The following is a 72,089-nucleotide window of genomic DNA, read 5'->3' as shown; positions in this document are numbered from 1 at the left end:
TCCCTAAGGTACATTGAAGACAAGGTCGGCAAAACCCTCCACGACATTGAAGCCAAAGGTATCTTCAAAGCTGACATGCCACTGGCCAAGCAAGTGAAAACAGAGATAAATGAATGGGACTATCTCAAACTAAGAAGCTTCTGCACCTCAAGAGAAACAGTGACCAAAGTACAAACACAATCTACAGAATGGGAAAGGATATTTATGCAGTACCCATCCGATAAAGGGTTGATAACAAGGATATACAATGCACTGGTTGAACTCCACAAGAAGAAAACTGCCAACCCAATCAAAAAATGGGGTGATGAAATGAACAGAAGCTTTCCTAAAGAATAAATCCGAATGGCTCAGAGGCACATGAGAAAATGTTCCACATCACTAATCATCAGGGAAATGCAGATCAAAACAACCATGAGATACCATCTCACACCACAGAGACTGGCCCACATCCCAAAAAACAAAAGCAACCGGTGTTGGCGTGGATGCGGGGAGAAAGGGACTCTTCTTCACTGCTGGTGGGAATGCCGACTGGTTCAGCCCTTTTGGAAAACAATATGGATGATTCTCAAAAAATTAGAATTGAGCTTCCATTTGACCCAGCAATACCACTCCTGGGAATATATCCCGGAGAGGCAAAAAGGTATAGTAGAGATGGCATATGTATTTCTATGTTCATTGCAGCACTGTTTACAATAGCCAGAATCTGGAAAAAACCAGAGTGCCCCAAAACAGATGACTGGTTAAAGAAACTCTGGTACATCTACACAATGGAATACTATGTAGCTGTCAGAAAACATGAAGTCATGAAATTTGCATATAAATGGATCAACATGGAAAGTGTCATGTTGAGTGAAATGAGTCAGAAAGAAAGAGACAGACATAGAAAGATTGCACTCATATGTGGAATATAATGTAACTGAGAAGTACAAGTTGGCAACGATGCAACTTCTGGCAGATATCTCTCTGGACTTAGTTACTAAAATACTAAATTACAGAAACCCAAAACTGAGAGGCCGATAAGTGTGGTCACTCGACCTCATACCTCTTCATCCTCAGCAATGGAAAACAAATTATCTAATTCTTCCTTTTCAGCAGGTCTGACTTTAGGGGAGAGACTCTCCAAACAATAATAGTGAGTTTTGTTGAAATATTGTATGCAATCAAAGTGAAAGTAAAGTGAAATTTATTAGTTACACAGGCGGGGGGGGGGCTTAGGGGGGGGCTAGGGGTGTGGGGGGGTTAGGGGTGGGAGGGGCTGGGGTGGAGCTATACTGGGATTCTTGGTGGTGGAATATGAGCACTGGTGAAGGGATGGGTATTTGAGCATTGTATAACTGAGATTTAAACCTGAAAACTTTGTAACTTTCCACATGGTGACTCAATAAAAAATTTAAAAAAAAATTATATTTCAAAAAAAAGAACTACAAGTGAAACAAACAAGTAAAATGCATTACTTTATTTTTAAAGGAAAATATTTTAGACAATTAACTTTTCAGCTGTATATTTTTAAAATTGTTTTATTGAGCAGGACATTTAGGTGAATATTGATAGAAATAAGGTGGAATTGCTGTCAATTCAATTTGCTATGAGCAATAGTAAGTCCTCACTAGATATAACTAACAGATTCTCAAAAATTATTAGTTTCAGAAATTTAACAACAAGACATATTGTGAAACCAATTTTATCATAGGCTAATTGGTATAAACAAAAAGTCAGTTTCTACAGTTTATTTCTGGTTATAAATACAACCCTGTTTTCAAAAAAAGGTTCAAAATACTTGTGATATTACACAATCAGTTGTATTTATTCATTCATTTTCCAACCTACTTATATCATTCCTGGTCATCAATTACCAAAAACTATACAACAACTCAGGGCACAAGGAAGACACCACATCTGGACAGGACATTCTTGCTCACGCTCAGGGACACCCACATTCATCCTGACTAGGACAATTTTTTTTTTTATTTTTATTAGTGAATCACCATGAAGTACAGTTACAGAGTTACAAAACTTCCGTGTTTGCGTTTCTGACAGGGACAATTTTTTTTCTTTTCTTTTTGGATTACACCCGGCAATGCACAGGGGTTACTCCTGGCTCTGTGCTCAGGAGACCATATGGGATGCTGGAAATCGAACCCGGGTCGGCCTCATGCAAGGCAAACGCCCTACCTGCTGTGCTATCGCTCCAGCCCCATAACTGGGACAATTTAGACCCACCAGGAAATCTCTTGTGCATGCCTCTGGGATGTGAGAGTAAACCACAACACTGAACAAACCGACAGAGTCATGAAAAGTACATGCACCCTCCACCCAGACAGAGGCCCAGCCGGGAATAGGTGCTGTTCTCTGATCAGTTATAACAAAAGAGCTTTGAAGAAAATCACATTGAATACCAAGTATGAGCCCAGTGGCTCTGCTGTTGGGATCCCAGATGCTACAGCAAAATGCGCAATATCAAGCAAATCACAAAAGAGTATGTGTGAACACCCCAACAAAACTTTGAGACTCAAACCAAGAGTGCAACCACTACAACTCTGTTACTCATGCTGTGAACTACAATAAAGGGAAAAGAAGTGGAATATATTTTTTTATAATTCATTTGATTCAACTCAATATATCAAAGTTGTATGTGACTTCATTGGTTTAAGACTTTTGCTTTAACTGCAATGATCATACTATAAGCAATTATTTGAGTTCGTAAAAAATGATTAATCAAACTTTCGATATATAATAGGTTAGTTTTGTTGTTTTTCTTTGGGGTTGTTAATGCCAGACCATGTTTATGCATTTGCCAAAATACTAAATTATTATTTAAGTGGATTAAAAGTTTGGTTTTTATTTCATAATTTTGATTAAGACTAGTGTATCAACTTCTTCCTAAATATTTTCCTATATATATAGTCGCTAATATTATGACATATTTTATCATTTTAATTATGGAAAATGGGTATAAGTGTCTTATGATGTGTCACGCGATCCGGAAAGCAGCCTGGAGCGTGGTGGTGGCTGGGTAGTGGAGGTAGTAGAGGTGGGTAGTGGAGGTAGTGGAGGTCGGTAGTGGAGATAGATGAGGTGTTTATCTGGTAAGGTGGGTCGTCTGGGTGTGATCCCTGGGGCGCCAGAGATTGGGGAAAGCCATCAGAGGATCTCTATTTCTAGGTCCTATTGAGCCTGGAGTCCAAGGTCACAAATTTCTTCTTTACCTGGTTCTATGGGGTTTCACTCATGTGTGAGGCTCAGCCCGAGTGTCCGGAAAACGTCCTGGAGCGTGGCAGTGGCTGATTAGTGGAGGTGGTATGTTTCAAATATGGTAGTAATTACCGTATCAGATTTGATGGGGTTCAAATATGGTGTGAACCAGGGAATACCTGTAAGGGTAATTAGAGAGCCCAGCAAGCTACTGAAAGTATCCGTCCCACATGGCAGAGCCTGGCAAGCTACCCGTGGCATATTTGATATGCCAGAAACAGTAACAACAATGGGCCTCATTCCCCTGACACTGAAAGAGCCCCCAATATGGCAGCATTAAAAAGATGAGCAAGGAGAGGCTGATAAAATCTTAGAGATGAACTAGACGGCCAAAACAAAGAAGGACTAAAATGACTGTCTGTACTTTCAATGCATGTACACTGGCATCGAAAGCATTCATCGAAGACCTGATGGTGCAAGTGCAGAAGATCAAGTACGACATCATTGGTCTGACCGAAACGAGAAGGCATAGATCACATCATGCCATTTTCGACACTGGAGAACTGTTCCTCGGAACATACGACAATAGAGATGTTGGTGGCGTTGGTTTCCTTGTCAACATGAACTTGGACATGAGCATGATTCATTCGAATGTTTAACAACCTGAATTGGACAATTACGCTTGAATAGATGTGGCTCACTGCCAGCAGTTTCTATCTTCGTCATCTACATACCAACATCCAACTACGATGAAGAAGAAATTGGGAAGTTCTACATGGAGCTGGAGAAGTTCTATAAAGAAGACCACACCTTCTACAAGATCATTGTCGGTGACTTTAATGCCAAGATAGGACCAAGAAGATCACCTGAAGAACTCTACATCAGGATCCATGGTCTAGAATGGAACGAACAGGGGAAGAGACTGTCTGAGTTCATCATGTCAACCAAGACCATCCATGGTAACTCACAGTTCCAGAAGGCCAAATCTAAATGCTGGACCTGAGAGTCTCCCAGTGGACAGTTCCACAATGAAATTGACCACATCATATTCAATCAACGGTTTTGCCTGACTGATGTTGCTGTTGTCCCAAAATTCCAAACGTGATTGGACCATCATCTCCTTCGTGCAAAATTCTACTTCACAGACCGAGGAGAAAGGACAGAAAAGTTTAAGTTTAAGAAGAGAACTCCCAGAATAACCACTAACTGGGAGCTTTTTGGCACTATTGCAGCAACATGGGAAGATGCCATCCTTGACAACATCGACGAGGAATACGATAGGCTGGTTCAGCACCTCCATGACTGCTCGAGGAATGCTGAGAGTGGGTAAGTCACAAACAGACACCTGCTCATTTGCCAACGTGGTTTGACAAGAGCCTCAGTCAATCACAAGCTAACATCCAAGCTCGCAAAGCTATGCAGAAAAGCAATAAAGGAAGACCTCAAAGAGAGAAGAGCATCAGTGTTGGCCGATGTAGCAGAAGCTGGGAAAAGTATTCACAACGCTTGCCTGTCATTCACCAACTACTAGTCCCTGACATTCCATTTGCTCTCAATGGAATGAACATCTCCAAATGCAGAAAATATGTGTACCTGGATCGAGAACTCAACATGAGGAACGACTTGGTGCCAGAACTGTGCAGGAGGAAGAGAGAAGTATGGGATGCCTTCAAGAGCGTCGAAGAAGTGGTTAAGAGGTTGAAGAACCTCTGTCTCTAGCACATCTTTTTGACTCCACCATTCTTCCTGCACTAACATATGCCTCAGTGATCTGGACCCTATGCATACAGGATGAGAACGCTACTCAGGTATCCCAAAGAGGAATTAAAAGAGCTTTGCTTGGAATATTACATTTCACTCAAGTGAGAGAAGGAATCTGGAGTTCCAACCTCTGTCGACAATCAAGAATCAGGGATGCTGTCTCGTTTGCTAAGGCGTCAAAAATCAAATGGGCCGGACACATAATGCAATTTAGAGATGACCGCTGGACTAGAGCTGTTACTGACTGGATTCCACGAGACATCAAAAGACCGCATGGCCGCCCACCTATGAGATGGTCAGACTTCTTCGTCAAAACCCTGAATGAATGGTTTGAGGCTCTTTGTGTTCCTGGAGCAAGCAGATGCCACTAGCGCATGACAGGGATGAATGGAGATGTTACTGGTGCCTGCTCGAGCAAATCAAAGATCAATGGGATGACAAGTGATACAAGTGATATCATCTTAAAGTTTGTGTATTTTCTCCATGTTTTCACTTGGAGGTTTTTACTGCATTGTAATCACTAAACTACAATCCATTTCAAGCTTTCACAGAACTCAATCATAATTTTTATCAAAATTTATTAATTCATTATTTATAAGATAATAAAAAAATTTAGTAAGATAAATAGTATTGTCAATAAAATCTTTATCCTTGAGAAGGAATCACTAATTCAATGATGGTTGGAAGGATTGCTGAGGATAGGAGATGTGTGCTGAAAGTAGATAAAGGATCAAACATGATGGCCTCTCAAGATCTGTATTACAAACCATAGTGCCCATAAGTAGAGAGAGAGTAAGAGGGAAATTGTCTGCTATAAAGGAAGGGGGAGGGGTGGAATGGGGGTGAGGCACAGAAGGAACTGGGGACATTGGTGGTGGAAAATGTACACTGGTGGAGGGATGGGCGTTCAATCATTGTATGATTAAAACTCAAACATGAGAGTTTTGTAACTGTAAATCATGTTGATTCAATTTAAAAAATTGGAAATAATCTTTATCCTACCCTCCAAGGAAAATGATCTAATACATGAAAAAAGGGGTTCAAATAATAAAAAACTAATAAAAATTAGGATGCATAGGAAAAAAATGTCTTTGACTCTTCCCTTCTTATATTTTATTTTGAGATAGTTAAAATGAATGTAATGATATTAAGACACTTCTATAGTAATAACTCAAACCTGAAAAGATAAATTGTGTCAGTTCATTGATGTAGTGTTCAACTATTGACATAATGTCCAACATGGGACAGTCTATGTAAAGGAAGAATAACACTATAAAACTGATGGTTAATGTGATTAGATACACAGAAATATAAGCTTAAATAGAGGCTCTACATAAATCATGGAATAGAAGTGTCTAGCTCCAGAAGTCCCTTTGGTCATTGGGACACAATTTTTTTGACATGATGTGGTATTGAAGTGGGCTCTATGTGGTCAAATAGCAATCATAGGCAATTGCTGCATGAAGGAAGCAGTCTGCAGTTTCAGCAATGAAGAGAACATAAAAGTGTGTCATGCATTCATAAAGGACTATCATTGTGTTCTCAGAAGCATCCTAATATCTTAGTACTAATGCCACGGGAACAGCAGGAATCCACAATAGCAAGGTTGCCGAGAAAATCCAATTTTGAACAAAGTGTAAAGACATTGTTTTTATTTTAATTCTTCAGAGTTTATATCATTTGTGAGCATCAAAAATATGAATGTAAAATCCTAGATAGGAGTAAAAACTCCTACTGGACTGCTCATTTAAGGTTTCAGAGAGGAAGTGGCAAGAATTTGTTGCCTCTGCTGTGGTGGGGACACACATCATAAATTAGCACTTTTCCACCTCTTTTTTAAAGTAAACAGGCAAACTCTAGAACTTTTTTTTGACATTATATCCAAAATTCCCTAATATCATGTTAGTTTCTAGAACAGACTTTATTTTGGCTTTAAACTTCAGGAGCAGAAAATAAAATTTTAGCATTTGGGTTTTTTTTTTTTTTTTTTTTGCAAATCCAGGGGAAACTTCTTTTAAAGTCTTCTTTCCTCAAAATGTTACCCTGTTTAGGACTCACCAACCATTTGTAGCTTAATAAATTCCTAAGGATGGATTTGTTAGAGAAATCTTATCAGTTGTGGGTTTTGTGTGTGTGTGTGTGTGTGTGTATGTGTGTTATTTTGGGCCACAGCCAGAAGTGCTAAGGGTTTTCTCTTGATCACTTGCAGGGATCACTTCTGGCAGGGCTCAGAGGACCCTGTGGGATGCCAGGGATCAAACTTAAGTCAACTGAGTGGAAAGTACACTACCACTGTGTTCTGGCTGCTGCTACAGAAACTTTCTATATTGATTGTACTAAATCTTTGTTTTCCTATGTTTTGTACTCCCAACATGTTGTTCTTAAAGCAAGTCCTTCTCTTCATGGTTCTCTGAATCAGTTTCTTTTATTTTCCAATTTGTGCTTTTTGCTTTTTTTGTATTGTCCTCACCATTTCTCTCCTACGACCCAAAACATATCCTTTCTTTTTTTTTGTTTGTATTTCTAACTTCATTTAAACACTGTTGTTTATAAAATTATTCATAATAAAATCATTTCAGGTATTCAATATTTCAACACCAATCCCATCACCAGTGTGACCTTCCCTCCACCAGTTTCCCTGCTTATCCACCCACCTCCAGGTCTGCCCCCTAAGCAGGCACAAAATAATTTACTTTATATTGCTTGCTGCAACATATATCTCATAATGGTTTTACTAAAGTGATTTTCCAAGATCTTCTGAGCCAATAGGTGCTAGTTGAACATTCTTTACTATTATTTTTCCTCACTGAGCTTAGGAGGTTTCCATGCAACTTTCAGGTCTAATTTTCTGTGTTCCTACAGGCTATTAGACTATGAAATTTGGAGATGTCATGTAGCCCTAGTGCATTTCAGCAGCTGTGTCACTAGGATGATTCAGCATCATGGCACCTTGGACCTATCAGATTCAGTTTGACTGTGGTTTTTCTGAGATTCAGATTGGTCGTGGAGCCTGGCCCTTTAAATGTGGAGGTGCCGTGAGTGGGTGGAGCGCTGGGTCCTTAAGCAGGGCGGGGCTTTGGCCTGCCCCATACCAACAAAGCTCCAGTGATCTAGGTCTGGTGATCAGGTCTATCAGGTTCACCTCAGTTTCAGTTTTTCTCCCCTAACCCCTCTCAATGTTCAGATGAGTATCTGTCTTCCTGCCATTCTCCTAAGCTCTTCTTACTCATGAAACAACACTGTGTCTCAATATTTGCTTGGTATATCTCTCTGGCATTTCTTAGATGTTAAGCCATATTTTCCTCACTGATGTTAAGGTTTTGCGTATGTTTGAGCTGCACCCCTTACTGCTGATTCTGTCTTGGGTGGTTGTATGGTTCCAGAAATTCATGATTTTTTTCTGAGTCCTCCAGCTTGTCAGTGTGCATAGTAACCTCTCATTATCTTTTGGATTTATGCTTTAACCTTTTCATTTCATTCCTGATCTTATTTATTTGGGTTTTCTCTACTTTTTTCCTTATTAGTCTCACTTATGCTTTCAAATACCAGCACCTGGTTTCATCTGACTTTTGCATTATTCTCTTGATTTCTCTATTCACTTATTTCTACTAAAATGTTTATTCCTTTTACTTTCAGATTCATTTGTTGTACCTTTCTAGTTTTTCAGACTGCGAGCATAGGTTATTTATTTGACTTTTTCTTCTTTCCAAATGCATACCTGGATTACTAGAAACTTCCCCCTTAGATACGCTTTTTGTATGTCACATAAGTTCTGATAGTTTATGTCGTCTTCATGCTGTTCTCTTCAAGTAACATTGTTATTTCTTCGTTTATTTCCTCTTTGGCACATTAGCTATTTGGAAACTAATAAACAATATATTGATTAGTTTCCAAGTGATAGAGCTCTTCCTAGGCTGGAGCCATAGCCACAATGGGTAGGGAGTTTGCCTTGCACAAGGCCGACCCAGGTTCGGTCCCTCCACCCCTCTCTGAGAGCCTGGCAAGCTACTGAGAGTATCTTGCCTGCATGGCAGAGCCTGGCAAGCTACCCCTGGCGTAACAAGTCTCACAATGGAGATGTTACTGGTGCCTGCTCAAGCAAATTGATGAGCAATGGGATGACAGGGACAGAGCTTTTTCCTGGCATTTTTATACTTAGATTTTGACCAGTATGACAAAAGTTGGAATTTATCATTTTGGACAGAAACTGAGTGTTCAAAGTAGATAAAGGGATGATTATCTTTCTATATTGCAAACCATAATGCCCCAAGGGAATGGGGGGTGGGGGTAGAAGTACCTGCCACAGAGGTAGAAAGAGGGTGGGAGCAGGAGGGAAACAGGACGTTGGAAAACGTACACTGGTGAAGGGAGGGGTGTTCAAAACTGAATCATGAACACCTTTCCTTTATTTTTTTTTTTTGGAAGACAAGTATTTTATTCTATTTTTTAATTTTATTTTTTATTTCTTATTTAATAAAGTAATTCACAACATTTGATTACATATAATATTCAAACACCATTCCCACCACCATTACACCTTCCCACCACCATTACACCTTCCCACCACCATATTTCGGGTGTTTCCGTCCTGAACCCCAATACCTGCCCCAAACAGAACTGAAATAATATAATATTTCCCTCTAAGGTTGGTTGCCTCCTACTTTGAATTCCATCAAATGTGGTGCGGTACTCTTGTGGAGTGTGGGTTGAGTGTCTCCTATGAAGTGTCGCGCAGCTGCAAATGCGGCCGTGTGATCCAGGAAAAAGATGAATATCTTTCTAATTGTGTATCTCGCTATTTCTAACTGTGTATTTCTGTGATTCAATTTAAAAATAAATTAATTTTTTTAAAAAAGAAGAGGAAAGAAAATATGTTCTCAGGAAATTGTTGTCCACAAAGATACTTAATACCTACTTTTGTGACATTATAGACACTGAATTGTGTCCCTGCATATAGACTATCCTAAGAATTTTCCTTGTGCACTGGCAAACAATGTGTATTCAGCTTTGGGGAGCAAATGTTGGTATATGTGTCTCTTAATCCCAATATCTGTTCCCAATGATGGAACAGGGTCTTAAAGTCTTCCACTACTATTTTGTTGCTAATGGTTCCTATTAGCAGTGCTTTATAAACTTTCCCCTCCTCATTTGATGACATATGTTGATAAGAATTAAGTCCTCTAAATATCTTGATTCCTTAACCAGAATGTAATGGGATAGACAGAATGCAATAGAATAGTACTATCAATTTGATGAAAATGGATAAAATTGATAAAACTGATGACAGAGATAATAATCTGTATATATGTGGTGAGGTTTCACAGGTAATATCTTTAGAGATGATTGTTCTCCTTAATCCTTAGCACTTTCATTCAATGAAATAAACTACAAAGTTGATACATCTAATGCCAACTCAGTCTGAACTTCTAATATCAAATACATCAAATTCTTCTGCTAAACAATTTAGTAAGCTAAATATGAATTTAGCTTTTTTATATTACAATTTAAATACTTGCTGAGCCTATGAATACTGGTTTATAGTTCTTGTTTGGGTGCTCTACTGAGATTGTAAAAACTGACATTTCAGTTACTCTAGACATGTTTAAAGCTGGCAATACTGTATTTATAATTTTGATTACTGGAGAAATATTACTACAATAATACTCAGTCCTATTATTGTTTGCTTCTACAAGGTTGAATTCTCAACTCACAAGGTACCCAGAGTTTTGTTGAATGAAGAATACTTGTCTTTATATGGATCTACATGCATGTTACTGACCATTCGTATAGAGATCATTCTTCAATAATAGTGTATTAGTCCTCATGTTCTAAGTATAGCCCAGACAGATTGTTCTGAAATGTTTTGATTTTGGTGTGTGTCAGTCAACTTTATTAACACCCAATCTCACCACAGTTTTACTGATTCATATCACTTGTTTCACTTGTCATCCCATTGTTCATCGATTTGTTCGAGCGGGTGCCAGTAATCTACATTCGTCCCTGTCTCGTGCTAGTGTAGCCCAATGGTGTCTGCTCACTCCAGGAACATGAAGAGCCTCAAACTTTTCATTCAGTGTCTTTTTTCTTTTTCTTTTTTTTTTCTTTTTGGGTCACACCCAGCGATGCACAGGGGTTACTCCTGGCTCTACACTCAGGAATTACTCCTGGCGGTGCTTAGGGACCATATGGGATGCTGGGAATCAAACCTGGGGTGGCCGCATGCAAAGAAAATGCCCTACACACTGTGCTATTGCTCAAGCCCCCAATTCATTCAGGGTCTTGACAAAGAAGTCTGACTATCTCGTAGGCGGGCGGCCACTCGGTCTTTTGATGTCCCGTGGAATCCAGTCCATAACAGCTCTAGTCCAGTGGTCATCTCTAAATCACATTATGTGTCTGGCCCATCTTATTTTCAACACCTTGGCAAACGAGAGAGTGTCCCTGATTCTTGATCATCAACGGAGGTCGGAACTCCAGATTCCTTCTCTCACTTGAGTGAAACATGATACTCCAAGTATAGCTCTTTCACAGATTCATAAATAATGCTAATTAAACATTGATGAAACAAAATGTAAGATGTATAACCCATCAACTCTAGAAGTCATACTAAATATTAAAGCATTTATGTTATAGGGTAATATCATAACCACTATAGGATCTATAAATTCTTCACCTAGATACCTATCCCAAGAACAGTAATTCAAAAAAGTATATGCATACTTATTAATTGCAGTATTGTTTATAATAGTCAAAATTTATAAACAACTTAAGTGTCCAAGGATAGATGAAATGAATAAAAGAATTTGTGGCATATTTATATACAGTGGAATATTATACGGCTACAAAAAAACTGAAGCTGGTTCTGGAGAGATAGTACATTGTTGAGGCCTTGTATGCAGTCAAACCCTTGTTGGATCCTCCACAACACATATGGTCCCCTGAGCACCACCAGTAATGATCCCTGAGTTAGAGCCAGAAGCTAAGCACTGCTGAGTGTAGTGACAAAAAATAAATAAACAAAAGGAAAAATGAAATTTTACTTTATATTTTACAGCATGGATAGAACTGGAGGGTGTAAAAAACTAAACGAAATGAATAAGAAAAAGAAAGTCAATACTGGATGATAGTGGCAAGAAAACAAGGGAATAGACACTGCATATGGGAAAAGGGTCACTGACATGAAGGGAAGAGAAAGGTCCTGAGTACTATGATGAAGGGATATTGGCACTTTGGTGGTGAGTATAATAAGGTAACATATATCCCTAAAATTCAAAAAATATATACATATAAACTATTATTATATCTATTATTAACAACTAAAAATCAAATAAAGAAGTGAAAAAATAAAACATTACTCATTTTTAAAGGAAAATATTGTGGACAATTAACTTTTGAGCTGTATGTTCTATTTTTTAGATTGTTTTATTGGGTGGAACATTTATGAAATATGCTGGAATTATAGTCAATCCAATATGCCATAAGTAATAGAAAATCATCAGTTAACATCATTAATAGATTCTCAGAAATTGTGTTTTAGCAACAAGACATATTGTGAAATCAATTTTATCATATGCTGATATAAACAAAATGTCAGGTTCTACAGCATATGTCTCGTTACAATTACATCCCTCAAATTTCTGAATAAAGATTCAAAACACTTGTGAGATTACACAATCATTTGTATTTACTCACTCATTTTCAGCCTATTCACTCCTGGTCATCAACTGCCAAAACCTATACAACTCAGGGTACCACAAAGGCACCAACTCTGGACAGGCCAGCCTTGCAACACACTCAAGGACACCCCATCCACTCCAACTGGGACAATTGGGACCTATCGGAATCTCTTCTGCATACTTCTGGTATGTGGGAGGAGTAAACTACAACACTGAAGAAAACCCACAGACACGAAAAGAACATGCACACTCCACATAGAGAAGCCCAGTTATGAATATGTGCTGTTTTCTGACCAGTTATAACAACATTGAAAATAATGACATTGAGTACCTGCTGAATGTTATTCTTACATTCATCTGAATTTCTCATTTAATTTACATTATCATCATCTCTCTGCATTACTGTATGTTTTTCTGTTGTTGTTGGTAAGTCATTATCAATCAATATCAATTCCAAGCATCAGGGACAACAAAAACTAGTTAGCCCTGTTTAATGTGGCAATAAGTAAAGTAGCTCCTTTCATAAATGATAGAAAGCCAGATACTAATGTGAGAAAAAGCATATTATAAAATTCATGATAATGTTGGAGAGAAGAGTTATTATATACAGATAACACTTACAGATGTGTTTTTTTTATATTCTTGTTAGAAGACAAAATAAATGACATGTAAAGGGAAAGTAAGATTTGAAAAAAATCCCAAAATTTCTATGAAGTGAATTAAACACCAGAACTGTTTGTTTCTCCTTTCCTTTTTTTCTTCCTAGGGGCCATATCTTGCAGTGCTGGAACCCATCAGAACTACAGCTGGTACTACTCAGGGGACCACGTGGTACTGGAGCCCAAATTCAGGACCTTGCAAATGTTAGAATTAGACTCTTAAGCTATCTTGTAGGATCCTACAGGATAATTGTAAAAGGATGATTGCATATGCAGACATTTGTCGGTATGCTAATTCTTCATAAAACCAGAGAAGGAGCATGATGAAAGAATTCTCTTTGGCTATGAGAGTCTCACAGAAAGATGAGAGCATCTAAGGAAAGGATTCTTAGCTGGCTGCTGTGTCACCTACACAGGGTGTAGGTCAGCATGTTTTGAACAAATCTGGAACATGAAAGATTATTTGAATTTATTACAATTGAGGACAATAGATCAAGAAAAGTTTCTGATCCCTGAAAGATACTTATAAACATCTCATGAGTGCTGCCAACTGTACTTCTTATCACAATATTTCTCTGTACAGCATCAACATATTCCAGCATTAGAACTGAGATAAACATGTGAATAGATTTTATCTTTCCTGTCTAATGAACAGCAAGAGCATGAATAATGATTGGGCTATCTTTCATGGACTCCAAGATAAAACTGCCCATATCAAATTATGTTTAATTTTATTTTCAATTTTTATTTAAATGCCATGATTTTCAATACTGTTAATAATCAAGTTCCAGGCATACATTGTTCAATACTACACCGACCAGAGTCAAAGTCCATCACCAGTGTCATTCAACATCCATCAACGTCCAATGTCCAAGTGTCAACACTCCTCTATCAATGTCTCCAGGTCTTCATCCAGTCATCCACCACTCCACCTTAGTAAGGACACTTCTCCAGGCCAATTTTCAGGGTCTGGAGCTACTGGTCATTTGAAATTGGCTTCTGTGTTTATTTATATTCTATACATGAAAGATCATTGTGTAATATCTTCTCTCTCTCTCTCTCTCTCTCTCTCTCTCTCTCTCTCTCTCTCTCTCTCTCTCTCTCTGTGTGTGTGTGTGTGTGTGTGTGTGTCTCCAGCATGAAAGTTTTCAAGGGTGGAAGACCTGAACAAAAATAGTCGAGACACAAGAAAAGATGTTTATCATGTCTAACTTGAGAAATGCACATCAGACCAGAACCAGCAAAGAAACATCACCTGTGATGTTACTTGTGAGAATGAACAAGTAAAATAAACAGTGAAAACAGTATGTCTATAGAAATCTTATAGACTATTGGAATAAATAAAAATTTATCCAGCTATAAAGGGAAAGCAGAGTCTCTTGCCCCTGCTTCTGGCTGTCTTCCCCTGGGCCCCTTGGAGGGGGTGGGCTCCAGTTTCCCTCCCTGACCTGAGCAGAACTCCCGAGGCTGAAGACATCTGGAGCCTAGCCACAGCCATGCTCAAGGCCCCTCTCCACATGTTTGGACGAGCCTCATGCATGAAGGAATCAGCAGAGGAACTCAGGTGTGTGGGACCCGGGGCTGAGACCTCCAAGCCTGGTCGGAGTGGAACTGGGCCTCTTTTTGTCCAGATTCCCCATTTTCCAATAGCTAGACAGTCACACCCAGGGACTGCCTCCCAGCACTGTGTAATCTCACCAATGGTCAACATCCAGAGACTATAAAACCAAGCTTCCGACATCTTATAACCTCATTCTCCCTCTGGGAGAACCTAGCAAGCTACTGAGAGTTTCCTGCCCCCATGAGAGAGCCTTGCAAACTCCCCCATGGCGTATTTATATGCCAAAACCAGTAACAATGCCGGGTCTCATTCCCCTGACCCTGAAAGAGCCTCCAAAGTGGCATCATTGAAAAGGACAAATAAAAAATGGCATCTAAAGTCTCAGGGCTAGGACGAATGTAGATGTTACTGAGACCACTTGAGAAATTCGACGATCAATGATGATGATGATGATGATCAAGGGAAACAGTATAGAGATTCTGTAAAACATTAAAAATGGCATGCCACATGATCTGGTCATCCTTACTTCACAGTCCTTTCAGATATTTACTGAGCATTATTTACAACAACCAAGAGCTGACACCAACCTAAATGTCCAATGATTAATGGACTGATACAGAAGACATGATATATGTCTACAATAAAATATGACTCAGCAATTAAAAAAATGAAATCCTGCCACTGGCAACAATAGTTCTAGTTCTAGTTCTAGTTCTAGATCTAGTTCTTCTTAGTGAAAAAAAGCAGATGAAGGAAAAAAAACACACACTCTCTCTCTCTCTATATATATATGTATATATATACATATATATATACATATATATAATTTTTTTTTAGGGAAAAGGGAAGGGAAAGGGGAGAAGAGATAGATGAGAAGCAACAGGGGTAAGGGTCAAGTGGATTCAAGTACATCGGTGGTGTTAAGGAGTGATAAGAGTGAAATATCCAAACCACAGAGTCAACAAAACTGAAATCACGAGACCCAAATGATAACAAAACTTAAAAGGTGTCTGTCAAGATGGCCAGCTAGGGTTGGGTGAAGGTGGGAGTACAGGGGGCAGGTTGGACAGGGAACTTGGGAACACTGATGGAGGGAAGCGGACACTGGTGGTGGGATCAGTAATGGAACAATGTAGGTCAAAAACACAACTATGAAAACTTTATGATTCATAGTGCTTTAATAAAATGAAATTTGGAAAAGCTTAAATAAAATCAAAATTATTCTCCCTATGGGGCTGGAGTTATAGAACAGCGGGTAGGGCATTTGCCTTGCACATGGCTGACCCGGGTTCGATTCCCAGCATCCCATATGGTCCCCCAAGCACCGCCAGGAGTAATTCCTGAGTGCATGAGCCAGCAGTAACCCCTGTGCATCGCTGGGTGTGACCCAAAAAGAAAAAAAAATTTTCTCCCTATGTATATGGAAAAACAAGCATAAAATAAAATAAACTTTTGAACTATAATACCAATTAAATGATTGTTAGAATAGAGGTGGAGTGATAGTAAGCTACAGGGGCATTTTAATCAGGATAAAGGGGATGTACATGTTGATCTTTAATCATGCACACTTAAAAACTGTGCAATATTATATAGGTTTGCAATGCAATGATACTTCAATTTTTTAAAATGCATTTCAGAAAAATATTCCAAGATCAACAATAATTAAAAAGTTAAATATTTTGTGGTACAAATATTTCAACTAAAAAGAGACACGACCACAAAAGTTTAAATAATCGAGTTAAATTGTGCAATGTAGCTTCAAAGAACAAAACCCACTTCCTCTCCTAGCCAGAAAAGGGAGTAAAACATGTTATCTATAAATCTCAAGTTACCTGATGCATCCATTTCCCTTCAAAGAATTAAACTAGTTCTTGTCTAACAATTTTTTGACAAAATTTCATGTATACATTTTGCAATGCTTTCTAATTTCTAGAATTATCACTCAAAAACGCCTCATTTCTTGAGACACTAATGTGAATGGGATGTAGGAGATGTTGGAGAGACATAGAGTTAACAGGCAATAAATACTAGTAGGGGAATAATATGCCTAATAATCAGGTATATGAGGTAGAAAGTTACAAAAGAAGGGCTGGCCACTCAGCATCTTACATGAGTTTGGAAGACAGATAAATGAGATGAATCTTACCAGATCAAGATGGATTAAAGACTTCAACATCAGACCAGAATCCAGAGGTACATTGAAGACAAGGTTGGCAAAACCCTCCATGACATTGAAGCTAAAGGTATCTTCAAAGATGACACACAATTGGCTAAACAAGTGGAAAAAGAGAGAAACAAATGGGACTGTCTAAACTAAGAAGCTTCTGCACTCAAAAGATACTGTGACCACAATACAAAAACAATCTACAGAATGGGAAAGGATATTCACCCAATACCCACCTGATAAGGGGCTAATATCAAGGACACAGAAGGCATTGGTAGAATGTTAGAAGAAAACATCCAACCCCATCAGAAAATGGGGCAATGAAATGAACAGAAACTTTCTCAAAGAAGAAATCCAAATAGCCAAAAGAAACATGAAAAAATGCTCTTCATCACTAATCATCAGGGTGATGCAGATCAAAACAACAATGAGATATGATCTCACACCACAGAGGCTGGCCCACAATCCAAAAGAGCAAAAGCAACCAGTGTTGGCGCGGATGTGGGGAGAAAAGGACCCTCCTTCACTGGTGGTGGGAATGCTGACTGGTTCAACCTTTCAGAAAACCGTATGGATGCTTCTCAAAAAATTAGAAATTGAGCTCCCATTTGACCCAGCAATACCACTTCTGGGAATATATCCCGGAGATGCAAAAAAGTATAGTCAAAATGACATCTACACTTGTATGTTCATTGCAGCACTGTTTACAATAGTCAGAATCTGGAAAAAAACCCAAGTACCTGAGAACAGATGATTGGTTAAAGAAACTTTGGTATATCTACACAATGGAATACTATGCAACTGTTAGAAAGAATAAAGTCATGAAATTTGCATATAAGTGGATCAATATGGAGAGTATCACATTAAGTGAAATGAGTCAGAAAAAGAGGGACAGACACAGAAAGATTGCATTCATTTGTGAAATATAAAGTAACAGAATGCGAGACTTACCCCCAAGAATAGTAAAGATGTGTACCAGGAGGATTGCTTCATGGCTTGGAAGCTGGCCTTGCATGCTGGGGGAAAAGGCAGCTCACATAGAGATGGGCTCACCAAGTAAATGGTGCTTGAAGTGCCTGCTCAGGATGGGAGATGAGAGCTGAAAGTAGACTATAGACGTAATACCTCTACTGTAAACCATAATAGCCAAAAGGAGAGAGAGAGAGAAATGGAATGCCCTGCCACAGAGGTGGAGTAGGAGGATACTGGGATCATTGGTGGTGGAGAATGGGTACTGGTGGAGGGATGGGTACTCGATCATTGTATGACTGAAACGTAAGCATGAAAGTTTGTAAGTCTGTAACTGTACCTAACGGTGACTCATTTAAAAATAAAAATAAAAATAATTTAAATAAATAACATTGAAAAGTAAAAAAATGAGTTTTAAATGATTTTATAAAGTTTCAAAATTCTAACTGGTTTCAAATTATAGATTCAGCTTTGAAATTATAATTTTAGTGAAACTATAATTTTAGTGAAGTAACATGGAAAGGACTGAACATGTAAAACGTGAACATGTAAAAAACAGTATTATAAAGACAGTGTAACAAGATGTAATGGATCTAAAAAATTGCAAGCTATGTACAATTAGCAGTGAATTTCATGAAAGAGGAGAGAGAGAGAGTCTGGGCCTGTAGGCCAAATACAAAGCTAAGATGGAGCAGGAGTGAGGGATGAGAAAAAAAAAATAAAGAGGGGAACTAAAAATATTGCAAAGACAGGGCTAGCTAATGTTAGCCAATGAGACTAACTCCAGGCCATTTTAGGTTGTTTTTAAAGCAATGGGGAGGAGTTTGACCTTTTTGAATAACAGGTTGGTGTCATCAAATCATGCTTTTGTGAAAGTGGCAGATGCGTACAACAGGTTCCAGGAGAATGAACTGGCAGCAAAGAAACTGACAGCAAAGCTACTGCCAATACACAGAGAACAAGAGGTTTAGGGGAAAAATAAAATATAAGGGTAGAATCAAAAACCCTTGGTAATTAGTTGGTTATACATGTAGAGTAAGGTAACAGAAGATATCGCACATGACGTTGCCTGCTGAAAATTTAGCTGATAGAAACATATAAATAAAACAAGAACTGGAGAAATAAGAAAAAAAATGAATTTAAATCTGGGTATACTGTTTTAGATATGATGACGATACCCAAATAGAACTGCCTTGAAAAGCAATAGGAAATTTAGATCTAGAGCTCAGAAAAGAAAGCATAGTCCTAGAAAAAGGATTTCGTATGAAATATTTGAACTATTTCGAAGTTCTTTAAAGAATGATTTCCTTTCACATCTTTAAATGTTTCTTGAAACCTAGAGCAACCGGAATAGTATCATTCTGTGTGCAGGAAAGATAGTAGAGTGGTTAGGGTGCCTTCTTGCACACAGCTGACTTGGGTTGGATCCTCAGCACCCCATATGGTCCCCTGGTACTACCAGGAGTGATCCTTGTGTGAAAAGCCAGGAGTAAGCCCTGAACACCACTGGGTGTGTCTTCAAAATAAAGCAAAACATTTTGTGACTAATTATAAGTTCTCATCTCAAATAACACCCAGTGGTTGAACCTTCACTGTATATTCCTAAAACCTGCTGCACTTAAATCCTGAAATCTCAGCACTTAAAATGATCCATTGATTCTTTTTCAGCAGGTCCGACTTTAGGGGGGAGAAACTCCAAACAATAATAGTGGGCTTTGTTGAAATATTGAATGTAATCAAAGTAAAGTGAAATTTATCAGTTACACAGGTGGGGGCATGGGGGGCTAGGGATGTGGGGGGCCGGGGTGGAGCTATACTGTGATTCTTGGTGGTGGAATATGTGCACTGGTGAAGGGATGGGTATTCGAGCACTGTATAACTGAGACTTAAACCTGAAAACTTTGTAACTTTCCACATGGTGACTCAATAGAAAAAATTTTTTAAAAAATGATCCATTGAAATCAAGTTATAGGAAGGTGGTAGGCCCTAAGAACAAGCCACAACTTCCTGCTGTTTCCTAAGTGGCCCTGAATCCAATTTAAACAAGGAAGACCTATTTTTGATGCAGCTAATTTTGAATCACCAATGCTTAGAAAAATCACTGAAAGATTCAAAATTTCACTCTAGATAAATCTTGTTTGATAATCACACAAGCTTTACAAAAACCCTTCTACTTCAAATCAAAGGGTAACTTAAGAGTCCATGGAATAAAGTCCTATTTTGAAATGACCCTTACCTAGAAACTAAACCCTATCCTTCCCCGATAAGTTACCAGCACCAACTCCAATTCCAGATGAAGCATACACACACACACACACACACACACACACACACACACACACACACACACACACACACACACACCACAATAGCTTCATCTCCCAAGTCACAGAGTCACAGACCTGGGCTTCTTAAGCTTTTCATTTGTCTGGTTTTTTACAAGAGATTCAACACGGAAGGTACCACTAGAAAACACCTTTTTGGCATTGCATGCGCAGAAACTTTTACTGTTGCTACATTTTTTGCAATATGCCCAAATGGGGTCACGACCACTTTAAGATACTAGTCTGACCACATAGGTCAGGTAAAGGCTGTCTCCCCCCTACCCCCATTTGCTAGTTATCCTCCAAGTAACTTGCATTTATTGAGTTCTTATGTTCCAATATTTCTATCTTCCTATTCAATCCTCTGAATAGTCTATTGAGGCAAGTTCTTGTCCATCCTCAAACTTTCCTGGCTTAGGTAGAGATTAGTCACTCACGTGTATTTCCTTCTTGGTTCTAACTAAAAGTATAGAAATACAGGGAACTGCTAAGCAGAAAGGAGTCAAAGAATTCCCTTCGTTTATGAAGGCCTAATCACTGCTAACTCCAGGGTGCCTTACTGTATTGAAGAAAGCAGTAAGGAACTGAAGCCAAAACCACCTCTCTACTATCACCAGTCGGTTTTGAATCTTAGGCTCAACAGTGGAATGACTGCAGGCTAACTCTTGCAATAAATACATGCAGAGCCTGCAGAGATAAGATGGACAGAGGCTCATATCAGAGACCCATCATCAGCAGAGAAGAACATGCCGGGAATCTCAGGAAATGGTTTCTAGAAAGCAGGCACTGTGCCGAGCCTGTTTACTTGACAGAGTACACTGTTTCTAGCAATCTGCCAAGGAGGAAGTCCTATTTTTTGCTTTTCAAGCTTGCTTATTTTTCCAGCAGAGCTACCCCTCCACTGAAATTTCTTAGGAAGGATGAAACACTCCCAGTGACCTGAACATACTCCACACTGAAAATAACAGAATCTTAAGGGCACAATGTTTTGTGATGTTTTCCAGGCAATTTCAAGGTGCAGTCTAGGCTGAGAATCATTCTATAAGCCCAGGTACTCTAAGATCCTGCAAAAGCCTTTTCTGAGTGGCTATTTTATGCTGAACAATTTATGTAATTCTTAAACTCTATGACACAGGTACAACATCCAGCATTTCACAGATGGGAAAAGCAGGGCTTGGAAAGCTAAGTGATAGTCCTGGAATTACAAATTTAGTATGCTATTTATCTTCCAAGCTGAAATTTGAACCACTGATGTTTTATGGTACTTTTATCCCCAAGTCATTCCAACCTGCTAACGTGATCCTCTTTTCCAAATAGTCCCTTCCAATACTTTTTATTGTTTTCATGATTTTTATGATTTTTTAAGGCCAAATATCTGATGAGCTCAGGGCTTAGTCCTCATTCTTTGCTCCGGGATCACTCCTGGTAGGGCTCGAGGGACCATCTGGAGTGCCAGGGATAGAGTCTGGATTGGTCACATGCAAGGCAAGCACCTTAATCTGCTGTATTCTCCAGCGGAAATACTCCTTTCTTGAAGAGAATGTAAATTCCTTTTTGTGAACTCTTAGAAGGAATAGTGTTTTCGACTTTTGTAGAAATTTGGAAAAGGTGCCAGGAAGCAATGAAAGTCATAGTTAAAAATTGGCAAGCAGCGAAAATCAAATCACCTCTCATTTTTAAACAGAATCATCTTTTACAGTTTCAGAGAGCCAAACAAAGCGTCTTTTGTGATGCTACGAAAACGACATAGCACTATCTATGCAGGTAAAGCTAAGACCTGTGAAGAAAAGTGCCAGGGAGATCATGGGAACAAGAGACAAAAATTGCTGGTGAACATACCAGTAGCAATACAAGCTGGGTAGAGAAAAACAAAGCTGAAAGCCAGGGAGAGGCTGCAAGGCTAGAGGAGAGGTGAGGTAAAGTTCATATCCTGAGTCACTGAGTCAAATGAAAGGTTATGCTTTAGCCAGTAATTTTTTGCTTATGATGGTGGGGGGTCCTGAGCCACACCCAATGGCACTCAGTTCCTGTACTCAGGGATCACTCTTGGTGGTGTTCAGGGGACCGTATGGGGTGCCAGGCTTTTAACAGGGTCAGTTGTGTGCCAGATATGTGCCTTACCCACTGTTACCTCAGGCTTACTCTTAGCTCTGTACTGAGATGTTTTAAAAGATGAAGATAAAACCGAGAAAATTTTCTCTCATTTAACATCTTGTTCAAGGAACACTCCTGGCAGTGCTCAGGGTACCTAGATGGTGCCAGCAGTCCAATCCAGGCAAGCACCTTCTCTGGTATCTCTCTAGTCCTCATTTCAGTTTTAATAACCCTCTGCAAAGGTAAAAGTATAAATTGAATGTTGCTTTTACGCATGTGTTCAAAGTATGGAGAGGTTCATGTCAAATATGATATTATACCAGTATAAATTTTAGTGCTGAGCAAACTTCAGTAACTCATAGCTTCTTCTATAGAGCAAATAAGCAATCTTTCTTTTGTACCTTAATATTTTCACACAGTGGATTTGTAGTATGTTGCCATATATAATTCAACCCAAAGGAAAAACATCTCATTCTAATACTGTTGAAATACCTGAGAAACAGGGAAGTAAAAAAAAAAAAAAAAAAACCTATACAGATGATTTCTTGTTTTCTCTTTCCAAGGTATGATTTCTTAACCCCCTATGAGCACAGGGCTCAAAGGTAGACAATAGGACTCCACCCACCTGTGCCAAGACAGAGCTGCAAGGAGCTTGTGAAATAACAATTGACAGCTCTGAATCTGCACCCATTACCTATGATGCTGGGAAATGTCAGGCACTGTTGCAAGAGACAAAATCCTCACTGCGACACTGAGGTAAGTCTGACGATGACAGATTATCAAAGATGAAAGAGCTTAGAAAGAGGGACAGAGCTAGGGCCACAAACCAACATGCTTTATAGACTGCTTTTCAGTCTTGAGGAGAAGTTGGTATCAGTTTAAACATAGAAGTTTAAATTTTCACATGCCAGTCATACTATGTATTGTCATTTACAATCATTGGATATGTAAATTTTAACAGTACAGTCTGCAGTATAGTGATGTCTTTGGAAGAGAAAAGCAAACTCTCAATTGATTTGTTGTATGCCATGCTACTCTTCACATATGTGTGTCTCAATTCACCTGCAAGCAATTGATCAACTCTCAATCCCCCAACACACAGTAACCTTCAGATAACCTTGGAACACATTACTATTAAATTCAAAATGCTAGCATATCATGGCCAAGTAAGCAGTGTCATTTGAATAAGCTCCTCTAGAATTATTCTGCCATCTTTATTCTATCACTTTACCTGTTTTTGCTATTCCAAAGCAATTTTGAAATAATTTTTTGCTTGAAAAGATGTAGACCTTACATCATTTAATGGACGTTAGGAATCATTAACCATTTTAAAATATACTTCATAAGTTACCATAAAAAAATGGAAATATTTTACTTTGAGGGTTTGTTTTCATGTATGAAGTAGAGAATTAGTATACTGATTTTGCTGTTCCTAAATTTATTTGGCCTACCACCCTTTTCAGAAAATCCCCTCCAACCCCTGCCTCCCCTCACTCCATCCCGAAATCTACCTTCTTTAAGCAAATAAAACAGAAAGCGCTCCGCCCCTCAACGGCACCTCTGGATTTCAGGACCCCAGGAAAGTTGTTGAAGAGTTATCCTCCACTTTGATTAAAAACTGACTTAATTCAAAGTGATTACATGGTTTGAGACAGCTGAAAAAGTTCACATTGAATGAAAAATGATCATGTTTTCAAAACGAAAAGTCTTTCCCAGAAGAGGAAGGTCTGCGATGCAGCATGCTTAAGATAGCAACCACAGCACCTATTCCCACCAGGTTTATGACGCGCCTTCCTAACAAGGATGCTGCTACTAAGACTGGCCTGCAAACATCCAATCATCACAACCACTGGCAGCTGAGGTAACAGAAAACAAAATCACTATTCCTGGAACAAGCCAGTGATATTGGCCAATGATTTCAAAATCCTGTTTGCTGGCCCGAGAGACAGTATAAGGTAAGGCATATGCCTTGCATGGCGCCGACTGATTCACTCCCCAGTCCCACCACACCATCTCCCAAGAATCACTGGGAGCAATTCTGCAGCAGCCTCCCACCCCACACTTCCAGGACACTGGGGCAGTTTGGGAAACCCCTGGCACTGAGACGAGCACTGCATCCTCAGGTCCTCTGCATTGAACCACCAGGTTAGCGGAGAATTACTGGCAAGGGCCCTCAGGACGCTTGAGTTCCATCTAAAAGCCCGTCAAAATAAATAAAAAATTAAATTCCATTCCCATTATCTTGTTTGTTTCAAGAGAAAGTGCTGGTAAGCAATAAAACTTCAGGAATTAAGAACAGGTTGAAAACTAAATGACAGCCACTTCACGGGCAATTATACGCTAAGAGTAACAGAGACTCTGTACTAAGACACTGACATGATTATTTCCTTAATACTGAACACATGTGTCCAACCAATAAAGGACTTTATGAAAAATTAGTCACATTCAGAGTAGTACATAAGAGATTTCTAAAAACTCTGGAAATGTTTAAAAATTCTGAAATTACAAAGGTATTCTGATTTTCAACTGCGGGCAAGATGTTCCAGGGTCCCAACTCCAAACATAAAGACAAGGCTATAAAGCAACAACACATTTTTCAAAGCCAAAATAATCTCCACTCACAATCCTGTACTTCTTTATCCTAATGTACTAACACATAAATGAACTCAATAAACAACACAGATCTCTTTTCATTTTTTATTTTTTAAAAAAGACAGATTTAGGACAGTGTAAGAAATTACTGTTACATTGTTTTAAAATCTGTCAAGTGCTATAGTAATGGAATAAATAAATAAGATTTCTTAAAAGTTCAATGTTTATAGACGTTTATAAAAAAATGACTGAATTAGGAGACATTAAATAATTTTGATACAACCAGGAATGGATTCAGGCAAGGAAAGGCACATCATTTCACCACAAGAAATAAAGACCATAGTTGGAAGTTGCTAACCAGCCAAAGCTTTAGGTCTTGTGGTAGTTTTCCTAGCTCTGGAGGGTCAGTGTCGAGGAACTTTTTATGGTACTTAGCTGGAATAAACTGACAACAGTTGGGGAAGTACTTTGTGATCCAATGTACTCTTAAAAAAAAAAAAGAGGGGGAAGGGTGAGGGGAAGAAGCACAAGGTTTGAAGAAGAAAGGAGCAAAACGCAAAAATTATTTTATGGTACTGAAAATCCAACTAAAATGGAGTTAAACAAAGGTAATCCTCTTGTCTGGTTGAACTGGAATTCTTGCAATTACAAAATTAGAATTTCAAGTAATCACTGTTTTTTCACTTCCTTTCTTATAGACAGACACAGTGGAGATAAACAGTTACCTTATTCCACTTCTGATGAAGCTACGAGTGAATACTTAAGGAAACGATTCTTAGATAACTTCCCTATTTAATACAGCTGAAGTCTTTGAAAACCGAATAGCTGTGGCTGACCGGCTATCTACAATAATGAAGTGAACATAAAGGTTTGAACACTAGAAGAGGTTTCCAAAGAAACAAAATGTTTCCAGTTAAACAGATACAGTTACATTAGTGAAAAACCTCAACAGACATCAGAACAACATCTGGGTCCATTTCCACTATCAATTTTCTTTCACAACAATATGCCAAGTGTCATCCCATTTCTTTCACTTCAGGCTGAACCAAGATTAGTTTGCAAGATGGAATCAATCCAGATGTGTCAATTTTAGTCTGATTAATAATGGAGTTAGTGTATATAAATAAAATGGATTTTCCAGGATAAAAGGGTTCACTCACAAAGTTTTAAAAACAGTTTGGGCAGGAGATGAGTGAAAACATGAATATTCAAAAATAAAATAGACAACTGTGAAGCAAGTAGCTTCCTTCTCACGCCACACGATAGGCCTTCATTAACGTGTACTCTTTCCGGTTGGTATGGGCGGCCCAGATGAAGAGAGCTGACGCCATGAACTGTAGGGGAGCTGACACACACGCCAGGTAGAAGGACCATCCGAACTCCCCAAACACATTTTCGGGCAGCACTAGCTTCTGGTGGAGAAGTTCAATTCCAGCAACGTAACAACTGACTGAGCCCAGCGTACAAAGACCTTAAGGTGAAGTTTGGAAAACAACAAAACAAAGCCAGGTAAGTATATGGTCTGAGCAGTCTGTCTGCTGCCTGTGACAGGCAGTCACCTGCGAATATGCAAGAATCAACTCTTAGTTCTTAAAGAGACCGGAAAAACAAAAAAGTGGCCACCATGACAAGACTCACCTGCAAGGAGATGCAGAACGCCTGTGGCAATTGCAGGATACAAGCTTCGGCAGATGCAAGCACAAAGTCCAATCAGAGCCCCAAAGAACATCAAGCCTAGGCTGACGAAAGGTAAGAGAAACTGGCACCGCCAAAGATCTGGTTTTAAAAAAGGAGAGAGAAAAGGAAACGTTACCATGATTTCCAACGGTTTTCCTACAATAATGGGAAGAAAGTGGATGATTTTATAACGCATCCCACTTCAACGTTAAATTAACTTATTAGCAACGGATTAGTGTTTAGTAAACTAAACATCAAACTCTGGATGGGGCTGCACTTTTCAAGTGTGCTGGGGGGGATATTATTGTTAAGATTATTGGATATTGGGGAGGGCTGTGATGATTAATCAGTTTGGCAATTATACTTTATAATTTTACAAATTTATCATCATCTCCTCACATGCCAATTCATTGCTTCCTAACCCATCTTCCAGAAAGGGAGTGGGGGACGGGGGTTCCCACCATGGCAATTCTCCTGGCCAAAGATTCAGGACAAGGGCCTGAGGATGCAGTGTAATGCTGCCCTGGCCAGGCCTTGAGGAACTGTGAATTACAATGCTGTTAATGACATTTCCTGCAGTTTCCTGCATGCACCCTCCAGACACCATATACTCCAGTCTGCTGCTTCTCTCCACTATTGTCATTGCCACAAGCTCCCTTCCCACAACACCCTCCTTTTCTAAATTGATGTTCTGGTTTTTAGGGCACACCTGGCAGTGCTCTGGACTTACTCTTTGCTCTGTGCTCAGGAATCACTTCTGGGTGGGATCTGGGGACCATACGGAGTGCTAGGGATGGACCTGGGTCAGTCACATGCAAGGCAAATTCCCTGCCCAATGTACTATCTCTCTGGCCCCATATTAAGTTTAGTTCTATAGTCCAGTTCTTCAAGTTATTTGACTTTGACCTTGGTTAGTCCCATGTCATATTTCTTTGGATCCCATATACAATATTGACATAATTCTACCTGTCCTCCTCTTAAAAAAAAATTTACTGAATCACCATGAGTTACAAAGTTGCAAAAATACTTATGATTGAGTTTCAGGCATATAATGTTCCAATCCTTTCCCAAGTGTCCCCTTACCTTCCAGCAATGAATCATTCCCCCACCCGGACCCCTTGTCCTGCCTCTATCCCTGTCTTCATATGGCATAATACTCTCCAGTTTTATCCAAATTAAATGATTTCATCTTTTCTATACCTGAGCAGTATTTGTGTGTGTGCATATAAATATATACACAATTTATTTTTGATTTGGGGGTCACCTGGATGTGCCTGGAGCTTACTCCTGGTGAAGCTCAGGGACCACATGTGGTACCCGGGAATAAAGCCAGGTTGGTTGGGTGCATTGCATACAAGGCAAACACATTACCCATTGTATTCTCTCTCTCTTGCCCCTATAACACAATTTCTTTATCCAACTGCTCTTAAACAATTGGGTTGTTCCCAGATCTTGACTATTGTGAACAGTGCTGCAATGAACCAAGGAGCACAAATGGTCTTTTCAAAAGTTCTGGGGCCCTTGGGGTAGATGACAAGAAACAGAATTGTTGAGCTGTATGGAAGCTCAAGTCTTAGTTTTCTGGGAAGTCTCCACGTTGTTTTCTAGAGACTGAACCAGGTGACCTTCGCACCACCTGTGGATGAGGGTCCTCTTTTCTCCACATCCACACCAGCACTCTTTGTTCTTTTTAATCTGTGCTGATCTCAGTAACATTAGCTGATATTGTTGTTTGAACTGCATTTCCCTGATTATAAGTGATGGAAAGTATATCTATTTTTTTTCCATATGGCACCTCGTGGCCATCTGCATGTCTTCTTGAGGAAGTTTCCGCTCTCTCCATTTTTGATAAGATCCTGTAATTTTTTTTTGTTGCTATATTTTACAAGTGCTTTATATATCTTGGATAGTAAGCCTTTGTCAGATAAGTGGTAGGGAAACATTTCCCTGTATTATGGAGAGTGTCTCTTAATTCTAGTTAGCGATTCTTGTGTAGTATCGAAGCATCTCGATTTGATGCAATCCCATTTGTTATCTCTGCTTCTGTTTACTTCAGTCACTGAAGATGCAAGAGTGCTGCCTACTTTTCCTCTATGTTGAGGCTGATATAGAGGTCTTTCACCCATTTTTGAACTAACTTTCTTGCTTTGTAGCAACAACACAAGGCTGTGCTCAAAGATGATTCCGTTGGTGCTTGTGGGACCATCTGCAGTATTGGGGATCAAATCCTGGTGTGTTGAGTTTACTCCTGGCTCTGTATTCAGGGATCACTTCTGGCAGTATTCAGGACACCAGGGATCACAATGAGCCAACTGTGTGGGAGGCAAGCGCTTTATCAGCCATGCTATCTCTCTGGCCCTGCTATCACTGTATCACTGTCATCCCGATGCTCATCGATTTGTTCGAGCATACACCAGTAACGTCTCCATTGTGAGACTTGTTACTGTTTTTGGCATATCCAATATGCCACAGGTAGCTTGCCAGGCTTTGCCGTGCGGGCTGGATACTCTTGGTAACTTGCTGGGTTCTCCGAGAGGGAAAGAGGAATCAAACCTGGGTCAGCCAAGTACAAGGCTTTTAATGCTGGTGTTACTTTCTGGAAGTACTTAAGTCTTTTCACTTCCTTTCAAACTGTTAATAAATTTCCTCCTATACATTTGCGACTTAAAACTGCATACCTGCCATTTAGTCACTATTTACTCTCACAACATGGTCATTCTTCCAGACAAGCGCCAGCAAATCTCTGTATCATTGAAACTAGATGCAAATATTTCCTGGGAAACCTGGGCCATTAAGAAACACAATTCTACAAATACTTTCATTTGTTTTTGACATTTACACTTCTGTTACTGCCACCTAAGAGGGAACACTTTTTGGCAGGCCTAATGTTCAGTTGACTCAGAGTTAGCAATCAATTTCCTTTCACACTTCCCTGCATCAATTCAGGTTGAAGTGTTTAACTCATATAAAGGAATTTATTACTTATCCCTATTAAATTTACTCTCCATTTAATGGACTCGTTAATAACACCGTTGGGGGTACTTAGATTCTGTCACACAATGCATTAGTTGCCTCACAATTCCATATTTGAAATCTGGTAAGTATGCACCTTCTAAAATGTATTAATAGAAATAGCGGGAGGGAAAACTCAGGATATTAGTGATGGGAAATGTACACTGGTGAAGGAACAGGTGTTGGAACACTGAATGATTAAAGCCAAATCATGAACAACTTTGTAACTGTGCATCTCATGGTGATTCATAGAAAAGTAGCACACTGTAGCACTGTTGTCCTGTTGTTTATCGATTTGCTCAAGCGGGCACCAGTAATGTCTCCATTGTGAGACTTGTTGTTATTGTTTTTGGCATACCCAATATACCACGAGGAGCTTGCCAGGCTCTGCAGTGCGGTCAGGATACTCTCGGAAGCTTGCCAGGCTCTCCAAGAGGGATGGAGGAATCGAACCTGGGTCGGCCGCATGCAAGGCAAACGCCCTACCTGCTGTGCTATCACTCCAGTCCCATAAAAAAGTGAAAAATAAAAATAAAATATATTAGCAGGAAAAAAGTTCACTGGAACACATCCAGAGATCTTATTTCAAGATATTTTATTTTATTCCCCCAACAGACTTCTAGAAAAGCAAATAAAATTCCATCCTTTTGGGGGCACCAAGAAGGTAGTTCAAAAAGCTGGCGGGCATGCTGTGTATAAGGAAGGCGTGGATTCAATCCCTGACACTGGACAGTTTCCCTGACCACTCCGTCAATACAGCCCAAAATTTTTTAAATTAAAAAAATTTTTTAATTCTCCCCCTTCTCCCCCAAAATGTTCTGCTTGGATCAAAGTACTCACAGGTCCGAAGCAAATCAATCCCACTGTTATGGTTTCCAGGATCAACAAACTTCTCCATGAACTGCTCATTCAGTGTGAAACTAACGCATTTTGTGGCCATATCAAAGGGCTCTGAAACAAAAAATGACAATTGCTCATTTTATTTATTTTTAATTTTTTCTTTACAATTGCTTATTTTAAATTGAAAGCATCCAATATCTTTTAGTAATTACTCTCTAAAATATAAACTGACATAGAAGAATGTTTCCAACAGAGTCAGCAAACTTTTCGGCCTTAAGACACAGGCAAGATTCATCAATTCAATGGAAGTGATTGGCTGGTGGGGCTTAATCCAGACAAAAGGAAGAAAATGAGTAAAATGAATGAAAATAAGTATGTAAGAGGAGGAAATCAAAGAGGCTCTCCCTCCAAAATAACAGTTAGAAGCCTGCCTTTGCTCAGTGCTATCACTTTGGTCTGAGTTATAAAAAAAATTCCCTCATCTGAATTATATAGGAGCCTAATAACTCGTCTCCAGGCTTCCACTTAAGATGGCTTTCAATACATCAGCATCAACATACGTAACCAGATCATCTATCCTTTACAGCCCCCACCCCCCCGCCCCCAACCCTCACATGCTCCAACCCAAGCTCCAGTTTATCACATCAAGGAGAAAAACCAAAATCCTCACCATTTCTGGAGAGTAGCCCCATCAAGGTGCCCAACTCCCTACTCCCCGGGAACTGAATTTTTCAAAGCATGTGTCATCTTCTAACATATTATAAAACTATATATTCTACTTAGACAGTTATGGTTTATTATCTACACTCTTAGCTCCCCAGAAGTTCTAATTTTTTTGTTTCTAACCTGACTTCTTCCAACCTGGAACAGAAAAGAATACAATAAACACTTGAGTGATAAATGTTTGGTGAAATTAAAGTCTGGAATACTCTGGTCCTTTCATAAGTAGAATCGAACATTTTACAATGAATTTTAATCAACTTTTTCCTCTACCCAGTTTCTTTCCTCCATCTGACTACCCTCCCCATGCAACTATCATCTTTCTGCTACATAATTCAACTCTGTGGTGCTAGAACTGGTCAGTGTTTCCACTAAGAGGCCAAAAGAAACAACCACAAACAGAAACAAACTAAAGTTTTTCCTACAAAGTTTTCCTATGATTTTTCCCCACATAAACAGAAACTGTAAAAGTTTTTTCTACTAAGAAAAAAATGTTTCTTTGTAATGCTAAGAATGAACATAAAATAAACAAGGTAATTTCTTGGGTTTTATTTTTCACTGCAAACTTTTAACCTTCAACTCTGTAAACTTATTTTAACAGTTCCAACTATGCCCATGTTTCAATTCAGAACTGGTTAAATTATACCCTTAAAGGTGGAGGGGAGGGGCTGAAGCAATAGCACAGCAGGTAGAGTGTAGTTTGCCTTGCATGGGGCCAACCCGGGTTCAATTCCCAGCATCCCATATGGACCCCGAGTACCGCCAGGAGTAATTCCTGAGTGCATGAGTCAGGAGTAACCCCTATGCATCTCAGGGTGTGACCCAAAATAAAGAAAAAGGAAAAAAGGGTGTAGGGGAAAGTGATATTTTCTTAAACATGTAACACATAAATACTGTCTTAATTTTATTGTACTTAATCTTGACTATCAATCCTTTTATCACTTAAAATCTTCCAATGTACTTTTCCAATTATCTTTTCATCATGTGCGCTAAGATTAAAACAGTTAATGAGCAAAAAAATACAAAGATTTAAAATAGCTCCTGTATGATCATTATTTGTCCAATCAATATTGAACACCATGGTAATTAATGGAAGTTGGGGAAAGAATATAGCAGAAAGGGAAGGAAAGCAAGCATCCACAAGACGGTTTATACATCACTGGAACTTCATCCTTCTTATTGCATCAATAAGGGACTCAGAACTTTAAAATATCCTTCTGAAGGTGGGCTATACCAACCTGTTTGCTGGGGCCAAGTAATACACCGTCTCCACAACCCCAGGGTGCCATTACATCGGAAAAGTGCATCATTGTAAGTCTTTTCATCTGTCTCATCACTGTCAAAGTCATCCCAGAGGCTTTTGTTCAATTCACTGAAATTTTCTTGAACTGGACCTCGATATTCATACTCATACCAGAAGTCTGTGCCAATGGAGGCTGCCATGTAGATGGTGGAAATGAGGCTAAGTACACAGGCAATGACAAATGCGGTCGCAAAACGGTTATCCATTCTGGCATTCAGACTGCTCTGTTTAAAAGCCGGAGAAAAGAAGTTAGGCTTCAAGGACAAGTAAAGATTATTTTGAAAGAAATATACCACCCTTTATTCCCCCATCCCTTGGCTCTTTAATGTATAATCGTAAGAAATTTAAAAAAAAAAAAAAAAAGCAAGCACATAGTACTCAAATAAGTTCAAAACAAAACTTATTATCATGAAAGTACTTATGCATGCTCACATACCCAGGATGCTACGGAGACAGAGGTCTTGTTCTCTAGTCTATCACCTGCACACTAAAACAGACAACACTGAAATGGACATACACATTACAGGTACAAACAATAGACATGCCCAGCGTCAGCAGGGAACCGTGCATGGATTTTTAAGTGCAGAAAGAATTCTGACCCAAGCTACAGGGCATTGGAGCGTTCCGGGTCTGCATGTGACAAAGGCTTAGAAAGTCGTGCAAATCCACCTCCTGACTCTTAAATCTCCCGAAGGGTAGCTGAAGAGTCCGGAGCTATTTGGGACACAGCTGAGGCTGTTTGCTAATTCCCGGTTGAGGTCGTACTAGGTGCACGGGATGGCAGAGAGAATAACAACCTATAATAATGCAAGTTAGCAATCTGCCCATCAATCCATATGAATGGCCCAAACGTCTTCATCCCCTGCTCGTCTTCACTACTAACTACTCCCCCCACCCCACCCCCGCCTCTTTCCTTCTACTTTTGAACCTCCTCGCTGCAAACTACATGATCCCTCCACCACAACCTCAGAGGGGGAAAAAAAAAAAAAACTCTGAATTAAAAAAAAAAAAAAACAACACTAAAAACTAAACACTCCCAAGGCGTGGACAGGGTTCGGCGGCAGCAGTCAAAGGGCCGCAGGAGAATGACTCAAGGCGGATCGCGCTGAGTCAAACACTGCAAGCGGAGCCCGTGACCGCACCGAACACCTTACAAACGCGCACCCAAAACAGGTTCGCCAACGGGTTGCAGAGTTTGTGAAGATGGGGAAGTGACTCAGGGACCCGATCCGGGCGGCTAGGACCGTGATGGACAGAACTCCCGGTGAAGTTGGGTCTGGATTGGGGTTCCCCGTCACCCTCTTTCATGATAACTACTTGCAAATGACCTTTTAAAAAAAGAGAGAGAGAGAGGCGGGGGGGGGGGGGGGGTTGTCCCGGCACACGGGAGCTGCGCGGCGGCGCTCAGGCCGGACTCGCGGCGCGGTCACGTCCCCGGGCACCGAGAGGTCGGAGGCGCCCGCGGGCCGGGGCGGGGCAGCCTGCGCGGCGGCGGGCGAGGCCCCCGGGGCCCGGGCAGGCCCCTCCCCAGCCCACTGGGCGGAGGGCACGGCCCGGCCGCGCAGCCCCGGCGAGGGCACCGCGCTCCTAACCGCCGGCCCCGCCGAACGGCTACGCGCGAACACCCTCCCCCTCCCGCCCCACCGCCCGCCAAGTCCGCCGACGCGGGTCCCGCTCACTCACCGCCCATCCTCTTGCTCCCGCAGCTTCACCCTCCAGCTCAGACCACGGCACCCTCCTCTCCCCGCGCCTCCTCTGACGCACTTCCCTGCAGAGCCCGCCCCCTCCATAACTCCCGCGCCTCCGCCTCCGCCTCCACCCCGGGCCCGGCCGAGGCGCCGCGCCGAGAGGGCTTGTGGGAGTTGTAGGAAGGGCCGAGGGAAAGCTGCGGGACGCGGAGGAGGGCATGCCCGGCCGCGCGCGGGGCATTGTGGGGCTTGTAGTCCGGGGCCCTGGCGGGGGGGGGGGCGGGGGGGTGGAGTGGGAACCCGCGCAAACGGGAGTTTGGGAGTGATGAGTTCTTCTATTTGACCATGGAAAGGGCCAAGCGTCCCCAATTAAGGCGACCTGTCTTCCGTCATCGCTTTGTCATCTATTATAACTTAAGTTAGTCACATTTATGAGTCGGGCAATTTCCCTGTCACACATCTCATGTCTCTGAAGTATGTGAATTTCCATGCGGTTATACTTTTGAAGGATTAACTCACGGACTCGCCCAGTGGAGATCATTTTCTAGATTCACTGGTCAGCTTTTACAAAGTTGTGAAGGGCAGGCAGTTATCTATTTTGAACAGATGTTCCCAAGAGTTATTTGATCTACTGCCTCCTTTTCGGATTCTGCCCACTTTGGAATTCTGCTCATGTAGAATTGTATATTGTCTGCGTTTCGTGTAATTCATGTTTTTGGTTGCATCGTCTTTATGACAAGGGAAAAGTTTTCTATTGTAGCAAACTTGTCTTTAAAAAAACAAACTACAGCTAGAGAAACAGGTAGGGAGAGATAGTACATGGTTTAAGGAGCGTGCCTTGCACGAGGTGAGATTCCCAGCATTATTGTGGATATGATTCCTCAAGCTGGCCAGAATCTCAGAGCACAGAGTCAGGAGTAACCCTGAGCACCGCACCCCAAGTGGCCCAGAACCAAGAAAACTATGCATATTTTAATCTTAAAAAGGAAAAGTATTGGGACTGGAGAGATAGTATACTGGATATGCACTTGCCTTGCACGAGGCAACCCATGTTCAATACCTGGTGCGGCTTATGGTCCTCTGAGCCCGGCCAGGAATGATCTCTGTGAGCAGAGCCAGGAGTGAGCCTTGAGTACGATGTGAAGAGGGCTCCAAAACAAAACAAAACAAAAAGTACTCAACTATAGTCAATATACCAAATATGGACTAGAGCGATAGCACAGGGGGAAGGGCGTTTCCCTTGCATGCGGCCAACTTAGGTTCAATTCCTTTGTCCCTGTTGGAAAGCCCGGCAAGCCACGGAGAGTATCCTGCCCACGTGGCAGAGCCTGGCAGAGCCTGGCAAGCTATGGGTGGTATTCAATATGCCAAAAATAGTAACAAGTCTCTCAATGGAGATGTTACTGATGCCCACTCAAGCAAATCGATGAACAATGGGATGACAGTGTTACAGTGCTACAGTGCTATACCAGATATGTTTTTTTTTATTTAAATTTTATTGAATCACCATGTGGAGGTTTACATAGTTCTCAGGATTATGTCAGTTATACAATACTCAAACACCCTTCCCTTCACCCGTGCCCATATTCCATCACCAACCACCCCATTATACCTCCCGCCCCCTCCCGCTCCCCCAGTCCCCGCCCTTGTAAGTGATAAGTTTCACTTCGTTTAGGCTTTATCTTGTATACCAGATATGTTAAAAAGCATGAATTAAAAAGTATTTAATTTGGGAAAGCATTGCCTTAAGCAGATAGGGCCTCAGAGATTTCTGTGTAAAACAGAGGCAGCAAAATGGTTCTGAGTCTTTATGTATGGTACAGAAATTAAGAGACAGGGGCCTCTTCCGTGTGGTTTTATGCATCCACCATAAAACCATATGGGTTTTATGCAGATACGTACGAAGACAACTGCCTTAAGAACAGGTCTCTTTAACCCTAACCCATCCCCCCCCCAAGCCTGAGGACTTAATCTTGGCTCAGAAAAAACATGGGAATCCCAAATTGATATTAAAATTTTACTACTCTGAGAGATCGGAGGCCTTATATCTGTCTTCTGTCTTTAGTTACCGTTCCTTTGCCTGAGTTGAGGAACAGCTGTTCATGTCCAGGATACTAGAAAAGTTAAAAAATAGCCAAATATAAATATCCAAACTGTGACTGGATTTTCCTGTGGAATAGCTGATTAGCAAAATTTTGTCAGAGATACTTTTACTTCTTAAGAGAAAGTGGTGAGGTACTCAGGTGTTTAATGTGCAATCTGAGTTCTTAGTGTATTTGTGCACTAGGATGTGTCTCCATTATTTGGCCTTGGTTAGAAATCCCCTGTGTTCACAATTACCTCTCCAGCAAAGTCACCTTTGTCAGATTAGATTAAAGAGAAGTTTGAAAAAGGAAGAGAAAGATGTCTTCTTAATTTACCAATAAGGGAATTGAGTCCAGGGAGGGTCACAATTTCTCAAGCTTAAAAGTGGGGTGAGCTAATGTGCTCTCCAACTAACAATTCACTTTACCTCTAGAAATCTTGGTTTTCTTTTCTTCAAAATATGAATGTTAACAATAGCACTTATCTTATATGGTCATCTTGAGGATTAAGTGAGTAAACACATATAAAATGCCCATCCCACTGTTTGGGACATAGTTAACAATCATTTAATTATTAGTATTTGCACCTATTTGCTGCATGCCTATAATGTTTAAGTACAGTCAGCATGAAAAATTTCCATCCTTCTGCTTGCTAAAAAATAAGTCATTTATAGAGGGAGGTGCCCTACTCACTTCAACTTATTTATGAATTGCTGGGCTACTTTTAAAGAAAAGATTTTTCAGCACCAGATTTCAGGCAACTTCTCTTTAGGAAAACCTAAAACAAGACCTCAGGCTGAACTCAAAGCCTATGTAAGTCTTCATGACTCAGAAGATGGATGTTTTGGGGAGGACCTGGCAAAAGAGGATGGCCCTTTTACCCATTAAGTCTACAGAATGCCTGGAAAACACAAGACATACCTGATTCATCAGTTGAGTATGAACCTGAAAGTATCTGCGTGTAGGAGCTTTCGAACATCTTGACCTACTAAACACAGAGAATTGGAACTGTTTCAGTATATCGAAGCCCAGAATCACCAAATACACATCATGTGTGTGCATTTGTAAAGTTTTCTAAATTTCTCTGTATACTTGCTTGCTGTGTGAGTAGGTAAAATAAATTCTTACTAAATTAACAAAATTAATTTCCTGCTTGTGTTCCTTATCAGCCGTTTGGGAAACAGAAGCTGTTCTATCACATTTTCCACAAATTTTAAAGCTGATTTAGTGTAACCTTGGAGAGATTATAAAAAGCAAAGTTGAATTAGACCCATGGCTTAATTGTTAAAGATCAATTTAGTTTCAGCAGGAAGGTAATATAACACCTGAAAATCTAGATCTTTGTTTATTTGAATTTGGTAATATTTCATGCTTACAGAAAAAACTCTGTGCGAAAATTTTCTTCAATACCAAATTCCCTAAGACACTTCAATTTTGTTTGTTTGGAAGCCACACCAGCAATGTTCAGGAGCTACTGCTGACTCAGTGTTGGGGGTCACACCGAGTTGTGATCCCACCTATAACAGTCACCCCAACTCACAGGGAAGTTGGGGCAACTGTACAGTGATGGAATTGAACCTGTCTCCTGCATACAAAATGTGCATTCCAATCCATAGAGCTGTCTCCTTGGCCCTATTTCAATTCTTCACTTGCGCAGCTTTTAGGGACTAGAATTGTTTAGTAAGATTATACCTACATTATGTTTTTCTCCCTTACTTTTGTCCTGGAGTCTGAACTTTGGGGTGCAAAAGGAGAAAAATAAAAATACATGCAAATTCTGGGTTCCAATTTATAATCATTCTCAAAAATATATATAAATATTTTGATTTTCTTACACCCATTCAGTAGAGAACAATCATAAAAATTGACCAAGAACATGGCAAATAGAGAAATGCATCAAAAGACAGTTCTTTACTCTTAACAATACAGTTATCGAGTTGTATATATTTTTAAAGGATGGCAAATGGATGAGAAATTTATTTTTAAGCAATTTATATGAGTCTTAAGCTTATGACTGAGGGAGGGTCCAACTGTCCTTATTTGTAAAACTATTTTACTGTAGTGTCCCTAAATGTCACCTAAAGCTCTAAAATTCAATTACTCAATTCTTTTTGTTAAAAAAGGTTTAGTTCCCAAATAAGACAATCATTGCTAAACTATTAAAGAGGCATTAGAGAATCCATTAACCTACAGTTTCAGAAGGAAACATAAGAAAATAAGGGTGGGAATGAAAACAGACCAAGAAAAAAAAATGAGAAAGACTACAGCCAGTCTGAAAAGAAAAGGTTGCTATAGCAACACAGCCTTTTGGCTAGGTTTCAACGAAATTTAAATTTTTTTTTGTTTTGTGCCACACCCATCTCACTCCTGACTCACACTCAGGTATCACTTCTAGTGGGGTTCAAAGGAGCATGTGGGGTGCCAAGAACTGAACCTGGTTCATCACAGACAAGGCAAGTGCCCTACCCACTGTACCATCATTCTGACCCACCAGAAAGTTTAATTCTAATGATAATTTGTAAATAATTCTTTGAAGTTAACCAAATGATAATAAAGCAAAATATACCATTTGTTTAAGCAATATAAGTTAAAATAATTAGTACTGGAGAGATAGTTATCACTACACAAGTGATAACTACACACTTGTGTAGCGATAACTTTGCATGCAGCCCCTTCAGCTGACCTTGGTTCAATCCAGCAGCACACATGGTCCTAGAATATTCAGGGATCATTCTTGAGCCAGGAACAGCCCCTGATCACCACTGGGTGTGGTTCAAAACCTCACTTTCCTCCCACACCCTCCCCCCAAAAGAATATACAACTTTTAGGGGTTGGAGAGAGAGTACTCAAACTAAGGCATGTACCCTGTGTGCAGCCGAAACTGGTTCTATATTTGGCACCATAGATGGACCCTTTAGCACCACTGGGAGTGGCCCCAGAGCACAGAGCCAGCTGCTGCTGCTGCTACTGCTTCTTCTCCTCCTTCTTCTCCTTCTCCTTCTCCTTCTCCTTCTCCTTCTCCTTCTCCTTCTCCTTCTCCTTCTCCTTCTCCTTCCCCTTCCCCTTCCCCTTCCCCTTCCCCTCCCCTTCCCCTTCCCCTTCTTCTTCTTCTTCTTCCTCTTCTTCTTCTTCTTCTTCTTCTTCTTCTTCTTCTTCTTCTTCTTCTTCTTCTTCTTCTTCTTCTTCTTCTTCTTCTTCTTCTTCTTCTTCTTCTTCTTCTTCCTCTTCCTCTTCTTCTTCTTCTTCTTCTTCTTCTTCTTCTTCTTCTTCTTCTTCTTCTTCTTCTTCTTCTTCTTCTTCTTCTTCTTCTTCTTCTTCTTCTTCTTCTTCTTTTGTCTTTTTAATTGAATCACCATGAGATACAGTTACAAGGCTTTTATGTTTGAGTTTCAGTCATACAATGATCAAACACCCATCCCTCCACCAGTGTACATTTTCCACCACCAAAAGTTCAGTATCCCCCAACCATCCCACCTATCCCCCTGCCTCTATGGCAGACAATTTCCCCCATACTCTCTCTCTCTCTACTTTGGGGCACTATGGTTTGCAATATAGATACTGAGAAGCTATCATGTTTGGTCCTTTATCTACTTTCAGCACACATCTCCCATCCCAAACGATTCCTCCAACCATCATTGATTTAGTGAACCCTTCTCTATTCCAGCTGCCTTCTCTCCCAGCTCAAGAGGCAAGAGCCAGCTTCTAAGCACTGCCAGGAGGTGTGTCCCAGAAAGAAAAATAAAATGTGATAAATTAGAACTGTAGCAGCACTGTCATCCTGTTGTTCATATATTTGCTCAAGCTGGCACCAGTAATGTCTCCATTGTGAGACTTGTTGTTATTGTTTTTGGCATATTGAATATGCCACGGGTAGCTTGCCAGGCTCTGCCATGAGGGCAGGATACTCTCTCGGTAGCTTGCTGGGCTCCCCTAGAGGGACCAACGAATTGGATCCGGTTCAGCCTCGTGCAAGGCAAACGCCCTACCCACTGTGCTATCACTCCAGTCATAAATTAGAACATTGATTCTAAACTTTAGTGTGTGTAAAATCACTTGAGGGGGATGGGATACAGTGGGTAAGGCACTTGCCTTGCATCAACTGCCCTGGGTTGGACTCCTGACACTGCACATGATGGTTGAGCTCTGCCAGCAGTGATCACCGAGTGCAGAGTCAGTAGTAAGCCCTGAGCACAGTGGCTGTACACCACCTCCGCCCCCACCCCTTGGGAAAAGAATTCACTTTGGATGTTTAATCCTATGGTTCTGAGTTCACTCCAAATGATCGTGATCCAAGGGATCTGAGAAGTTTGAAAAGCTGCAACTTAGTAGGTGCCTTAATAGTAGCCTGACATCCACAGATATAAAATAATAGCTTTGAAAAACTTGGACTTTAAGAAGTGTGCTTGATTTATCATATACAAATGTGAATTTATACTGATTCGCATACCTGGAACCTATGTAATATTATAATGCAGTGTTAAATCAATGACAAACTAATTACACACAATAAATTTGAAAAGGTTCTCTTTTTTTGGAAAAAAAAATAGACTTTGGTAGGATAACTACTTTGTGGTCCAGGCTAGTAGAGAGATAATGATTATCTGACTTCAAGTTATTCATCATCAGTGAGGAGTTCAGACAACAAAATCTTAATTGTGAAATGAGGTAATAAGTTCTTTATAAACAGTGTTGTAAAAAAAATGATAGCAGGGCTGGAGCGATAGCACAGCAGGTAGGGTGTTTGCCTTGCATGCGGCTGACCTGGGTTTGATTTCTCTGTCCCTCTCTGAGAGCTGGGCAAACTACCGAGAGTATCTCACCCGCACGGCAGAGCCTGGCAAGTTACCCGTGGCAAATTTGATATGCCAAAAACAGTAACAACAAGTCTCACAATGTAGATGTTACTGGTGTCCACTTAAGTAAATTGATAAACAATGGGATGACAGTGACAGTGATACAGTTGTAAAAATTCATAGAGAACACAGGTAGAAGCACCACTTCTGCCAGAAAAAAAAAAGGAAAATTGGGTTTGTTTTGCTTTTGCTTTTTTGCTTTGTTTGGGAAAACAATTAACAGGTGGGATGCACGCTGTGATTTAGTGATAATATACACATCCTACTCTTTTTTTTTGTCACCATCCTGTTTATACTACCTTTACATGCTTATTACAGCCATTTTGCTCTTGAGGTTCAGTCCATGTGTGTTGGTTATTTTATTGGTGGTAACCTCGGGTTTATTATAGAGTATTCTAGTCTTGAAAACCACAGTTGCACTGAGCTTATTTATATCTACAGTCTTCCCTACTCTTTCTAGTCAACTTTTATTGTGGGTTTTTTGATAGCTTTGCACTCTTTCTGTTACTAAGTGTCTAGTACTGTAGACTAGTACTCCCTCTCCTTATTTTTTCCTTAAAAATATTTAACTTGCTCCTGATTGAGTTATAGGAGCAAGTTAAATATTGTTGATCCCTGGTGGACCTCTTGACCAATACTCATATTATAATATTCTACTATGTATTTCCATCTTCCAAAGTTACTATTTAAAAAAAAACAAATAATTTTATCTGCTGATGCTTCAAAGTTTGCTTAGGAGTGTTTGGAATATGAATCAAAGGCTGGTGCACATACTTTGCATACTGGAGCCCCATGCATGAAATGGTCTCCTGAGTACTGCCAGAGCAACCACTAAGCTTTGGGCTCTGAATAGACCATAAGAATGACCCACTGATGCTCCAAAACAAACAGAATGTTTGCTGAAAAAATCAGATTTATTTGAGATAACCTATATCAAAAGATCAGTTTTTTAATGTTACAAGAAAACTAAAAGCCTGTAAGATAGTTATATATTTTGCTTTATGTTGTGAACATAAACTCTTTCATTGTTTTGTGTAGAATTCCTGACATATCTAAAAGTATTCTTTCAAATATATTAGGGCCTGAGTTAATCTTACCTTCTCAAATACCAAAGACCTTCTGAATGCAGAATGTTATAGTCTAATCTTACAATTAAATCATATATGCATAACTAGATGTACATATAATACTTTATAACCATTTATATGTTTTATATATGATTTGGACCTTAATACATATACACATATACATAGTATTTATATATTCTGTTTACCTCTATCAATTTTTGTAAGTAAATATTATACTACTTCAAACCTTTTGACACAATGGATGTCACTTAAATATTTAGGGATGACTAGTGGGAAAGATTTCTAACCCAAAAATTCTGAAAGATTAATTAGTATCTCATCAACATACTGTGCTTTGTAAAGAATGTGCCCAAGTGAATAGTCAGAGACACAGAACATAGGTCTAGGTCCACAAATCATCTCCAAGTGACTTTTACCTGGGGCTTCCCTTATAAGAAGATCCATGACACTTCTTTATACTCCTTCATGATTGTGATCTAGATTTATACATCTGGGACTGAAATGACATCAGTCCACATCAGAAAGAAGAGAGAAGGAGGGAGATAAAAGACAGGGCTGTTATTTTTGAGATGTTAATATGAAAGAAACATCGAGATTCAGCAGGAAAAACTGAATAAGTACAACAATTGTTTTGACATCTGCAGGCTTATTTTCTTCAACACAATAGTAATATAAACCTAAAACTGGAATTTTTGAAACTAAATGAGATAGACAAAAGAAGAATGTGAAAGAACTGTGAGCCACTTTAGTCAATAAAGTCTGGAAATAAATGGAGTCACTTCCACAAGTTGTTCAGTTTGATTATGCTCTTCTTATATAAAAGGGAATGCGTAGGGGCCAGGAAGAGAGCTCAAAATGCTGGTGTACATGCTTAATACACAGGGTTTAATTAACACTGTGTGTTTCCCTGGAGGTGTACTCAGGGGTCATACCCCCAGGATTGTGACCCCTGAGCACTGAGTAGGAGTCTCCCTTAAGCACTGGTATGGCTCCAAAAAATTTTTTTTGAAGGGTGGGCACATATGAGGGGAAATGTTAGGATTCTATTTTTGCCTGTTTCTTACGTGATCTCAGTGAACCAAATATCTTCCTTCTGTAGTGCCTATACTGACAATTCTATTATAGCATAACTTAATATAGCTATGTCTGTGACAAGGTCAATAATTCTAAAAGTGAAGCTCACTGATGTTTAGAGGTACTAATAAAAAGCCATATCAAAGCTACAAAAGCACTATGACAAAGATGAAGTGTGAAGAAGAAAAGATGAGAGGGAAGCTAGATTCTAATAAAAAAATTGTTTTGGGGGGATTGAGGGGAAAATAGATCCAGATCAAGCATTTTAACATCCTTGTAATAAAAGGAAACTTCATTGGTTGACTTACAATTGAGATAAAAGTGTAAGAATAGCAATTTTTTAACCCATTGTTAGTATGCTACAAAAATAACAAAATTCTTATTATTTGACAAAATAATATATTGAAAACTCAATGAATTTGTCTTTGCAGATTATACTGGATCACATAAAAAGAGAGTTTTCCTAAACAAAATCATAAATGCAATTTTTGCTATATAAAATCATTAATTCAACTTTTTTGTATGAAAGACGAATTTTCTTCAAATCACAGCAATGTAAACATTTAAGAAGCGTGTTCATCATGATCACCTTTTAATTCTAAAATCAAAACAGCATACTATATTTGAAATGGAGGATAATTCTCAATTTTCACTGTCAGAAAACAAAAATGCCTTTAAAGTACAAAGAAAATGTAATTATTTTAATTATTGGGTTAGAAAAAATATATTAAGAAAAATATATTGAAGAAAAAATGAAAGAAAAATAAAAGAAAAAAAAGAAATCCCCTTAGTTTCAGGGACAGACGGAAAATAAAGTAAACCACAACCACAACCCCACACCAATCAGAGTGGCATTCTTTGTGCGCCCTTTCTGAGGATTGGTAGACAAGATTTTAAATATGTTTTTATACTTATTCTAAGTTCTTTAACAGAGGGGTGAGGTGGGTGGAGAAAGACAGGCACTGTATAAAAGAAGTTGCCTGAGGTTTCTAACAGTCACACCAAAATTTTTTTAATAAGGAAACTTACCTGATTTGAACCTGATCTTTAGTGATGGACCAGCAAGAAACCACAGTGTATTTGGATTTGGATTATTACTATACTCCAAGCCAGAATCCTGCAATTGTGGAGACCAGCAACCATGTTCCTTACACCTCGGTCTTGCTCCCCATCTTCTACACAGCCTTGTTCGTGATGGGAGTGTTGGGGAACCTCAGCCTGGTGACTGCTTTGCATTTTAAACAGGGCAGCAGAAGACTGATTGACATCTTTATCATCAACCTGGCTGCCTCTGATTTCATTTTCCTTGTCACGTTGCCTCTCTGGGTGGACAAAGAAGCATCTTTGGGGCAGTGGCGAACGGGCTCTTTCCTGTGCAAAGGCAGCTCCTACGTGATCTCGGTCAACATGCACTGCAGTGTCTTCTTGCTCACCTGCATGAGTGTTGACCGCTACCTGGCCATCATGTGTCCAGTCGTATCCAGGAAAATCCGAAGGAGAGAGTGTGCGTATGGAGTCTGCGCCATCATCTGGTTCATCTCCTTCCTCCTGGGGTTGCCTATTCTTCTGTCCCGAGAGCTCACCTTTCTTGGTGGCAAACCTTACTGTGCCGAAAAGGAGGCCTCACCAGTCAAACTGACCTGGGCCCTTGTGGCCTTAATTTTCACCTTCTTTGCTCCTTTAGTGAGTATTGTGACCTGCTACTGTTGTATCACAAGGAAGCTGTGCATCCACTACCAGCAGTCAGGAAAGCATAACAAAAAACTGAGGAAATCCATAAAGATCATCTTGATTGTCGTGGCTGCCTTTGTCTTCTCCTGGCTACCCTTTAACACTTTCAAGCTTCTGGCCATTATCTCAGGGTTACAGAAAGAGCAGGAGCCCTACTTTTCCCCAGACTTTCTCAAGCTGGCCATGGAGGTGAGTGGGCCCCTGGCATTTGCCAACAGCTGTGTCAACCCTTTCATTTACTATATCTTTGATAGCTATATCCGCAGGGCCATTGTGCAGTGCATGTGCCCTTGCCTGAAAAACCATGACTTTGGGAACAGTGCCGAGACATCAGATAGTCACCTCACTAAGGTTTTCTCCAACTTTGTGCAAGCAGAAGATTTTGTCAGAAGGAGGAAGAGATCTGTGTCCCTCTAAAAGGAACTTGACATTTAAAACTCTTTTGATCTACTGGAGGTTTAATTTGTGTCAAGCAACAAAAAAAAGAGTAAAGCAGCAACATGCCTCATAAACACAAGGAAGAGTTAATTTTGAAAGCAATGGCTAAAAAAAATCCTTAGTTTTGTGGATTTAAGTAGGTCATGTGTTGTTTCTTTCAGCTGAGTGGCCTGTTTTGACCTTTTTAATCAAGTTCACTAGGCAAACTTTAACCCCTTTGTGTTCTTGAACTCTGAGATTAAGACTCCTACTTGAACCAGTCACTCCCTTCAAGATGATTAATGCATATTTCAGGCATTTTTCTTTTTCAGAAATATGATACCTTATCCACGTCACCCTTTGCGTATTCAGTCCCAAAGTGGACTACCTGTCAAGGATTCTGTTGACTTTCATCTGTGAGAAATGTAGCAAAGCAAGTAGTAAGAGCAGTAAGAATAATAACAAAATAACATACCTATGCACATTAATTGTTGTTTCCTGAGTTACAGAGTAAGGTTCTGACCTTGAATTGAAAGCTTTGTAAGGTGATTCATCACCATTTTCCTATAGTGTCTTTCATCCTATATCTGACATTGACTTTGCATAGGCAAAAACTCATAGGAGATAAAATCATTTTGCATTGTGTTCATGATTTGGTACTTTACCTGTCTTCTAGGTATTCTAGAAAGTAAGTTTATGGCCAAGTTTGACTTTTTTTGCCCTTAAAGATATGTTGGTAGCTGTGTAGCTCATTATAATGATGTAATAACTACTTTCAGTGTGGTTATACTAGGTTCTTTTGTTTTCATTGCTTTTATAAATTCGCATATGACTTTGGTTTAGTTACATGTTTTAATTACCCTGTTATCTTGTCCTATTATCAAATGAAAACATTACTACTACTATAATTGGAAGTCATTAAATGCTAAGCTATACCCTCATGCAGATTATTGTTCTGCTTTAATCAAAATATTAATCCTGCACATTTCACACATTGTTATTTGATGAATGCATAGAAATAATTTCAAGAATTGATTCAGTGATAGAAGATAAGAGTTCTGAATTCAATTAAGTGAAATATCTATAACAGTCATGGTATTACATATACATACATGTTTTCCCAAACTCAGAAACCTTCTTGTATTTCTTAAATTCCTTCACTCAATATTTATTGATCCAATTTACATCTATATTTTCTTTAATTTTGTGGTCATATTCTATGTTACTTAGGGCATATTTCTGGCTTTATACTCAGGAATTACTCCTGATAGGGCTCAAGGGATTGTATGTGGTGCCAGGCAGAGAACCCCATCCACTGCATGCAAAACAAATGCCCTAACCACTGTACTATCCCCCCAGTTCTATACAAATACTCTTTTTTAAAGTCTTTGAAATGAAAAACATGTAATTGCATCAACCTTCAACGGCTTTACATCAGCAAGCAAATTATAGTAAATACCAGTTGATTCATGAGAAAGAGGGTCAAGCTTTTACCCTGTTTTTAATTGAAATAACTAGTATGTTACTTCTTAACATTAGCTTTAAAAATAAGATAAGGCTTAACATCCTTTTAGATACGTAAGTCAAGCTTATCTTAAATATCATTGACATTATTATGTATCTCAATATTGGGGGAATGTTCTTTATAATCTATCTATAACTTTCAAATATAGCTTTTGGTTTCATAAAATGAAATAAATTTATTCATTTACCTTAATCTTTATAAATTAAAATGTAAATTCCTTATGTAAGTGGGCTACCATAAATTTATTTCTATTAACATATTTTCAGTTATTTTAATAAACATTCCATTATTATAACAAATATAGAAAAATGTACAAATTATATAAAATCACATTTTTGTCACTTTAAAACTATTCAAAGGGGGCTGGAGAGATAGCACAGCGGGTAGGGCGTTTGCCTTGCACGCGGCCGACCCAAGTTCGAATCCCAGCATCCCACATGGTCCCCTGAGCACCGCCAGGGGTAATTCCTAAGTGCAGAGCCAGGAGTAACCCCTGTGCATCGCCAGGTGTGACCCAAAAAGCAAAAAACAAAAAAAGAAAAAAAGAAAACTATTCAAAACAATGAAATAAATCTATAAAGCTGAAGCAAAAATAAAATATGCAGAAGACATTCACTTCTTAAAGACACATCAACAAAGCACTATTATAAATCACAAGAGTCTTTGAAAAATTATATCTTTAAAATAGTGTCTCAACTAATAAACTAGATTTTGAGATTTGAGAAAACCTTTACCTTAATCGTTAATGTTGGAACATTAATCAGAGCATTTTAATACTTAATATCCAAAGGTAGTTGATAATATTGTGCTTATAGGGTCCTCAATACATTACAACATGATTTAATTATAATATTTTCAAAGATACCTAATAAATAAAAATAAAGGGTAATTTTAAATAATGAATAAAAATTAGATACAAATAATTGGTTTTCTATTACTAATTGTTGAGTTTTTCTTTAAAATTTCCAAACTAAGATACAAATTTTCCAAATTAAATAACACATAATCACATAATCACATCTAATTTAACAAATATTAAGACTGTCTTATTTCTATTTATTTTATTTTTTCTGAAAATATTTAAATAATGTCAAAAATCTTTAAATAATTATAGAAATATCTTAGTATCATTTTTAATTCATAATGTATCAGTGGTGAAAGGAAGTAGACATTATTTTGTAGATCATATAGAATTCTGAAAGAAAAACTTAAAAATTTGACTAAGTTCCTATATTACCATGTCATTCATAGATTCTCTGTTATGAAATGTAATTGTTATAAAAGCATTTAAAAGTTTATTATACACTTTATAATGTTCCATTTTGCCTTTTTTTTTTCTTGATTTTTGAGCCACACCTGGTGATGCTCAGGAATTACTCCTGGCTCTGTGCTCAGGAATCACTACTGATAGACTTGGGAGACCATATGGAATGCCACTAATCAAACCTGGGTCGACCGCAAGCAAAGCAAGTGCCTTGCCCTTTATACTATCTCTCTGGCCCCTACAGTTTGGATATTTTTAAAACCATAATATTTTATTGCTTTCATTTTAAAAAGATTTAGTTCAATACATATGTAGATGCAGATTTAGAGAGAAGCACACACATTCAAAAAATTTTATTATCTCAGTTAAATTATCCTGACAACTACTTTACTACAATTTAGTGTTAGGGCAGTGTAAAATAAACAAAATAACATGTTACCACAAGTTTCTAGAAAATATATCAATTTGAACTCTAACACAATCAGGCTATGCCAGCTAAAGTTAGAAAAGCAAAATAAAATATTTAAAGAGTGAATAAAGGAGATCATTGAAGTTTGACCTCTACTTTTCTCTTATTTGCTTAGACCATAAAAAATTACTGCCAGATTTTTACTGATAAATATGAAGGGATAAGTAATCTCCCAAGAAGTTCTAAGGTAATTTTTCTATATCTACCACTAAAAAGCTCACCATTAAAGATAGATTATAATGTAGTTTTATAATTAATTTTAAGAAAATATATTCAGATACAGTTATAAACACATTTACTTCATTTGGTTCATACTAAAATATTACACTCACCTGGTATTTCTGGGAGTTCCTCTTTGTCCATTCTGACAAGTTAGAATCACCTTTGTGATGAATCTAAGTGAGAATAACTGTTTTTAAAGGAAACTATGTGCGTGACTAGGAGTAGAGAGTTACTTGGGGTCACAAGTTAATAGATAAATTGATGTAGAACTGTTGGGTTTGATGGTTAGCTGAGTGAAAGAAATCTTTCTCTATTATTCATCTTGAATCTTCAAAAGATTTTCAAGTCTCATTTTAGAGCTTAAGACAGAAATGACTTATCAAATGTGCAAGCGTCAGGGAAAAAAAAAGCCAGCCTCAATTTTTTGCATAGCTCATTCACAAAAGTCAAGCAATAGTAAATTTACAAATGTATTTCTAAAAGGGCTACTAGTGTTCAGGGTAACAAGATAAAGGCCTTTGAACAAGTGAGACAAAGAAGTACCATCCAGAAAAAAAAATAGGAGAATAATTCTACCAGAATATTTGTAAATGATTACTGAGTTTTACCTTCCATAGAATTTGGTGTGAACTGGATTGCCCTTCTGAAGACTCCTGTTCTTATTTTAAGCTATTTTCGTTGAGTCAACATTCTTTGCGTTTTACAAATCTATGAGTAAGAGTAAGTGACTTTTTAGACTGGACTTTACATACAAATGGTGGGAAAAAAGAAAATAGCAGAGACCTGATTTGATACTGCAAGTGTAAACATCCATCGTCTGAGGAATCGCTATTTTTATCTCTGTCTTTTCCCTAATATAGCTATATTTCCCAAACATATTCAAATAGTTACCTACAGCATTACAAAAGAAAAACTTACTTTAAATATCTAATGTACCAAACTGAATAAATTGGATGTTCTTATGACAAGTTAAATTAAAATGAAACACAAAGTCTTGTGAAATGTTCATTCATCTATAAAAGTGGCAAGGAGAGAAGGTGGCGGTAGGTACCAGAACTGTCAGAGCAGCATCCCAGGGGGTGGGCTCAGGAGGCAGCTTGCTGCTGGCAGGGCGACCCCACGGCCACTACTCCCCACGATTAGCCCTTGCTGCCACTGCAGTCTGCATCATATATTTGAGGAACGTCTCCCTGAGCTGCCTGGAGACCGGCCCTAAGATGGGGAGGGGTGCTCCCTGATCAGGTTCTGCTGGACTGGTGGTGATGGCCTGCCCAGAACTCCCAAACCACACACTGTAGCCACCCTGGCCCCTGCTTCTTCAGCCACCACTGCTTCCTGACATCCCTAAGTCACCACTATTCCTCCATCAGTACTCCATCAACTCAGGACCAAGTTTTCTGAAAAACTAAACTGCCAATATTTCGGTATGAAGGAACGATGCTCATAAACCACCTCCAGCTCCACCATAAAAGCTCATTTATTGGCCTTGCTCCAGAAACTCATAAATAAATCTCAAAAGAGGTCAAAAAGCTGCAGTAAGTCTTCTTGGACCCATGCATGGCTGAGTCATCAGGGAACATCACAGTGGGCTGGATTAGCCCAGTGCCCACACAAACAGAGCCCCTAGGAGCTACTTGCTCCTACAGACCAAAATCACCACCATGCCCCTGGCCAGACTTCACTGTTTTGGGATGGACTTCATGGATATTAATCTGCTGAAAATTTAGGTATATGGATTTTGTGACTGAAATCTCCAGGCTTTCTTGCAGTTGAGTTGGGCTAACACTCCCTACTTCCCTGCACTTCCAGAAACCCTGGAAGTCATGTCCACACTCTGAAGCTGCCACGCAGTTAAAATGTCAACTCCAGCTGTTCCTTCCTTTCAGATAAAAATACTGAAATTTACCTTCAGATAGAAATACTGAATATGTGGGGCTGGAGCCGGCAGCATGCAGCAGTCCCGGGTTTGATTCCCAGCATCCCGTATGGTTCCCTGAGAACCGCCAGGAGTAATTCCTGAGTGCAGAACCAGGAGTGATCCCTGTGCATCGCTGGGTGTGATCCAAAAAGAAAAAAAAAAAAAATACTAAACACAAACATGAGATTGACAAGTGCCATTGATAAGCATCTATTGCATCTTATTGTTAACAGTCAGACTAAAGTACTTGACAGACTGCACTGTCACTGTCATCCCATTGCTCATCAATTTGTTCGAGTGGGCACCAGAAATGTCTCTCATTGTGAGATTTATTGTTACTGTTTTTGGCATATCCAATATGCCATGGGTAGCTTGCCAGGCTCTGCCGTGCGGGCTCAATACTCATGGTAGCTTGTCGGGCTCTCCGAGAAGGGGGGAGGAATCGAATATGGGTCCGGCCGCATGAAAGGCAAATGCCCTACTGCTGTGCTATCGCTCCAGCCCAAGGGGAAAATAAAACAAAAATATACAGTAAATACAAATAAAGTGGTAGTATTAGTATAACTATATTAATAATTGTAATCAAAATATTATGAATGAAAATTCTTTCTTAAAATGTTTAGCAGGACCAGAGAAAGAGTTCAGAACAAGGCACTTGACTTGAATGTGGCTGACTTTGATTTCATCTCTCATACCACTATTACCCTAAGCACAGTTGGGAATGATCCCTGAGCAGGATCCGGAGTGTACCCTGAGCCCTGCCTGGTGTGGCTCCAAAACATAACAAATAGTTGAACAAATAGCCTCTTACACGTTTACTCTATATAATGCACTATTCATTTCCAAAAGATTTAAAGAGGAAGAAATATAATGTTTCTTATGGAGTTTTCAATCCCTAAGGCTACTTATTTTTTTAATCAAAGAATAAAGTTGATACTTAGAAAGAGAATATGAATCAATAACTTTTTTGATCATTTTCAATATCTACAGGGAACCACATACTTCAGCACAAATCACTTTATCTAGCTGCCAATTTTACATGGTTATTTTAAATATTATCACATTTACATGCATAAATGTTCACATTGAGATTCCACATGAAAATGTTTTCATGTGGAATCTCAATAAATTCTTGAGTATAAATTATTAATCTAAAATGTAAGGACACATATTTTTAAATGGCAAGCTAAAAAATAATTTGCAAAGCAAGTTTCTCAAACCTGGCCTAAGACAGTGATTTAATGAGATGCCCTCTCAAATGACCTCAATGTAGAGCAAAAACAAAACTGACAACTTTCGTGGAGAAGTGGAAAATGAGAAATGAAACTTGGTCTGTGGTTTCATGTTTAAAACAAAAATCACAATGATTTTACTTCTCTAATTTAAATTTTAAAAATACCTTGCATGAAAGTATTTAGCATGATGAATCACCTGTGGCCCCATTAAAATAACAATGCAATTTTACCTCTTCAACTTGTAAAGATCTAAACATTTGCTACTAAGGTTAACCAGTATTAGAGGTATACAATAGGGATAATATTTCTTGTGCTTTTAATTGAGTGTAATTTAATTAAACTTTCTAGAGCAAACTTAAAAGTATATGTATACAGCAGTTCTACTTTAGGATTTTACCCTACAATATAATTATGGCCATGGGCAAAGGTAACGTTCATTCATTTTTATTTTAGAATTGTTTGCAGAAGTATGAAAATGAAATACAAGAGATTTTCCTTGATCAAACCATCTACATTGTATAAGTACACTCTCCCAGTTTGCCTCTAAATTTCCAATAGAGGGTTAACGGAATAAATTAAATTTTATATAAGTTCTTACAATGGAAAATGGTGTCACCTTTAAAAATACTGCACCATAGCCACTTATTTAAAAAATCTTACTATATATTAAGCATACATACTAAATGAAACTAAGTAAAAAAAAGACATACCAAAAATGTAGAAACTATAAAAACCATATGTTTGAGACTATTTCATTTGGATAAGAATACCAAAATATTATATCCCTATAGAACAAAAATGTAAACTGTTCATCACTAGGAAGGAAATTTAAAGGATAATTTGTTTCTATCATCTATATTTTCTCATAAGGTCATGTATTAATTTGCAATAAGAAAAAGTAAGTTAATTTTGGACATAAGATACAAATATAAGTCAAAGTAAATATGTTGGAAGATATCTATTCTAAATTATAGCTCTGTGCGGGCAAGATACTCTCGGTAGCTGCCAGGCTGTCTGAGAAGGGGAAAGGAATTGAACCCAGGTCAGCTGGGCTCAAGGCAAATGCCCTACCCGCTGTGCTATCACTCCATTCTTACTTTGATATGCCAAAAACAGTAACAGCAAGTCTCACAATGGAGACTTTACTGGTGCCCGCCCTGATTGAGCAAATCGATGAGGTCCACTAGTCCACTGTCACTGTGTTTCTGACTACTGAGCAAGTATAACCTCTTGAGTCAGACTTTCACTAGCAAATCTGATCCTTTTTGAGCAGTCCTTCCCATTATCTGTACATATTACTAAGAGTACTCATTACAAAAATGTCACGCACTTAAAGCTGTAGAATAGTGACAAGCTATTGGTCATTCATTCCAGTTATTCAGACAAGACCCCTCACCTCCCCACACCTCACTACAGCAGCCCTTGCCACCTGTACATGCAGTCATCTGTGACCTGTCTACCCATTAGAGAGCAAGTTCCCTGGAGGTAAGGGTAAAACCAGGTATCCATTTTTGTATGTCAATGTATTTAGTATATAATTCTTATTGAAATAGCCTTACAATATATGTTTCAGCCATGCATTACATTACATTAAAATCTGTGTATACTATATACATGTCATCAGTGGAAGTTTTGTTTAATTCTCCTCCATGCTGTTTACCCCTTTCATGCAATTTATCCCTTCTGGTGTCAACTCGTTTAATACATCCATATCCTCATTCCATGTGAGCCTCTCATTTATTGAACAAAACTAGACATTCTAGAAACATCACCCCAAGAACTAAGACCAAAATTATTCTTTATAAGTGTCACATAATTAAATCATGTGTTTTTATTTCACTCCTAATAACTCTTAACTATGGAGTGCTGAAATTCTATACCAGCCACGCTTGATTCAGAAACTATTATTATTCTCTTTTAACTTTCTAAGTGATTATATCTGTATTATGGCAAGTTTTTTCTTAATGTAATTCCTATGTGATTTTTAATAAAAAGCAGTGAATCTCACTTATAATATGTAGTCATTTCTTTGTATATTGCCAGGATATCCTAAATCTTTTCCCAAACTCTAGACCTGTGTGTCCATGTTAGATGATAATAACTGTACATTCAAGAAGAATGGAAGACAGCATTCTACATCAAATAATTGAACAATTATCATAACAATATTATACCAGTTAATATTTTCGTGCTGAAATTGACTGAAAAGAAGTTAATTCAGACAACATAGGAAAACACTTATATCATTAATTTATAATATTCATTATGATATAGCCCTTACCACCAGGAGAAAGATATAGCATTGTGGCTAAATGTACCATTAATTTTATAGATTCTATCAAGATAATCACTTTTTAAACATTCTTAAATCTACTTCTTTCTATAAAATAGAAATGATTATGCCAGGCTAAGATAATAGCACTGTAGTAATGTCATCACCAATATTGGATATGCCAAAAACAGTAACAGCATGTCTCACAGTGGAGACGTTACTGGTGCCCACTCGAGCATATTGGTGAACAACAGTCTAAGATAGCAGTGGTTCTAATTACTTGACTGGAGAATATAAGGGATTTGGCCAGTGCTTGCTGCAAACTAAAAGTTTGCTAAGTGATAGTGGAGAAGTATCTTCATATGAAGAAAATAAAGTTATCATATCTTACATTTTTCTTAGTGGGATAAACCAAAACTGAATCCTGATTAGTTAAAGTCAAGCCTGTATGCTTCCAACACTTAAGTCTTTCTACTTCATAATAGTTTCCTTTCATTTCCAATTCCTTAGTAGATTCTGTTTGCACCATTTGCTCCTGGTTTAGCTTACTGTTATCATATCTTCAATTATTTATTAAAATTCAAGATTTATTTTTAAATGGAAATATTTCAAAACACAAAATCCCTTGACTTCATGATAAATATAAAATTGTTGCTTAAACAAGAAAAAATTCCATTTTATAGCAAATAGAATATTTTTCAAAATGATAACATATTTTTGTAACGAGTTTCCTTTACATATATCTTAGATCTTCTGATATTTATTTTAAAATCTTTATCTAGGGAGCTGGAGCAGTAGTACAGCAGGAGGTAGGGCATTTGCCTTGCATGTGGCCGCCCCGGTTCAATCCCAGCATCCTTTATGGACCCACCAGGAATAGTTCCTGAGTGCAAAGCCAGGAGTAACTTCTGTGCATTGTCAGGTGTGACCCAGAAAGCAATAAATAAATAAATAAATAAATAAATAATAAAAATCTTGATCTGGACCATTGAGCTGTGTTTCGTTAAAGAATGGACAGCATTCTATTTCTCGCACTCATGCCCAAAACCACATCAAAAGCACCATGACAATGGTCTTCACAGGGAAACAGTACTTTAAATATATAGATACTAAGTAAAAATTTCAACCGTTTTTCTTAGTAGCGTTACTTTTATGACAAGGAATTTTGTTCTGGGCTGTGTGCAAAAAGAAAAAACAATAGTGATTCTATATTCAAAGTCTTCATTTACATTTTCAGAAGGCATATTTGTATAGATTATTTTCTGATTTTAATAAGAATTAAAGTGTAATTTTAAAAACAGGAATTTCAAATCAAGAGCATTGCAAATGGCCCCAAACCGTAAAAAACTGATTTAGATTTACTTTAAGTGAGGAACAATATTTTCAGTGCAGCATTTTGTAGCAAATAGAATTTTGTAAGAGAGAGAGTTGAGTGTTATAAAGCAAGATATATGGAGAAGATATGGAGAAAGAGAATCCGTATAAAATGTTGATGGAAATGTAGGTTGATGCATTCATTATAGAAAGCAGTACGAAAATTTCTCAAAAAGGGAAAACAGGAATTACATGTGGTTCAGCTATCCCACTTGTAGGTATTTATCTGAAAAACAGAAAAATAATGTATATATACATACATATAAATATGTGGGTATGATAAAGAGCTGGTAGAAGCCTAACTTGCTGAAAAATTAAAAGTAGAATATAAAATATAACATAATATATACACAAAGCTATAACAAAGATGAAATCCTGCCAATTACAATAACATTGACTGAAGCTAGAAAGTATTATACTTAGTGAAACAAGTCAGAGAAAGATAATATTGTATTATTTTCCTAATTTCTACCCATGCATAATTTGACTCATATGTGGAATATAGAGAAAACAAATAGATGAACTATATAAAACAAAAACTTTAGGCTCTGTAGGACTTTTAGTGGTGACCTAATATAGTATATACACAGGTTGATTTTTAATCATATCATATACACATAAAATTTATATAATGTGATAGTAAAAAGTGACTTCAATAAAAATGTTTTGACAGTAAAATAATAAGGTTAATGATTAGTGACTCATAGTCAAAGAGAAAAGGAAATAACTGTGGTCTCCAAGCACCACAGGTAGCAACCTCAAGCACTGAACTGGGAGTAACCCCATGGTTGTGGCTCAAAAATTTAAGAAGAGAGAGAAGGGAGGGGGGAAAAAGAAAGAAATAGAGAGCAAGTATGGTATTCAAGTATCAAATTTTGACTTTTTTTTTAAACCCCAAGAACAATGACTTCAGCTTAGTTAAGATATGAAAATATAGTTGTTTTGGGAGGTAAATCCAAAAAGAGCAAATCCACTTTAAGTTTTAATTTGCTCTTATTTATATTTATGCATATTATTTATGAGTGCTTTGTTTATTCTCTTTTATGGCAGTTACATTGGTTTGTAACATTGCATAAGTCTCAGGTGTATTGTTTTATTACGTACACCTGTATAAAAAATGTTTCTTTTTAAAACTTCAAATTTAAAAGTTCAAATAAATGTCACATATGGTATAAAATGCACTATTTCTTCACAAATAACTTCTCTAACATAAAAAATTAATGTCAGCTAAATTTCAAATTTAATGTTTATAATTCAGTAACAATTTAACTTACTCAACAAGGTTATTTTTTTCACATATTAACAACAAATTGATGATTGACCCACACTTCCAGTATGCTTTTTGCCAAGTTTACTTGTCCATTAAGTCAAAGATCAGGCTAATTTTTATGTCATTTTTTTAAACATTTCAACTTTACATTGAACTCAAATTAAAGTTGGTTGGAAGAGAGCGATACAAAGTTGCTTGCCCCCACACCTGGCTGTCTTCACCAGGGCCCCTCGGAGGGGACAGGTTGCTTCCCCCCCACCCCGCCCTGAGCAGAGCCTCGACAGTTGAAGACCTCCAGAACCCAGTCACAGCCATGCTCAAGGCCACTCTCCACACATACAGACAAGCCTCACGCATGAAGGAACCTGCAGAAGAAACCCAGGTGTGTGGGACCCGGGGCCAAGATCTTCAAGGCTGTTCAGATAGGGACTGGGCCTCTTCTACCAAGATCTCCCATTTTCCAGTAGCTAGGCAGTCACACCCAGAAACTGCCCCCAGGTGCCATGTAATCCCATCAACGGCCAACATCCAGAGACTATAAAACCAAACTCCCGGACATCTAATAGCCTAGTTCTCCCTCTGACAGAACCTGACAAGCTACAGAGAGTCTACTGCCCGCTTGGGAGAGCCTGGCAAGCTCCCCTTGGCGTTTTCATATCCCAAATACAATAACAGATATATACATACCTCTTGGAGAGCCCAGCAAGCTACCTTGAGTATCCTGCCCGCACGACAGAGCCTGGCAAGCTACCCGTGACGTATTCGATATGCCAAAAACAGTTATGATAGGTCTCATTCTCCTGACCCTGAAAGAGCCTCCAATTGACTGCACTCATTTTTGGAGTATAGAAAACATCATATGAGGTTGACACCCAAGGATAAGTAGATACAAGGGCCAGGGGGATTGCCCCATAGCTGGAAGACTACTTCATGAGCAGAGGAGAGAAAGCAGATGGAATAGAGAAGGGATCACTATGAAAATGATGGCTGGAGGAATCAGTTGGGATGAGAGGTGTGTGCCGAAAGTAGATAATGAACCAAACATGATGACTGCTCAGTGTGTGTTGCAAGCCATAATGCCCAAAAATAGGGAGAGAGTATGGGGAATATTGTCTGTCATGGAGGTAGGGGGAGGGTGGGAATGGGGGGATATACTGGGGATATTGGTGGTGGGGAATGTGCACTGGTGGAGGTTTGGGTGTTTGATCATTATGTGATTGTAACCCAAACATGAAAGCTTGTAACTATCTCACAGTGATTCAACAAAATTTTTTTAAAAAAGCCTCCAATCGTTGGGAAAAACCAGTAAGGAGAGGTTGCTAAAGTATCAGGGCTGAGTGTAATAGAGATGTTACTGGTGCCCGCTCAAGTAAATCGACGAACAACGGGATGATAGTGACAGTGATACAGTGGATAGACTAGTTACATACACTAATAGTTGACCATGAGTTTTATTGCTTCAAATGCTTTATTCTAAAATATTTGTAAAGAGGCAGAAATGCCTCCAGACCCTATGCCAGGCTGAGTCTCATATCTGGGGCACCCCAGAGGGGAGCAAGTGAGCCCACCGCATGCCCAAACAGAGCCCTGGCAGCTGAAAACCTCCAGAACCCAATTGCCTCCATGCTCACGGCCAATGTCCATAGACTTAGATGAGCCTCATCCAGGAATGAATCTGTTGAAAAACTCCAGTTTTGGGTTCTGTGACCGAAATCTTCAGGGTCTCATAGAGTCAGGGATCTAGACTTCCGCCCATGTCCCTGCTCTTCTGGGAGCCTGGCAGTCATGCCCATGAATTGCCTCTGGTGCCATTAACAGGCCATAATCTAGAGACTCATAAATAAACCTCGGAAGAGATCAACAAGTTGCAGAGATGCTTCTGAACCCAAAGTCACCATTTAGTTAAAAACTTAACTCTAGCTTTATCGCCTCATCCAAATTTTTAGAATTTCTGAAGTGACATCTCATTCTCTACACCACTGATATTCCAGGAGTAGCACACCACATTGGGTGGGATATAAAGTATGAGGCAACCAATCTCAATCAAGAAAATATTAATGCACAAGGTTTCGCCTGTAACAAAATGTTAATAATCTCTTATACAAGGGCTTAATGTCTCCAAGTTGAGATATGGCAATTTTCACACACTTTCTTCTAAGGAAGTATCTTTTTAAATCATTTTAATAAATTATTCATAACAAACAATACAAAATAAATTATTTAGGGCCTGCTATTGGGGCAGGCTTGAGTGACGGTTGTTAAAATTGGAAATAATGGTGGTGGGAAGCTGCAATGGTTCTGGGATTGGTGTTGGAATATTGAATGTACTAAATCATTGTGAACAACTTTATAAAAAATAAAATTAAATCAAAAATAAAATAAATATTTGCAGAGCAAATATCTAGAATATTGCAAATATTTCCCAACAAAAAATTACTAAAGTATAAGTAAGGAGTGGTACAAAGATCAATGACATAAAATTCAATAATCCCATCAAAAAATGAAGAGTGGAAATGAATATACATTTCTTTGAAGAGAACAGATTGATGGTCAGTTGGCATGTGAAAACGTGCTCATCCCCACTTATTATCAGGAAAATCCAAATCAAGCTGACAATGAGCTATCATCTCACACCAGCAAGGATCAAAAAGAAGCAACCTATGTTGGTGTGGGAGGTAGTGAAAAGAGAACTCTCATCCACTATTTACAGGAATGTTGTATGGTTCAGCTCTATGGAAAATAGTATGGAAATTTCTCAAACAAATAAGAATAAAACTTCCATATTACCCAGAAATCCCATTACTTGTTATCTACACTCAGACACAAAGCATTCATATATGATATATGAATGTATATACATACCTTTTTGAAAAGATATATGCACACCTTTTTATTTTAATGAAGCCCTTACAATAACACGGATCTGTACTAACTTGAATGTCCAACCACAGAAGAGTGGGTAATGAAGGCATGCTATTAAATTCACACTTGTATATGTTACATTTATATATTCCTTTTTTAAAACTTCAAATTTAAAAAGTTTAAATAAATGAATAGGATACTTATGCAACCACAATAATGGTCAGTTGGCACATGAAAAAGTGCTCATCACTAATTATCAGGAAAATCCAAATCAAGATGACAATGAGCTATCATCTCACACCAGCAAAGATGGCATATTACCAAAAAGCATAAAGTCAACCTATGTTGGTGGGGATGTGGAATCAATCATGCAATTTGCTGAAGCTTCAATGGAACTGGAGGATACCATGTTAGGTAAAGAAAGTCAGAAGAACAAATACCAGACATGAAATGTATTATAATGTCTCATATTATAATACATTTTTCATGTTTCGTGTTTTCATGTTTCATATTCTGTCATTGATCTATAATAATACCACATATTCTATATTTCATATAATGATACATATGAATGCCAGATATCCTCACTCATCTGTGGTATATAGAATAACATGACAAGGAAATCTGAGGTACCAATGGTGGGGAAACTCTTGACCCTAGCATACAGATGTAGAAGGTCAGGGAAAGAAAGAAGTAGAGGAGAGTAAGAAAAGGTGGCCTGGAGGCAAGGGGACAAAGATGAGGGGTGCTGGACACATTGGCAGTGGTGAGGTAGAGTACTTTTATTTATCAAAACCACTAGAGCCAACACAACCATAAGCTTGGGACACAAACTCCAACAATTAAACTTTAAAACATGCTTGCTAAAGAGGCAAGCTGGAAGGAATGCTGGAAAATGGAGGAAACCTGGGGACTTCAGTGAAAGGATGGTAACACTAGTGGTGGGATTAGAGATGGAACATTGTATGCCTGAAATTCTATGGCTGACAGCTTTGTAATCAAGGTACTTAAGTATGTTTTCTTAAAATAAATAAATAATAAATAAATTTAAAGTAATGAGTGAGTGGAAGATAGTATAGTAGTTAGGATGCATGACAAGTAAGCACTGAACCCCAGGTCACTTCCTGGCACTATAAGATCCCCAAGAACCTTATGGGGGCCCCCAACAGTGTTAATGTGGCCAGGATATATCTGGCATTCTCAGGTTCTTGCACTGAATTGAAGAGCCAGCTTGCCAAGAATCATTGACATGGGCGCCAAACCTCCTGAGCAAAGATTAACAGCCCCCAAAATAAAATAAAATGGTAAAAATAAAAGAAGGAATTTCTGTACTTCTAATATGAGGAAGAACTCTGACTTTTAACATTTTCCTTCTTTTTTTTAGTTTTTTTTTTTTGAGCCACAGAGAGTGAGATGGGCAGGGAAAGGGGAGGTTTAATAGGGGCTCTACCCTCAGGAATTACTCTGCAGGTACTCAGAGACCTTACGGGATGCCAGGGACCAAACCTGGGTTAGCCACATGCAGGGCAAGCTCCCTACCTTACTGTACTATCTCTCTGGCTATAACATTTTCCTCTATGATGACATTTTACTGAGAAGGTTTTCTACTTTACAGGGTGCCTGAAGTTTGCTCACTAAACACTTGGGAGAAGAGAACCATTGACCTTTTATCAACTCTCCATTGTAACAGTACAGCTGTCAAACAAGAAAATACTCAGGTAGATGATTTTTAGTAAGAGTCTATGATTCTCATTACAATGTTTTTTTAAAATGAGGACTAAAGGGCTGGAGTGATAGCACAGCAGGTAGGGTGTTTGCCTTGCACACGGCTGACCCGGGTTCAATTCCCAGCATCCGGTATGGTCCCCTGAGCACTGCCAGGAGTAATTCCTGAGTGCAGAGCCAAGAGTAACCCCTGTGCATTGCCGGGTGTGACCCAAAAAGCAAAAAAATAAAATAAAATAAAATGAGGACTAAGAATGAAATTTCTTTATTGAATATCATGAGCTGAAACTGTTGAATGATTCATCTGTATTATGACACTTTATTTTCCCTATCAACCAACCTGTGAAAACTAGCTACTCACTCCTCCGCTTTTCTCTTTTTTCCATAGAGGTAAGCACTTCCAGTCAGTCCAAGACCTCTCCCTTCCTTCTATTGCTCCTTCTAGTGGAACCCCTGACTAATCCTGTCTTAGGTTTCTTTCCCTATGAAATTAAAGTAATTTAGGAAGAAAAAAAATTTCCTGGGACTATATAAATTTTTTTGTTTGTTTAGTTTGGGGATCACACCCACTTATGCTCAGGATTTACCCTTAACTCTGTGCTCAGGAATCACTCTTGGTAGAATTCAGGAGATCATATGGGGCACCAGGGATTGAATCTAAGTCAGCAACTTGCAAGACAAACACTACCAACTGTACTAACCCTCTGGCCCAAACAACAAAATTTTTAGAGGATTCAAGAATCCTCTTAAGAGAAATGTTTTCTTGTAGATGTGTCCAACAGAGAGCATACTATACAATGGAATAACTTACAATGTATGCATTTCTATATTGTTAAAACAATTAACTAGGTACAGAATGGTTAAACTACCTAAGATGAGTTGGCTTAATAAAGTCCTCAGTGATACCTTAAGAAATATGGAATAATTATTATAACAATTAAAGTTGACCAATGTTACAGCTTATTTTAACTTTTTCATTTATTTCCAAACTTTCTCCAATTTCCCTGAAAAGATTTAATTCCTAATTAAAATCAGGAAATTCGTTAAAAATAATGGAGTGGAAAGTAAATGTAAGAGTGAAGGTTTGGAATCAGACAAATTTTAGTTGAAAACTGCAACAAAAAAATCACCAGTAAAGTCTGTGTGACCACAAACAAATTATTGATATTCTTTGCTTCTGCTTTCCCACCTATAAAATGAAGAAAACACTATTTCCTAGGGCCAGAACAAGAGTACAGTGGGTAGTTCACTTGCCTTGAATGTGGCCAACCCAGATTCGATCCCCAGAATCCTATGTTCGGTCCCCCAAGCACCACCAGGTGTAATTCCTGAGTGCAGAGTCAGGAGCAGTCCTTGAGCATCACTAGATGTTCCCCCCTGCCACCCTCCAAAAATACTATTTCCCTTGGTTTTATTGGGGATTAAATAAGTAAGATGACCAAGAAATGTTTTGGTTTTATTTTCTTTAATTAAACTGTATGAACATCCCAAATCTACTTGTATTTTCAAAAGTGAATTTTAGGGCTAGAGATAGAGAATAAAACAGATAGGATATTTGTGTTGCATGCAGACAACCCAAGTTCAATCCCTGGCACCACAAATAGTATCCTGATCCACACCAGAAGAAATTCTTAAGCAATGAAGAGTAAGCCTTTAAGGAAGGACTTAAAGCCAAAAAAAAGTAAAATTTTAATTTAAAATAATTTAATCATGAAGATTTAAGATTTATCAAGTTGGCTAAATATGTATAATAAATATATAGCACTATACAGTATATATCCAAGCAGGCAGACTCATAAGAATTGAGAGTATCATTTTATGTCCATAAATTTATTTAAGCTTCTGGGAGTTAAATTTTATAAATTTTATTTAACAAATATTTTTACTCAAAATATTATAATACTCTTACTGTGTAGCTTCCAGTAAACTAGCAGAAAACTGTATAATATTAAGGCAATCAATCCCAGCCCTATGATCCAATTTCTGAAAGCTTCTGGAGATATTTTTAATAGTGTTGATTAACAAAGAGATAATGTATATATATACATATATAATACATATCATTTTATACAATTATATATGAAAGAGAGAGGAATAGAAGAACCTAGTAAGTCATATGTATGAAGGTTTTGCTCTGAAGACAGGAGGAATTGCTACATATAGGCAAGAAGGTCTCTCTTGTAAAGCTCAAGTCTTTTTAGGCTTTGACATTTTTGACAACTTAAAGAGCAGAACAAATCTATAAATGTAGATCTTCAAATGTTTGAAATATTCCATCAAACAAACCAAAAATTCAAAATATCATGAACATCTTGTGCTTGCTTTTATGTAGGAAAACAGAGCTTTTTTTCATGCTTATAATTCTGTTGCCTGCAACACTGCCCTCTGCCCTTGGAATAATTTACTGATATGTGGAGAGGGATGGAAGGAACTGAAAGAAAGGGGATTGGGGGCAGGAAATAGTCCCTTCATTATTTCTGATTGTTTCTCGGGGTGGGGGGGGATTCTCCCTGGTAGTTTTATGTATCTAAGAAATAAGTCAGGTAAGAACTTAAATTAAAGGTTCTCGGGAAATATTATAGCAAGTAGCAAAAAACCCTGAAGGAAATCTTATGGTCTCTAACTGGACTTCAGTTTTCCCCAGTAAAGGCACTGGCCCAATGGGAGCCAGAAATAATTGGCTGGCCACTACCACTCCCTCTTATGCAACACTGTCAACAGTCACCAGTGGATTACTGCAGCCACTGAGCAACCTTTACATGAAGAGTGTCTCCATCTTAACCCTAATTTCTCCTTAGCCGTTTCTGTTTTTGTGCATTTCTGCTTGCCATTAAGGTCAAAACAGTAATTTAAAAAAAATTAAAATTCAATAATTGTTGTTTTTTCCTAAAAACACCATGCAAAACACTGGAAACAAGGAACTGTAAGAACCCCCTCGTGGTCTTGGAAATAGCAAAAATGAATTTTTAAAAAAGACTTAGTTAAAAACAAAAAAAAATCAGTTTAATTTAATGTGCCAAATTTCAAGCAGACACTTAGCTCTTTGCATTTTAAAATATGGTAACTGCTTACAGTACTCCGTTTAATGTCGATATTATCATAACACACATGGTAGAATTAAGAGCTTACTCTTTTAATGTTTATAGAATATAACATATAGGTGTGGTTGAAGAAATTGTCAAGATTATCTAATTCAAGCCACTCGTTTTTCAAATGAAGATATTAAGAGTTTATTTAGAAACCAGAAGCCTTTGTTGTTGTTGTTGTTATTGTTGTTGTTTTAACATTCAGCTTGTACAAATGGAACAATTTTATGCACTGTTAAGATAACAATATATTTTTTCTTCCAGTTGCTAAAGAGCCACTTCCCTGAATCCCTGAGTGCTCGTTTAATCATAGTTTTCTGCCTGTCACCTTCCCTCATAGCTTTGGGGCCCTGTGTCTTTTCACGTTGCCTAGGAGGGTGCCCGGTGTTAGTTTTGAATACCTCTCTTATAGGATCAATGACAGAAATGTAAATTTCCAGCTGTGCTGGACCTATGTGGTCTTCCCAGCCTCCATCCTTACCCAGCCTACACAACTGTAGTGTTTTTGTTTTGTTTTTATTTTTGTTTTTAAATTTATTTTTTTATTGAATCACCATGTTGAAAGTTACAAAGCTTTAAGGCTTAAGTCTCAGTTACATAATGCTCGAACACCCATCCCTCCACCAGTGCTTGTATTCCACCACCAAGAACCACAGTAAACCTCCCACCCAACCCGGCCCTGCCCCCCCCCAGTCCCCCACCCCATCTGTGTAGTTGGTAAGTTACACTTTACTTTCTTTTTACCTTGATTACATACAACAACAACAACAAAAGACTCACCGTGCCCTAGGAAATGCCTCCATACACCCTGGGTTTACATTCCATTCTACTCCCTGCCCACATGGTGAGCATGTGACCAGTCAATCCGGCTTTCCGGAATGCTGGACAGCGACATTGCTCTCTCCTCCCTCAGCCCTACTGAAACTTGAAACCACCTCCTGGATCAGCAAGGAAGCTACTCTTAGGATAAAGTAAACATAGTTTGTAGTGAAGAACACAGGAAGATAAAGCTACACAAAATCCTCCCCCTCCTAACTCCATCCCCCAAATGGGCATAGATCAAACAATTCTGAAGTCCTCCCTACATTAGGACTTCTGAGCTAACCATAAACATTTCTTTAAACATGCTTAAATTGTTTTCTTTTACCCAAAACCTTATAGGACCTCATATTCCTATCCACTGGTCCTCAGCAAAAGTTTTGTCAAATTCTCCAGTGCAGCCCTTTAGTTAATTATTACAGTTATTCCACAGAGGATCATTTTACAAAACGTGTTCTGAGAAAGTTTCCAGGAGGAGTAAATAGTTAGGATTCTGGAAAGAAGCAGATTCATAAACAAAGTTGCATTGAGACCTGGCTAATCCATCAAAGAATATTTGGGGTAGGCTCACAATATAATCTTCATATTTTATTCTTAATCTTAAAAAATATATATTCAGTAGGGCAACCATGCCTGGCTCAAATTTTGGCAGACAGCTTGACTTGTCTGCTTATTATTTGGGACAAGCTTTAAATTTGCAAACAGTTAATATAGAGAAAAAGAGCAACTTCTGTTCTTCCCTTCTCTTACCATTCACCTACTCACCAACTGTTTCAGGAAAGGTGGGGTGAGTATAAGGCTGCCAGATTTAGTAGATACAAACCCAATGCCTAGTTAAATTTGAATTTCAAATGAATAACAAATAATTTTGGTACAAGTATGTCTTAAATATTTCATGGAATATACATATCATAAAGTTATTTACTCTTCATTTAAATTGCAAATACAACTGAGCATCTTGTATTATTAACTGCCAACCAAAAATGAGGGCAGGGAGGAGAGGTAAGAAGATTTATAATTCTTATTTTGCTAAGTGACTATTTTCTTCTGGTATAATAGATGGTGACTCATATGGGTCAATTTAAGGATTCTTTGAATGCATCCTCATAGGGGGCCTCTCCAACCACAATCCTCAGGACTTGAGTTATACTCTTTGTTCCCTCCCCCTGTTGTAAACTGCCATGTTTGGCACCAAATTCATAACTGGCATACTCCCAACCTGTTATTTCCTACAGTTTACTCCTGGTGAGTGGAAAGCAATCAGACATCATTATTTGCATCCGGTACCAAGCTCTAAATTGGCCAACAAGGCTCTAGACGGGCAGCTTTCATATTTATATTTCCTAGAAGGAAATGGAGTTCTCCTTCTGGCTATGCAGGGGAAGGTGCTCCCCGGCGTGCTGTCACGATGGGGACGTCGGATTTGCTGACCCAGAAGGCCATCGCCAACAGGATGAAAACCAAGGGGCTTCAGAAGCTGCGTTGGTACTGCCAGATGTGCCAGAAGCAGTGCCAGGAGGAGAACGGCTTCAAGTGTCATTGCATGTCCGAATCTCACCACAGGCAGCTCCTGCTGGCCGCAGAACATCCTCAGTACTTCGTGGATACTTTCTCCGAGGAATTCCAAACGGCTTTCTCTAGCAGCTCTGGAGGCGCTTCGACACCGAGAGTGTCCACAACAACGTCGCCTACAACAAGTACGTCCGCCAGCGGGAGCACGTCCACATAAATGCCACCCGGTGGGATACGCTCACCGACTTCACCAAGTGGCTGGGCAGGGAGGGGCTGTGCAAAGTGGAGGAGACCCCCAAAGGCTGGTATGTTCAGTATATAGACAGGGACCCCAGAGCAATCCTCCGGCAGCTGCAACTAGACAAAAAGCAGCATCTTGACGAGGAAGAGAGAACAGCCAGATACATTGAAGAACAAGCGAGAAGAGGTCCGGCGGGAAAAGAGCAGGAGGTCCCCGTCTTTACCGAAATAAGCAGAGAAAATTAAGAAAGAATCACCTTTGATTTGAATAAGGGAGTGGGCAGCTGAGCAATGACCACCTCCAAATCCAGCCTTTGGGACCAAGTGTCTTAACCCTAACCCTAACCCTAACCCTAACCCTAACCCTAACCCTAACCCAATGATAATGATAAGATTCCACACTAGGGCCTGTGGCATTGGCCAAGTGAAAACAATCTTGGAAGATCTCAGAATATGTTTTCTTCTGCCCAAGAAGAAAAAGTCTACCCTGGAAGAAATCATAGAGACTGAAATGAATAAGAGTTCCCAGACAGCTTACTGGCTACAGTCATAAATCACTCTGAAAATCATCACCAAAAAGCTGGGTGATAAATATTCCAAGAAGGGTGTTTTGACAGAAGTGATTGACGGGTCCACAGCTGTGGTGAAGATGATCCACTGCGGGGATAAGCTGAAGCTGGACCAGACTCCCTTGGAAACCGTCATTCCCGCGCCAGGAAAGAGAATCCTAATTTTAAATGGAGGCTACAGAGGAAATGACGGTACCTTGGAATCCATAAACGAGAAGGCATTTTCAGCTGCTGTGGTCATTGAAACTGGCCCATTCAAAGGACACAGAGTTGAAAGAATTCAATATGAAGACATTTCTAAACTTGCCTAATTTGAACCTTGGTTAGTCCATTAAGATCCCGAAGCATCCAATTGTTGTTCAATGAAAAGTTGAGACTGTTTCAGGGTGTTTTTCGGTTTTTTTCTGTATAAAGAGCTGGAGCGATAGCACAGTGGGTAGGGTGTTTTGCACACAGCTGACCTGGGTTCAATTCCTCCGTCCCTCTCGGAGAGCCGGGTAAGCTACCAAGAGTATCCCGCCGGGGCAGAGCTTGGCAAGCTACCTGTAGCGTATTCAATATGCCTAAAACAGTAACAACAAGTCTCACGATGGAGATAGTTACTGGTGCCCACTCGAGCAAATCGATGAACAATGGGACAACAGTGCTACAGTGCTACCGAAGGAGTCAGCTTCAATCTCAATGGAAACAATCTGTATTAAAGTGTAGGATAGCTCTTGCCTGCTAGTCTAATGTAGAATATGGTAACTTTCTCAAATGAAAAAGATCAGGGACCCAATTATGGTTACCAATCACGACTTGCAACATCTTTAAAAAAATCACACGAAGTCTTTGTATTCTGGAAACGTACAGAAATTATGAAATAAGTTCCAGATATTATACTTGTATAGTCTACATCCGGTGACTTAGCACTTGGAAATCTTACATCCATTTCATCTTGATGCCTAGTTGAAACAGCAATTTTAACATTCTGTTTTATATGTTTCTTTTCTGGGAAAATTCTCACAACTTTTAATATAGCATACACTATGTATCTACGCTAAGAGGTTATACTTATAGCAGTCAATCCCAAATCTACTTAACTATATATATTCTTTTCTTTTTCTTTTCTTCAAGATATTTTAATAAAACATGTTTTATGCTACAGTCTTTGAATATATTTCTCTAGTTTTAAGAGGAAAGATTGTAAGATAAGGAGAAGGTGGGGTCACACCTCGTGGTGCTTGGGAGCTATTCCCAGCTCTGTGCTCTCCGAGTCAGTCCTGTTGGAACTTGGAGGACCGTGTGGGATGTAAGTAAGATCAGTCACATACAAAGGATGAAACTTAATCTCTGTACTATTGCTGATACCAAGATTTTTGCAGTGATTAAGAATGAGTCCAGATCTGAATTCTGACTGTGCCACTGACTGTTTAGAGATAAACCCTATGCCCCAGTTTCTTTGATTATAAGATATGAGATGATAGTCACATCACAACATTGAGCTGCTATGTCAGCCATTCTGGTCAAATATGACACAAAATATTTGCTCAAAAAGCATCAGCTATTATTGATAGTAACAGGAATAGCATTAGCATTGATAGCAGTAGCAGTAGCATTACTAGATCAACGATAATGATAAGATCGCAAATGGTTTTTATTGCATTGAAACCTTTGTGTCATTTTTGCAAATTCATATTTCTGGTGTGGTTGGTCTAAAAAAAGTTTCTCATACATTGAAATATGGCAAAATAAATGAAAATGCCTCTGTAGCCCTTTGGACAATAGAGAAATTTTGTATGCTTTCATATTTTACTACATAAAATAGAATTTTATTATTATTTTCACAGTTTAACTATATGTAAATATCTATCATCTTTCTAGTTATCATTAAATAAATTTTAGAGGAAGGTGGATGCTTAATCTGAAAAAAAATGATGTTATGCAGACACTGAGAGGTCATCATGTTTGGTACAGTATCTGTATTGCAAACCATAATGCCCAAAAGTAGACAGAAAGTAAGAAGCAAATAAAATTTTCTGCCACAGAATCAGAGAGTGTGGTTTGGTAGGGGTGGTGGGAGAGATACTGGGGGCATTGGTGGTGGAAAATGTACACTGGTGAAGAGATGGATGTTCGATCATTGTATGACTGAAACTCAATCATGAAAGCTTTATAACTGTATCCCACAGCGATTCAATTTTTTAAAAAAATGATGTTATGATTATTAAATACCAACTATTCTATTTTATAACTTTTAAAAACTGTGCAGTCCTTTTTGTTTTGTCTGAAGCCATAATCTCATGAAGGTATAAGAGAAGCTCACCGGTTGTAAAATCAATACCTGTAAGTTCATGGCTTTCTTGTATACAAATAATGAAAGAGAAGAAAGAGATATTAGAAAAACAATCCTGTTTAGAATTGTGCCTCAGAAAATCAAGTACCTCAGAATCAGCTTAACTAAAGAGTTGAAGGACCTGTACAAAGAAAACTATGAAACACTGCTTCAGGGAATAAAAGAGGGCACGAGTAAATAGAGATTCATCCCCTGCTCATGTTCTGAAAAGATTAACATCTTCAAAACAGCAATACTCTTCAAATCATTGTATAGATTCAATGCAGTCCCTATAAGGATCCCATGACATTTTTCAAAGAAATAGATAAAACATTATTGAAATTCATATGGAAGAACAACCCCCTATGAATAGCTAAAGCAATCCTTGAGAAATAGCAGATGGAAGGCACCAGCTTCCTCAACTTCAAACTGTAGTACAAAACAGTGATAATTAAAACAACATGGTATTGGAATAAGACAGACCCACAGATGATGGAATAGAGTTGAATATACTGAAACAGACAAATATATGATCACTTAATGTTTGACAAAGGAGAAAGAAATGTGATGTGAAACAAGAAAACCTTCTTCAACAAGTGCTGCTGGGAAAACTGGACAGCTACATGCAAAAATGAACTCAGACCTAATGTCTAACGACAGGCACAAATGTCAGATTGAAATGGGTTAAAGACTTCATTATCAGACCTGAATCCATAAAGTACATGGAGGAAAATGTAGGCAAAACCCTCCATGACATTGAAGCTAAAGGCATCTTTAAAGATGAAATACCACTGACCAAACAAGTGAAAGCAGAGATAAACAAATAGGACTACATTAAGCTAAGAAGCTTCTGCACCTCAAAAGAAACAGTGACCAAGGTACAGAGACAGCCCAAGGAATGGGAAAAATTATCTACCCAATATTCACCAGATAAAAGGTTAAGATCCAAGATATATAAGGCACTGGTAGAACTTTATTAGAAAAAAACCTCCAACCCCATCAAAAAATGGGAAAAAGAAGTGAACAGAAACTTTCTCAAAGAAGAAATACAAATGGCCAAAAGGCACATTTAAAAAATGTTCTACATCAACAATCATCAGGGACATGCAAATCAAAAAACAATGAGATATCACCTTACACCACAGAGACTGACACACTTCAAAAGTAAAAAAAAAAGAACAACCAGTGTTGTCATGGATGCAGGGAGAAAGGAATTCACATTCACTGTTGGTGGAAATACCAACTGGTCCAGTAAGTTTTGAAAACAATATGGGCATTCCTCAGAAAACTAGAAATTAAGCTTTCATATGACTCAGCATTACCACTTCTGGGAATATAACCCCAACATGCAAAAGCACACATCAGAAATGACATCTGCACTTGTATGTTCATTGCAGCACTGTTCATAATAGACAGAATCTGAAAACAACTTGGGTGCCTGAAAACAGATGACTGGTTAAAGAAATAACGGTACATCTACACCATGGAATACTATGCAACTGTCAGAAAAAAATGAAGTCATGAAATTTGCTTACAAATAAGTGGACATGGAGAGTATCATGTTGAGTGAAATGAGTCAAAAGAAAGACAGAGAATGACTGTACTCGTTTGTGGGATGTATGAAAACCAAAAACAAAATACGTAGTATGAGACTAACACCCAAAGACAACAGAAACAAGGGTCAGGACAAATGACTCATGATTGGGAGCCTCAAGGGCTGGCTGGGATGGGGTTGGGTGGAGTTGGCAGGAGAGATACTTGGAGAAGGTAGTTGGGATTGAGAAGGGACTGTTATGACAGCGATGATTGGAAGGGATCGCTTTGGATGGTAGATGTGTGCTGAAAGTGGGCAAAGAATCAAACATGATGATCTCTAGGTATCTGTATTGTAAACCATAATGCCCAAAAGGAAAGAGAGACAGAGAGAGAGATTG

At 38.7% G+C, this 72,089-nt stretch overlaps 2 protein-coding genes and 1 pseudogene across 8 annotated transcripts; 2 read left to right on the top strand and 1 right to left on the bottom strand.

Annotated features, from left to right (window-relative positions):
• Positions 1-25,083: 25,083 nt before the first annotated feature.
• CLDND1 (claudin domain containing 1) lies at positions 25,084-34,338 on the bottom strand. Of its 7 annotated transcripts, none has more exons than XM_055126521.1 (6): positions 34,228-34,334; positions 33,144-33,341; positions 32,480-32,768; positions 30,522-30,632; positions 26,631-26,768; positions 25,084-26,463 (listed from the first exon to the last, which is right to left on the bottom strand). In XM_055126521.1, exons 3-6 carry the CDS (start codon positions 32,748-32,750, stop codon positions 26,243-26,245), a joined length of 741 nt encoding a protein of 246 aa, XP_054982496.1. In that variant the 5' UTR covers positions 32,751-32,768; positions 33,144-33,341; positions 34,228-34,334; the 3' UTR covers positions 25,084-26,242. The 7 variants fall into 7 exon arrangements, with proteins under 7 accessions (XP_054982496.1, XP_054982499.1, XP_054982493.1 ...); XM_055126524.1 differs by lacking the exon at positions 33,144-33,341 and adding an exon at positions 32,981-33,031 and having other exon boundaries at positions 34,228-34,328; XM_055126518.1 differs by lacking the exon at positions 33,144-33,341 and adding an exon at positions 32,981-33,024 and having other exon boundaries at positions 34,228-34,328.
• A 10,046-nt stretch (positions 34,339-44,384) lies between these two features.
• GPR15 (G protein-coupled receptor 15) lies at positions 44,385-45,479 on the top strand. The gene has a single exon (XM_004606753.2). The coding sequence runs from the start codon at positions 44,385-44,387 to the stop codon at positions 45,477-45,479; it is 1,095 nt and encodes a 364-aa protein (XP_004606810.2).
• A 21,449-nt stretch (positions 45,480-66,928) lies between these two features.
• LOC101552711 (DNA/RNA-binding protein KIN17-like) lies at positions 66,929-68,152 on the top strand (annotated as a pseudogene).
• Positions 68,153-72,089: the final 3,937 nt, after the last annotated feature.

The sequence above is a fragment of the Sorex araneus genome, chromosome 2, assembly GCF_027595985.1.
Source record: "Sorex araneus isolate mSorAra2 chromosome 2, mSorAra2.pri, whole genome shotgun sequence".
Taxonomy (NCBI): Eukaryota; Metazoa; Chordata; class Mammalia; order Eulipotyphla; family Soricidae; genus Sorex; species Sorex araneus.
Note: the sequence above shows the minus strand (reverse complement) of the source record. Positions and strands in the feature narration are given on the sequence as shown.

What these genes read in the sequence shown, in the direction of transcription:
- CLDND1 (XM_055126518.1), bottom strand. An exon ending in TACTTGGCCCCAGCAAACAG is followed by an intron (nt 30,633 to 32,479) that starts GTTGGTATAGCC and finishes TTTTTGTTTCAG; the next exon opens with AGCCCTTTGATATGGCCACA. An exon ending in GATTGATTTGCTTCGGACCT is followed by an intron (nt 26,769 to 30,521) that starts GTGAGTACTTTG and finishes TTTTAAAACCAG; the next exon opens with ATCTTTGGCGGTGCCAGTTT.
- GPR15 (XM_004606753.2), top strand. Translation starts at nt 44,385, where the DNA reads ATGGACCAGCAAGAAACCACAGTGTATTTGGATTTGGATTATTACTAT.